The 70,231-nt window shown below is 43.1% G+C and overlaps 5 protein-coding genes across 11 annotated transcripts in view; 4 read left to right on the forward strand and 1 right to left on the reverse strand.

Moving 5' to 3' along the window:
• Positions 1 to 25,869: 25,869 nt before the first annotated feature.
• LOC144710919 (Sec14p-like phosphatidylinositol transfer family protein) lies at positions 25,870 to 28,012 on the forward strand. The gene is made up of 3 exons (XM_078584762.1): positions 25,870 to 27,048; positions 27,109 to 27,233; positions 27,499 to 28,012. Exons 1-3 carry the CDS (start codon positions 25,933 to 25,935, stop codon positions 27,899 to 27,901), a joined length of 1,644 nt encoding a protein of 547 aa, XP_078440888.1. The 5' UTR covers positions 25,870 to 25,932; the 3' UTR covers positions 27,902 to 28,012.
• A 4,309-nt stretch (positions 28,013 to 32,321) lies between these two features.
• On the forward strand, positions 32,322 to 34,727 carry LOC144710995 (uncharacterized). Of its 2 annotated transcripts, XM_078584887.1 has the most exons (3): positions 32,322 to 33,263; positions 33,659 to 33,981; positions 34,084 to 34,727. In XM_078584887.1, the coding sequence occupies exons 1-2, from the start codon at positions 32,415 to 32,417 to the stop codon at positions 33,971 to 33,973; spliced, it is 1,164 nt and encodes a 387-aa protein (XP_078441013.1). In that variant the 5' UTR covers positions 32,322 to 32,414; the 3' UTR covers positions 33,974 to 33,981; positions 34,084 to 34,727. The 2 variants fall into 2 exon arrangements, with proteins under 2 accessions (XP_078441013.1, XP_078441012.1); XM_078584886.1 differs by lacking the exon at positions 34,084 to 34,727 and having other exon boundaries at positions 33,659 to 34,077.
• A 107-nt stretch (positions 34,728 to 34,834) lies between these two features.
• Positions 34,835 to 44,752, forward strand: LOC144710994 (putative 1-phosphatidylinositol-3-phosphate 5-kinase FAB1D). Of its 4 annotated transcripts, none has more exons than XM_078584881.1 (12): positions 34,835 to 34,988; positions 36,149 to 36,289; positions 36,382 to 36,415; positions 36,605 to 37,255; positions 37,333 to 37,477; positions 37,561 to 37,905; positions 37,993 to 38,936; positions 39,001 to 39,127; positions 39,208 to 39,363; positions 39,435 to 40,580; positions 40,932 to 41,192; positions 44,127 to 44,752. In XM_078584881.1, the coding sequence occupies exons 2-12, from the start codon at positions 36,241 to 36,243 to the stop codon at positions 44,370 to 44,372; spliced, it is 4,104 nt and encodes a 1,367-aa protein (XP_078441007.1). In that variant the 5' UTR covers positions 34,835 to 34,988; positions 36,149 to 36,240; the 3' UTR covers positions 44,373 to 44,752. The 4 variants fall into 4 exon arrangements, with proteins under 4 accessions (XP_078441007.1, XP_078441009.1, XP_078441008.1 ...); XM_078584883.1 differs by having other exon boundaries at positions 34,844 to 34,988; positions 36,159 to 36,289; XM_078584882.1 differs by lacking the exon at positions 34,835 to 34,988 and adding an exon at positions 35,059 to 35,185.
• Positions 44,753 to 45,798: 1,046 nt separating this feature from the next.
• Positions 45,799 to 47,915, forward strand: LOC144710996 (uncharacterized). Its single transcript, XM_078584888.1, has 3 exons — positions 45,799 to 46,167; positions 47,381 to 47,499; positions 47,577 to 47,915. The coding sequence occupies exons 1-3, from the start codon at positions 45,958 to 45,960 to the stop codon at positions 47,722 to 47,724; spliced, it is 477 nt and encodes a 158-aa protein (XP_078441014.1). The 5' UTR covers positions 45,799 to 45,957; the 3' UTR covers positions 47,725 to 47,915.
• A 20,962-nt stretch (positions 47,916 to 68,877) lies between these two features.
• Positions 68,878 to 70,231, reverse strand: part of YY1 (zinc finger (C2H2 type) family protein) — a 2,705-nt gene continuing 1,351 nt past the window's right edge. For 2 of the 3 annotated variants that reach the window (XM_078585201.1, XM_078585199.1), the window contains exons 5-6: positions 70,111 to 70,231; positions 68,878 to 69,559 (exon numbers count right to left, since the gene is read on the reverse strand). The exon at positions 70,111 to 70,231 is cut by the window's right edge and continues 23 nt beyond it. In XM_078585201.1, coding sequence (XP_078441327.1) covers positions 69,062 to 69,559; positions 70,111 to 70,231 — 619 coding nt within the window. In that variant the 3' untranslated portion in view covers positions 68,878 to 69,061. The remainder of the gene's footprint in view (positions 69,560 to 70,110) is intronic. The other variant, XM_078585200.1, reaches the window with a different exon arrangement.

A 70,231-nucleotide genomic window follows, 5' to 3' on the forward strand; every position in this document is an offset into this window, starting at 1 on the left:
AAAGAAGAGCCCATCCTGTTCTCTTGTGAGAGAACAAAGAAAAGAGGGGGAGAGAGAGAAGGGCGGACGGGACGGGGCCGACTTTGGCCGCCCGTCCCGTTCCGCCCCCCCCTCCTATTCCGACGGGCATGCCGACGGAACCCTAGGCAGCCGTCGCCGTCGCCGCCGCCGCCGGGGTCCCAGGATGAGGGACAGCCGCCGCCACATGGGCAGCCGCCCGCTGCTTGGGCCGTTGCCCATTGCACGGGGCAAGCGCCCGCTGCTCGGGCCCCTGCCGCCGCATGGGCAGCTGCCCGCTGCTCAGGCCGCCGCCCGATGCACGGGGCAGCCGCCCTCGCACAAGGCCGCCGCCGTCGCACAAGGCCGCCGACGCCGTCGTAGGGGGTAGCCGCCCTCGCACAAGGCCGCCGCCCTCCCACGGGGTAGCCGCCCTCGCACGGGGCAGCCGCCCTCGCACGGGGCAGCCGCCCTCGCACGGGGCCGCTGCCATCGCGCAGGGCCGCCGCCCTCGCATGAGGCAGCCACCCTCGCACAGGGCCGCTGCCATCGCACGAGGTCAGCACTGTCGCGGGGGCCCCCGCCCGCCTGGCGGGACCGCCTGACGCCGCCCTAGGCTGGCGCCGTCGCCGTCCTCGGCCGCCTCTCGTCGCCCTCGACGGCCGCCCCTAGTCGCCCTCGACGGTCACCTCTCGCCGCCCTCGACGGTCATCCTCAATACTACACTCGCCTTCGAGCTCGTTACCGCGCCCAGTTGTGCCACCGTCCTCAACACTGCGCTCGCCTCTAAGTCCGTCAACGCGCAAAGCTACGCCGCTGCCATCCTCGATACTACGCTCGCCTTCGAGCCCGTTACCACGCCCCGTTGTGCCCCCGTCCTCGACACTGCGCTTGCCTTTGGGTCTGTCAACGCGCAAAGCTGCGCCGCTACCGCCCTTGATACTACGCTCGCCTCCGAGCCCGTTACCGCACCCAGCTGTGCCACCGACCACTGTCCTCGATACTGCGCTCGCCTCCGAGTCCGTCAACCCACAAAGCTGCACCACTACCGTCCTCATCACTACACTCGCCTCCAAGCCCAACACTGCACCTAGCTGCGCTACAACCATCCTCGATACGATGGAAATTATCTTTGTTTTGACAGATTACTTGGAAGAGGAGGAAACCTCCAAGAGAAGGGAGGAGTCCCTTGAGGGAGAAGAGGAAGCTGCCGTCGCGTTGCCGCCAGCGTCGCACCGCCATCGATCAGAACTCGCATGAGCAATGCCGGATCGCAGCGCCGCCGTGACGCCACCGCCGCCCCTACTTCCGTCTTTCAGAGGAGAGACCGCCTGAGTACGCCATCGCCGCCGCCGCCGCTGCCACTGCCGAGAGGCCCTACCTCCGCCGCCGCCGCCACCGCCAACTCCGGCGCCCAGCGATCGCTGCCGGCACTCTAGCCAAGACCCCCACCGCCGTCGCCTTACCCGGCCTTATGCCGCTGCGCCGTCCGCCGTCACGTACCTGACCACTTTGGTCTCCTAGAGAAGCTTCAGGGGAGACGATCACCGGATGACATGCCGCCGCTAGTTTACCGCTGCGAAGTACATGCCGCAGTAGGATATACAGCCTCTACTCCGCACCGCAGATGCCTCTCTTTATCGCCAGATAGCAGATTGAAACCGGGTCCACTCCGCCACCACTGCTAAAGCGTTCACTCCATGCGAACGCTCTGCCGCCCTGCCCTCCACTCCCTGTGGTATAAACACGAGCCGCTCGATCCTGACAGGTCGTGTTACATCAGATTGACTGGTCAAGATGGGATCGTCCACCCTCGGTATAAGAGGTGACAGCTCAAGGAAGACGATGCAACGAAGTCCTTGGCCAAGGAAATCAAATATCAGAGAAGAGTTCTTCGATGATTTCCAAATGCATCATTACTAACTCGGATGATCGATTAGGGTTTGACAGTTGACCATACCCTAAGTCGTCCAAGGAGCGTCAAGTGGATGAGGGATTATACATACACGGTAACCGATGATGAACAGGTTCCATGAGTGAGTCGATACACACTCCTTTGTATCTTCTAGGACACGAGGTGTAGCTTGGCACCGCACGTGTCGGAGTCTCGACCTATCGATTGGGTTAAATCGATTTGACAGTAATTAATCTATATGATGATATAGTTAATTAATTTGGAAGGCCAATAAAGGTTATTTGGCCGCTAGAGTCGTTAACTAGACTGATACATGGGCCTAAAGGGTCACACGCAAATGGTCTTTTGGACGTTGGAAGATATACGTAAGTTTTGGGGGTTTTTATGAAAAATACCCATTTAGTATAAATAGGGGAAGGCCCTGAACGAAATTCACCTAGGCCAGAATTTTTCAGGGGCCTTTCCCCTTCTTCTCTACTCTCCCCACACCCCCTTTCCATCCCTGATGTGATCGGGACAATGCAACAACGCCGACGGAGAAAGAATGGGGCTCGTCAACGAGAAGGAGGAGATCTGACGTGCCGAGGACCGCGTGGATATGCCTAGAGGCTGCACACTTGAGCAGCTTGACACGTCTCATTCTAGGATCGAAGAAATCACGAATGAGATTCGTGCATAGGTACTCGTTTCAATGGCTTTTGTCGATGTCGTTCGATTCGCAAAAGTCTTCTACTGCGTATCGTTTTGTTTTGTTCATCCATGTTAAGGCCTCTAGAACCCAACACCGACTAGCTAGGAATACCGACGCCCGAGACCGACGGAGTCGCCCGGTGGTGGAAGAGTAAACCTCTCGAACCTCGTCCGAAGGAACGAGGACGACTACGGCGCCAAACGGAGCAGCTCTGCTAGATGTTGCCCACACGTGACGGGCGGGCCCGACTCATACCAAAGAAAGACGCTTTAGCTTGACGTAGTTCACGCTCGACCTGTCCCTCTCACCTAGACCTAACCTGAGCACAGTGGAGGCAATTCGAAAACACACTGTAGGAAATAAGAGACGGGCGGGCATAGATGACGTATCTCGTCGGTGTCTGCTTGCCAATATCCTTTTGCCTCGTACATCCAGGCCAAGTGCGAGTGGCGTTGGGGCAAGAGATGCCGGAGAAGGGGCCAGTGAGGTGTGATAGCCGCAGGGCTAGAGCAGATGAGAGCTGGGTAGGAGGTGGAGGTAGCAACTGGGCTGCCGAAGATCGCTGATGTCGTGCTCCGGTTGAGAGTGTCCCAAGCAAACAAACCCGCCCAAGGCAGGGACTTGGTCGGGGGAACGACGGCCGATCGGGTGAGCAGATCGTCCACGAGTCTCGCTCGGGCAGCCAGGTCAGTCGTGAGCAGGAGCTGAGCTTCTCCCGAGCGGGCGCAGTGGTCTCGCCCAGCACCAGGGATTGGCCAATGGTCGGACAATGCATGCACAGTCCTGAACGACCACCGGCACAGGCCACTGACACGTTAGGGGCCGGTCAAAGTGACCACTCTCCGCGCGGTTGTCAGTCAAACCTGTTGACACGACCCGCTCAATGAACTAGCCACCGGAAGATGAAGGGGTCACGGTGTACCAACGGGCCGGCACGGCGCCGGGAGGATTTCGCGTGGGCACGACGCCTTGGGGCCTTGGGACGGTCAGGGATCCACGCGCGGGGGAGGGAAGCTTGACTCACGCCAGAGGCTAGAGGGTTACCACAGACGATGTTGGGCGTCCTAGGGGTGACGAGCGATTGCACCAGCGACGGTGGAACAACTCCGTGCAGAGGGCGAAGGGACGCACGGTGGCCTGGCGTTAGCGCTCGTCCTTCTCTTCCTCAGCAGAGGCTTCTTCTCCTTCTCTACTTCTCTCCTCCACACCTTCTCCTTCCTCTTCTTCTGAACGGGACCTGTCCTTTCTCAACACAACAAGTCTTCAAAACAACAAGTCCATTCGAACTAGGGCACCCATCCTTTCCTTTTATAGGGAAGGACGTGAATGGGCCCCTAGTGGTCAAAAGAAAATAAAAGAAAAGAAGATTAAGGCCCATTGGGGGGAAAGGTCCTTATGGAATGGACTACCCTCCCACACACTACAACAAGACAGAAAAAGAGAGAAAAGAAAGAAAGTCAAGGGAAAGAAGGGGAATTGTGTGGACAAAATTGGAGGGCGAGAAAACTACGGCTAAGCTCGACGCTTCTCTCCCCATTGCTGATGAAAACTGATGGTGGGAAACGCAAGGCGACATGGATGAAAACACGACTCAAAGATAAGTAAGAAAACGACAAAACAAAATGGACGATACGCCCTTAACCAGTATATCTGAATCCGGGCGTGCGCTCGGTCGCCTTGGCTTGTCGGGCAGGTTGAATGGGAGCCCCCGGTGATGTCGATGATGATGGCAGCATCTCCGAAGACATTCCTAGGGCTTGGGCTGCGTCGCGCCATCACTTATACATGGGAGTCCCTTTACAACAAAAACAGAGAACTAAGGAACTTAAAGACAGGCCGTATGGCACACGACGAACGCAACACGACACGACGAATCGACACAACGAAAATGAAAATACAAGCATAGTAAAATGAGGAATAAAATTAGTACAAACCAGCAACAAATTCAAATCAGTCGATGGCGCGATTGTGTTTTTCACCCCGAGTGTTAAACCCAAATGTCTTTAGTGTCACCTTGGCGTGCGGGACGCGAGCCAGCAGGGGTCGACAATGACGATGCCGATGACTTCAAAGACGTATTCGATGGAGCGAGCTGACGCACTCCATCACACATATGCCTAAAGGTTTTGGACTCAAAGTTTTGGGACTTTTATTCACTATTCTCGATGATAGGAACTTTTGTCAAATTTTCCCAAGGACTTTTATGAAAATTTCTTTGGATACTATAAATAGAAGGGGAACCCTCTTTCGATACCCATGCAAGTACCCTATCTTTCTTTTCTTCTATTATTTACAGGTAGTATGGTAGGCGATGCTCTGATCAATGGGGTTAGAAAGCAGCATGATAGGCAATAACTAACCTGCACTGTCAGGGAGGGTTAATCAACGTACTTCAATCAGTGGGGAGGGGATATTTGGCTCTATCAAACATTGATTATCATCATTCCTTTCAGTTCTAGAAGAACTCTTGTTCCTAAAATCGCGCATCATAATCTTGCGTTAAGATGGATGAGGGGGCCTTTTTCCATGTAGATTAATTAAACACAAACAAGTTAGCCCAATCCATAGGTTGAGTTTCCCGGTGCCAAGATATACCTTATGATCTAGAAGATAAAAATAGTATAATAACTCTCTCACTAAAATTACCATATGTATCTAAAATAGACCTTGTATACTATTTTATTATAACACCCATCCCCACTACATAAATTATACTATGAAAAAATGTATTTTTTCCATATTCTTTAAAATAAACAACTAAATAAATTTCTAAAGTTTTGGATTACTAGTATTCTATCTATTCTATATTTCTTATTCTTACATTTATTTATAACCATAAATACACCTTAACACTATCTCATTCTGCTTATAAACACAATATTGATAATTTTTACTATTTCAAAATTTTGTCGTTGCAACTATCTATTATTGGGTCAGTGTGTAATTGTGATATTTATGCTCGTTCCACACCTATAAACTCTTCTAATAATTCAACCTTACATATATAAAACCCCCTTGGGTGTCATCTAGGGCATGGCTGGATCAGTCTATGAGCACAACCCTTGGGTTGGTTGTACCTGGCACCATGTTTTTGCCAATAAATAAAAATCTTTAATTATATATATATTTCTTGCTATGTATATCTGAGCTATAAACAAGTATTAGTATTATATCATATCTTTCATTTGTACTATATATGTGGCCACATATATCCAAATATAAATAAATAGATTTAAATTTTATATCTACAACATATTTGCCTTATTAAAAATAGTCATATCAGATTATATCTGTATACTATTATTAGTATGCCTACCATATCTGCTATTGTACTATCATATATACTTTAAATAAATTATTTGCTTTATTAAATATAGTCTTATCATGTTGTATGTCTATACAATGAGTATGCCTAATATATCTACAATTGCATTATCATATATACTTTACATAACTACTAAATAACATGTATATTATGACAATTATTAATGTCTGAGTTATCATATGTCTCATATATATTAACTATATAGTGTACCCTCTTTTACTTATTACAAAAATTAATATCGTAATATATATGTCATATTATTCATTAGTCTCTTTTACTTCCTTTGCATTATTGTCCTACTACCTGGAATGTGGAGTTGTGGCAGACTCTAATTATAATTCATAGGGTTATCCATACGTACTATAGTGGAAAATTGGTCAACTAAATTTATGAATCCATAAACATGTATAAAAGGCATTTCATACTTGAAAATATGCATACTGCTTCGTGTCATTGCTTTTCAACAAATTTTTTTTCATGTATTATTTTATTACTGTCATCACTTTTATAAATTTTAAGTGAATTATGCATGTTTTATGCCTTAGATAATTTATAAAACAATCTCTTGAGTTTATTGTTATACATCTGACTATTTATTATTTTTAACTTTGAACGTGAAACAAGTTTTAGTTACTTTATTTATTGTCGGATGTGGGCCAGAAAATCACAACCTAAGGTCCAGCACAGATGAAGATAATGAGCAGCCCAAGACCCAACATAAAGACAGTTTAAAGTGCATTGCATCGGCCAACCATAGAGCCCTTTTTTATCCTAACCTTCTGATTATCTCATAGAAGTTTGGATGGTCGCCTTAAGCCTCAGCAGTCATGACTTTTTGGCATGCAACGATCATGGCATGAAAATATGGAGTTGGGAAGACCATTTCCATTTGAAATGTAAACAAAATGCAATAGCCCCTTAATATATCGATGAAGATTAACAAGTATTCAGCCCATCTTTCTAACAAGTGTTGAACTTTAACTCTAAAAAATTGAAACCTTTGGAAATGGAAAACTCTTTAGCGCAAGAGCAAGTTGTTGGAAATATCAAGGGGCATGTAGTCCGGGATTGAAGATGTTGACTTTTGACCAAGGATCAGATGATTTGACCATTGAATCAGGGTCAAAAATGCTGGTAGTTATTGGATTGAAGACGTGGGCCCTTGACGTGGGTCCGAGGAAGGTGACAATTGATCGGGTTGAGGTTGAGTGCTGATCAGATCTTAGTAGAACAGTTGAAAAGAGAGTCACTGTTAATCAGATCTGATTGACTAGTGATAGGGTCAGAGTGACCGTTGATAGAGTTGGAGTGACTATGACCACATCGAGGTTGATTGGATTAGAGTTGACCATTGAGTATAGGATCGATGTTGACCAATGCCTAATGACTAAATAATGGAGCATGCATCTAAGTCTTTTTTACAGATTTCATGCAAGTCTAGACCTTGTATGGATACTATCTGATGTTGATTTTGTTTTAGTGCATAAAGATTTATCATTTTTAAGTTCTTAACTTTCTATAATAAATTGTGTTTTTCATGCCACTGCTTGACGTTTTGTTTAAAAATGTTAGGCTTTAATGGTTTCTTTGAGCTCTTCCAAAGTGTAGGTATTTTAAGAAAGGTGAAACTGATCACTCCAACTACCAAAAAAAAGGCAGCCATAGTTGTTGCAACCACCACAGCCCTAGGCTAATGCCAGTAGCAACAACATTAGTGATCTAAGACGCACGCCAAGGCCAAATGTAGAAATTCAAGTCACACCATAGACACAGGATGGGCAGAGAATGATGAGTTACTAATGCCACTAGTCCCACCCCCTCAAGCATGCTGAGAGGAGAGGTTTGAGTCTTTTAATTCAAATTTTCATCATACTAGGTGGTGGAAATATATGTGACCGGCAAGCCAATCACACAGTCCACATATGGTGCCATGTTCAATAATAGAACATATTCATTATAGTACATGTATGATGCTTATAATCAAGTCCATGAACACATGATCAGACTTAGTAAATTATGATGAGATCGTAATACGGAGATCAATAGTCTTTAAGCATGTGTTCTAAATATTCCTATTCGAAGGATACGTAAGAAGGACATCAAAGTATCCAAATAGAATAACACTATTTAGCCTCACTCATATGATGAGTATGGTCGTTCTCGTAGCCATTAGTGTGGAGACACGAAGGATAGATAATGGGTGCTCTTTATTGAAAAGGGTTCACTGAATTGATCGGTAAGAAAACCTGAACGGAATTATACCAAACTGTCAATCAGGTTGATTCACGTCACCGTTGTGTAAGAGGTTCTTAGACTTGAGATACCAAAGACATCCCGTGGACACAGAGTTTTACTTTGACTATGATCTACTTGTCCTTAATCATGGCCTTCTAAATTAGTTCGAGTGCATCAAGAAGTTCACGAAGACGTTGAGTGGTCAAGATGGGATCGTCCACCCTCAATGTGAGAGGTGACAGTTCAAGGAAGATGATGTAATGAAGTCCTTGGCCAAGGCAATGAAATATCGGAGAAGAGTTCTCCGAAGCTTTCTCAATGCATCAGTACTAACTCAGATGACCGATTAGGGTTTGTCAGTTGACCATACCCTAGTTCATCAAAGGAGCGTCAGGTAGATGAGGGATTATGCCTACACGGTAACCGATGAAGAACATGTTCCATGAGGGAGTCGATACACACTCCTTTGTATCTTCTAGAACACGAGGTGTATCTCGACATCCCACGTGTTGGAGACTCAACATATTGATTCGGTTAAATCAATCTAATATTAATTAATCTATATGATGATATAGTTAATTAATTTGGAAGGTCAATAAAGGTTATTGGGCCACCAGAGTAGTTAACTAGACTGATACCTGGGCCTAGAGGGTCACACACAAATGATGTTTTGGACGTTGAAAGATATACTTAAGTTTTGGGGGATTTTATGAAAATACCCACTTAGTATGGATAGGGGAAGGCCTTGAACGAAATTCACCCAGGCTAGAATTGTTTTAGGGCCTTCCCCTTCTTCTTCCTTCTCCCCACACTCCCTCTCTAGGCCCGATATAATCAGGACGGTGTAACGAAGACGATGGAGGTAGAACAGGGCTCGTCAAGAGGAGGATATCCAATGTGCCGAGGACTGTATGGATACATCTAGATGATGTACACTTGAGTAGCTAAACTTGGATACATCTAGGCAATGAGTTACTCTAAGTTAATTCCCATATTTGCATGAAGCATTGGTAGACTAGGGATGGTGACAAGCCAAGGTCGGGAAACCTTGTGCTTGGTGCCATTGCCTCCGAATGCTGCATATATAGATCCAGAGTAGACATTGGAGCACATTCTTTGCCAAAGTCTCAAATCAAAATTAAAACTGGTTTTTTATGTTATTTCTAAGTTCAACCTCATTGACACATTTTGCTAACACCTTTCGAGCATTGGGTTTTTCACATGAATTTTATCAATTTTACCTTACGAGAAATTACCTAAAAAATATACCTATTAAAAATATAAACTCTATAACCTCCCACAGTTTAGTACACACTACACACTTTTGGGACACACCATTCAGATGTGTAGGCAAAAGGAGACACAGGCCACTCCAACCCTCCAGATGGATTACCTCCCCCATTGCCCTACGATAATCATATAGTAGAGATGAAAACCATTACCCAAGGGCACCGCCCTATCCAAAGACCGCTGCCTATTCCATGACCGACTCCCTCATCACAGGGTGTATCAAGTGGGTCGCCCTCCCTAGCCTAGGGCCCCATGCTGGCTGATAACACCCTAATTTCGGTCTTTATTTCATGTTATTAGCATGATTTATGCATTTAAAAGGCTTAAATTTGGGTTGTTATCATATATTTACACAAAAATAATGCTTCCAAGTAATTTCTGATTTTTCCCTAATTTTCTGTTAATTATATGAATTTTTAAGGATTTATTGAAGCTCGAAATAATTATTTTTGGATGAAAATGGCACATTAAAAAGTTTATTTCAACATTTATCAACATGGGAATTAATCAGGGAATTTTCTAAAATTTTCTAGAATTTTTTACGAATTTTTAGGAATTTTCTGGGATTTATTTCAAGAAGAAATGCATTTATTCTATGAAAAAAGGGCATATTTATAAGACAAAAAATGTATTTATGCAATTTCTAGACTTTTCGGGGCCTTTTTGCAACGTTTCGTTGCAAAAAGACCCTGAAAACAGATCTCGGTCGCCACGGCAGGCGTAAATATCCTATTTAAAATCATTCAGGGTTTTATTGCAATTTTTAATATATATTTTTAATGTTTTAGGAGAAATCGGAGGAGAGAGAGTGCTCCAGGGCATATACGCAATTACTTTTGGCGGCGTCCAAAAGCAATTCCAGGCTTTTAAGGACTTTTCTGCAAAAGGAGGATTCAAAATGCGCCAGCCAATGAGAGAGCGACACGTCATTGCGTGTTTAAAAACGAGACTAATAAATAAATCAATTTTAAATCCAATGGATTAAATTGGTTTAGAATTGATTTATTAATAACTTTTGATCCTGAAGACCGATTGAGATAATTTTTATGGATTTGTTCGTCTTGATCCTCTTTCTATCTGTACGGTTAGATCATTCAGATCTAGCCTACATTGATAGATAAATATTAAGTACTAAACGGGGTAAAATGGTGATTTTTACCATATAACCTAAGTATAAAAGCTAAATTTCGAGAGGGGAGCTCATTCTGGATGGTGCTCTATCACAGCTGCAAGACAGGGAGGAGCTCTAGCTTGGATCAAGTTATCTGGTACTTTTTTTCCTTTATTGTATTTGAACTTTTATGCATTTTGAATGAATTAGGTTAAGTTGTTTGTTTCTTCATCTCTATTCTGATCTGAACTTCTAAATCGCTTGGCTTGAGCGGCATGTACAAGCCCTGATTAGGATTGAGAGGAGAAATTGAGGGATTTACCTTGGCATTCAATTGCATTCCAAAAGAAAACTCTAAAAAATTTAGTTTTAATTCTTAGGAGATTAAGATTTCCCTTTTTATTTCTGATTTAGCAAATTCTCAAAACCAACCAAAACTTAAATCAAAAATTTCTTCCAACCTCTCTAATTGAATTCTTTGATCCATCCAATTGGATCAATTAATTCAATCTAGAGCCCACATTTCTTCTTTTCATCTCATCTCTTCTACCCCCCTCTCTAAATTCTCACCTAATTAGGGTGACTTGATCCTCATTGAAGATCAAATTCACTCTGATTAGGATCTAAAACACCAAAAATAAAATCAAATTGAAATTCCTACTTGCCTCCCTTGGACGACACTCATACTTATCACTATACATATTAATTAGAGTTTTATAAATTTTATTGCATAAGCCAAAAATTCACAACGACAAGGGCTAAAAATTTTGCGTAATTTTCACCCCTATTTTTGGCTTATCACTGGCCAAACCTATTTCGGTTCAACCTACTCTTACAACAGCACAGTGGGTGAAGAAGGATGCTGATAAGCGGCCTAAATCTAGTGCACAAGATGCCCCATCTACTAGCCACTTATCGAGAAAAAGGCAAGAGGTTTGGTCCCCTACACTGACCTTGAGTACCTTTGCTCTTTTAGAGGTAGCGGATGGATCTAATACTCATGGCTGCCCTGAGGTAGGTGTGAGTCGTGTTAGTGCCCCACATGTTATCCCAACTTCCCCTTCTCCTAGTCCCTCTCGGCCTATATCTTTCTTGTCCTCCATACCACCCAGAATCAACAACCGCCCCCACGTCCCTTTAACACATCTCATGTTACTTTTAGCCACTCCATTCCCCCACTTTCTCCCCGACAAGTCCCGACGCCCTCCACCACACGTACACCTCACAGCCTACGCCTCACAGCCTACGCCTCCCAGCCAACCTATCCCTGGCCATCCCCCCCACTTACCTTCCCACTCATCCCGCTCACCCCCACTGATTGGTCCACTCCCTCAGCCCCCCAACATACCCCCTCCATCTCTTCCCCACCCACGGACCCACTACCTGATCCCCACCCATTCCGTACACAACTTGATATGGAGGAATGCTTAAATGATCATCAAGCCTCTCTTCCTAGTGATGACACAACTAGGGACACTAGTGGACTCACTTCCACAAGCAAGGATGATGATGATGCCTCCATATATGAGGACTTAGATACAAACATCATGCCACTTCCTGGACATCACTCAAATACACCTCACACTCAACGCATATATAACACCCAATCGAGGGTGCACCATGAAAGCCGATAGTACTATGATTCCTACTCTCATATGGAATGGTCAAGGGATTGGCAACTTAGTCTCACCTCTTGTCCCTCATCAATAAGCTCAAACTAGGAATAGTTGGGCATATTGAACCGATGACTACACCGAATAGCACTCACTCCATAATGAGGAAACTCAAAATAGATCACGTCTGTTGCCACTCCTCGAGTAAGGTCTGGTTATTTTGGACACGAGACTATTCTTTGGAACTCTTTGGCGTAGGGACCTAGTATGTCACCTTTGCCATTCAGTCCTCCCCAATGCCTTATACACAAACGATAATCTATGCCTCGCATAGATACCTCGAGAGAGAGGCCTTATGTCTAGCATATACACACCCATCTGCATCTTGTTGATCTCTCGTGGTTTATAGTGGGGGATTTGAACTCCGTACGAGCAATTAGTGAACGCCAAGGAGGATGGCCCCCAACTCAAGATCCATGCAGGCATTCAATTACTCTATTCATCAGGATTCACTAGTGGAACCCCCCATAATAGACGAGAGATGGATGTGGTGCAATGAGCATCAAGTAGTTGCGCGTATGTACCAACAACTGGATCGTTGCTTTACTAATAGTAATGGACTAGTGCACTACACTATCACGATTGAGCTCTTACCGAGACATTACTCGGACTACTCATTGATCCTCTTTCTCCTAGACACGAACACTCGAGTCTGTCATCCCCCATTTTGATTTCAAGATATGTGGTTGGAGCATAAATACTTCTATAGTTTTGTGCAGAACCACTGGCATGGACCGATCTCCGCATCGCCTATAGAGAATTTTAGTTATAGACATCAGAACCTTAAGTTCCACCTGAAATGATGGCATGGACATGTATTCGTAGACATGCACGCACTAGTTGAAGCACTCAAAATGGAGCTAGTTGCCATTGAGAGACCGCTACAAGATGATTGGACTGATGAAGCAGGCGAGCGACAGCTTAGGCTACATGAGAAGATTGAGGATGCGATGCGAATATAGGAGATTTTCTACCACCAGAAATCGCATATACAATGGCTGCGAGAAGGTGATATAAACTAATGTTTCTTTCACGCTTTGATTTGCCACAAAGCCCAACTTAATTATAGCTCAAGACCCGTCCAACTAGAAACTGCTGGCATTTATTATTATAGCTCGCTCCTTGCCTCACAACTAACTGACTTGAGTGAGGACCTACTCACCACCATCCCTTAGTTGGTGACCAACTAGGAAAATGCATTACTCACAGCCCTTCCTACATAAATAAAGATCAAGGAGGTAGTCTTTTCCTTGGGTAGGGACAAGGCTCCGGGACCGAATGGATTTCCAGCAGAATTTTAAATCACATTTTGAGATATCATAGACAAAGACTTGGTGCTTGCCATCAAGGAGATCTTTACATATAAAGTCCTACCTCGAAGTTAGAAATCCGCTTTCTTGCCGCTAATCCCAAAAGTGGGCACCCAACTTAATTTTGAGACATTCGCCCTATTAGTCTTTGTAATGTATGCTATAAAGTTGTATCCAAGATCATTACAAATCGACTCGGGACCTTCCTTGATAGATTTATCTCACCTGAATAGTGCAGTTTTGTCAAGGGTTGACAGATCTAAGATAGTGTCATGCTCATTCACGAGTTAGCCCAGTCACTAGACACTCATATTCAAGGCTCAAATGTCATCGTCAAACTGGATATGGAGAAGGCTTTTGATCGAGTAGAGTGGACTTTCCTTACCAAAGTGCTACATTGCTTTGGATTCACCGATGCATTCATCACTCTTGTGGATGGCTGCATTAGAGAGAATCATTTCTCTCTTTTGGTGGACAGAAACTCCACAGGTTTTTTTCACGGCCACAAGAGGTCTACGGGAAGATGATCCCATCTCACCCACCCTTTTTATATTGATGGAGGAGGTCTTTAGCTGATCGCTCACACGAGCAATCACCCGTAGCCTCATCCAACCATATTTTATGAAAAGGGGATGCACGATCCTCTTGCACTTTCTATTTGCAGATGATGTCATCCTTTGCCTTAAATGGATTAAAAAAATCCATTAAGGAACTTATGAGTGTCCTCACGCATACGAGTGGGCTTCTGGCCAGCTCATCAATGCCTCCAAGAGCAACTGATGTAACACAACCAAGTTGACCCGTCGCGTCGCACCACCAAAATTGATCACTATGAGAGAGACAACAACATAATAAAATGCATTCAAGTTTAGTGGAAATTCAACGAGAACACGCATCGACTGACTGATCCGGGGCGAGGTTCAGGTGATGAAACTGGGAGTGTCGAGCCTTGTCCAAGTTCCTAATGATCTGCGACCTCAGCTCGAGGGCCAACGAAGTGAGGGACGAGTTACCGTCCGGTAGCGTTCGTTCCATTGTTGCTAACAAACTGACCCAAGAGTGTCAAGAAGTATTCTAACACGAGATGGTGGCTAGTCCTATATCATTGTCAAAGGATCTCTCAAAGTAGATGAGCAAACGGAGACCGACACTGAAGGGGATAATGATATTGCAAAAATAAAGGAATAGGGAAGAAGGAAGTAACCTGCATGGAAGGGCAATGACGTCGTACTTGAGTGGTGGGCACGACCGTTGGAGCATAGAGGGATCACTCGTCCGAAGAGCACGTAGTCCTTGGGTAGGACTGGTTGACTCAGCCTCCGGATGGGAGGGGCGGAGGATGTGTCCTGCAACAAATGCCCGTAGAGTCATCGCGAGAGAAGGGCTGGTGGCAGTCGACGTCCACATCACCAAAAACCTAAAACGGGCAACCTATTGCTGGGGGGGAAGTCATAGCCAATGGAGGATGTATCGTTCATGGCGCTGATTCACAGCCACATCAGAGGTCAAGAGGGGGGGACACCATTGTGAGTGCTATAGCGTCGCATTCACACTCTAGTAAGAAGAGCGGTGGGCAACTTCCTGCAACACAATAGGGGGGGCGAGGGGCCTAGAAATCTCAAGGGCCGACCCCCAGAAGAGGAGCAGCGCTGTATCATCATGGCTATCAGCGAGAAAAAAACAGCCCACTTTCACCGAGCAATAGAGGCACGCGCTCACCGTCGTTACCGAACAAAAGTCCGTGTGAGACCCTCCCATAGGTCAACCGACGGTTCCGCAGTGGTCAAGTGATGAGGGGACGGCGTCGCCCCGTGGAGAAGTCAGCGAGATGATTGGTGTGGGGTAGTCGTGAGAGTGGCAGTTGACATAGCAACGATTCAGTGACGATGACTCGCATATCTTCCAGCAGTGCTCTGGGCAGAGTGGCGGGAGAGAAAACCTGTGGTTGAGGTTCAACTTTGTTCTACCATCAGGTGTTGACAGTTTAGAAGAGCATGACCAGGATAACACCACATAGTTGTCCGATGGTCCTACTTCCCTTGTTGCTAGAGGATGAGCTCAACAGCGACCCAGGTAAGGAGGAAGGAGGAACCCTAATTACCACGATAAGATGATCATAACTGGAAAAGAAACAACATCCAACTCTCGTTCTCTTTTTTTTTGTCAAAACTAGTCCTATCAAAATGAAGCCCTCCCCTTTCTCTTTACAGTGAAAGAAGAGAGGGGGGGGGGGGGGGGCAAAAGAGCCCTAGGGGCTCCTTTAGGGGAAAGGGCTTAGTGGGCTCCCTCCCCCCCCCCCACCTAGAGGATATTTTAAGAAGGAAAAAACCATGCATGGGTTTCCCCCCTCAAAAGGGTAAACAAAAGACATAAAACACAAGAATCTCATGGGGGGGGGGGCTCGCACACGTGCAGGAGTGGGCCTCCATACAGCATGGGTGACAAAATAAAACTGGCGACGCGAAGAGATACCTCCGTAAAACCATGATGAACCTTCAAAAAACTGTAAAACTGCACGAATATGAGATAAAATAACACGCCGTGGATGTGATTTTAAACCTGGTAGTGGAAGCTCAGGTTTTTCACGTCGGCTCAGGCTTCGTGACGAGGTTGATGACGAGTCTGGGCGTATCCAATGGGATGGTCCTCCATCATCCTCTCGGGGTGGGAAGAACTCGGCTCTGACGAGTGAGAGCCGACGACGTCATTGAGGGGTTGAACAAGCTCTGGCAGCAATCGAAGAAGATTCGCATCTTAAATCCACGTGTCATCTTAAGTCGAACAAGAAACTTCTATTCCATCCGCTCCCCTGCAGCGTTAATTACCTCCTCCAGTATTGACTCGACATGCTCATGCCTCTTTGGGGACAAGAAGGGAGGGGGTAGATGAGAACTCTCACTCACATTAATATGAAGGCTCGAGGGGCTGTGAGGCTCAATAATAGGAGGCATAGGATGGTATCAGACAAGATCGCTAACGTTTAAGGTAGGATAGATCCCCCAATTAGGTGGAATACCCACGATGTTGGCATTCTCGCCAACCACACAGACTATCGGGAAAGGCTCGACACTACGAGCGTGAAGCTTCGTAGTGACCCCAGAAGAATATCTCTTTGGCCTCAACCTACCCATGACTAGATCACCCTCAGTGTAGCTAACTGACCTACGACCCACATTAGCAGCAACTTTGTATTTCTCATTTTGCATGACGATGCGATTATGAATGTCATGATGCATGTCCCTAATATGCCATGCAAATGCGGTGCCATCTTTGGATGCTCTAGAATGCAGTTCCATTGGAACGAGATCTAAGGGTTTACGAGGTACCTGCCCATATACGGTTGCGAATGCAGTGCGGCTGGTGGTGCGATTCACTCACAATAGAGCGGAGCAGGCTGCCTAAACTCCGGTTCACTACCTCTGTCTATCCGTCCGTCTACAGATGGTAGGCTGTAGAGAATTTAAGTTTTGTTCTGATGAGGACCCATAAGGTTTTTCAGAAGTAAATAGTGAAGCGGATGTTGCGGTTTGACACAATTGACTATGGTACTCCATGCAGGCTGACAATTTCATCGAAGTAAAGGCGCGCTACTCGCAAGGCATCGGACGTCTTCGAACATGGTATACAATGAGCCATCATAGAGAATTTGTCGATGACTACCATGATGCAGTTATGTCACCGGGCGGTCTTTGGTAGTCCACGTACGAAATCAATGCTAACATCATTCCAAGGGCATGTCGGCACGGGTAATGATGTATAGAGCCCCGCATTCTGCTTGGTCATCTTAGCCATGGAGCAGGTCAACCAGCGAGGGATGATCTTCCCCATGTCTCTCTTCAAAGACGGCCAGTAAAATTGGTGCTCTAGAGTTAGGATTGTCTTATTAACGCCAATGTGTCTGCTCAGACCACCCTCGTGCGTCTCCCAAATTAGAAAATCCCAGAACGAGGTACGGGGTACACAGAGCCTCTTCCCTAGAAGAGGTAACCATCAAAGAAGTAATAATCTTGATACTCGGCTCTTGGGCCTTCACAAATCACATTTGTGATCTTCTCGAAATCGGGGCAATTGGCGTAGTCCTGTGGGAGTTGTTCAAACCCCAAAATGCGAGTCTTCATTAGGGTGAGGACCGTTGGCCTCCAGCTAAGAGCATCGGCGACAGCGTTATCTTTTTCTTTCCTGTGTCAGATGACAAATATGTAGTTTTGGAGATACACGATCCAACGAGTGTGCCGGTCGCTGACATTCCGCTGGTCGTGAAAATGTCGCAACACGTATAGTCGGAAAAAAGGGCGAATTCCTTGGGTAAGAGGTAGTGGCGCTAGTGGCGAAGTGACTGCACTAGGGCGTAGAATTCTCGTGTGTAATTATCGTATCGACGTCTCGTATCATTGAGTTTCTCGCTGTAATATTCTACTGTGTGTCCATCCTGATTAAGGACGCCACTGATTCCTATGCTTAAGGTGTCAAAGGCGACTTCAAATACTTTGCTGAAATCAAGTAGTCACAATACAGGAGCCTTAGTCATGTGTCGCTTGACTTCTTCAAAGGCCTTGTCGACCGCCTTCGCCCACTCTAACTTATCGAGACCGATGAGATCAGTGATGGGGGCGGTGGCATCGCTGAATCGTGGGATGAATCTCTGGTAAAAAGTTGCTAGATCCATGAAAATCCATACTATTTCAACGTCCATGGGTTGTGGCCACGACGTAATGGCTTCGATCTTGGCCGGATCGACTGAGACTCTGTGAGCGGATATGATAAGCCAAGGAAACCTCGGTCATGAAGCATCTGCACTTCTTCAGATGGGCCTAGAGTTTCTCCCGTTGTAAGGCCGCACACACCTCTCGTAGGTGTTGGAGGTGGTCCTTGCAGGAGCCACTAAAAATGAGGATGTCGTCAAAGTAGACGACAACGAATCTGCCAATGAACGGGCGTAAGACTTCGTTCATTAGTCGCTGGAATGTACTCAGTCATTAGAGAGCCCAAATGGCATGATTTCCATTTGAACAAGCCATCCATGATCTTGAAAGCCATTTTCCACTCATCTCTTGGTCAAATGTGGACCTGATGGTATCCGCTACACAAGCCAATCTTCAAGAATATAGTCGCACCGGCCATCCGGTCGAATAAGTCCTGCACTCATGGTATGGGACAATGGTATTTCATTGTAATCTCGTTGATGGCAGGTGAGTCGCAACACATGCGCCAAGTGCCGTCTTTCTTCGGGGTGAGTAACACAGGAATGGCGCACAGACTGAGACTCTCTCAGATAAGGCCCTTTCCTATGAGCTCCTTTACTTGTCGATACAATTCCTTGTATTTTACCAGGTCCATTCGGTAGTGTGCCAAGTTTGGGAGCAAAGTCCCAAGTACTAGATCAATGGCATGCTGAATTCTTCGCATGGGTTGGAGCTCGTTAGGGAGCTCTTGGGGGAAGACATCCTCGAAATTGAATGAGTTATTCTAACTCGGGTTTGTCAGGTGCGTCAGGTGCCCATGGTAGTTCCTCCGAGGGAACATCTCGGGTGAGGAAGAAATACACTGGTAGGTCGTCACGCTCCTCGTCAAGCTCACGACGGAATATACACCCGCTGGTGATCAACAAGGCCTTCGACTGGGGAGTCAAGGTCAGGATAGTTGGCACTAATTGTGTCGGCGCTTTTACAGTTGGATACCATATCAATCGGTCCCCCCCATACATGAAGGAGGATGTGTTTGACCATCCCAAAAGTTGGATGTCATAGTCGTACAGCCATGGTCGCCCTAGTATGATGCTACCAATCTTCATGGGTAGGATGTCACACAAAAAGTGCTCATCATGGGTGCTCATCTTTAGCAGCACGTGGCACTGGGATCGTACATGAACAGTCAAAGTATCAATCCATGATAAGTTGTATGGAGCCAGATGCGATGTAAGGGCAAGGCCGAGTCTTGCCGTGGTGTCTTCGGAGTCTGCATTGATGCAACTCCCGCTATCTATGATGAGTTTGCACATACGTCCCCCGATCTTGACATAGACGTAGAAGATTGAGGTGTGCTGCACAACATCGGATGGGTGGCTGTTGTGCCCTCGGGGGCGGTAGTATGACTGCTGGGGTGGGCAATTGTAATGAGGCAACCCCTGAAACTGTCATGGGTTAGCGGGCCAAAGGTGTCGAAGACAATGGTGTAGGGATAGTCGGGGTCCTAACAGGTGTTGTGATCGAGGAGTGGGCCGCTGGACTCTCGGACTTCAGGTGGCTGGCACCCTGTTGAATGTCGAAGTTCACTATGAGCGAGATGCGGGGTCGGAACATCCGGAGTAATCTATATGTACCCTAATGGTTCCTCATAGATCTCCTCGTCGGGCAATCTCCCGGGTAGACGTCTACCTCAACGTCCTCCTCTAGTGGTGGGTCAATCGAGTTCCCACTGAAATCTATGTAAAGGAGAGAGGAGCAGTGGGACCGTCGATGCCTGTATCCCTTGCATTTGAAGCATTGAAGTTGTTTGCGAGTCATGTTCGGGGCATGAGCCGTTGAGACGATGGATGAGGCAACAGGAACCATAGTGATCGTCGTCGGTGGGGGGGCAGTGTTCCTAGGTGTAGTGGGTACACCTTTCAACCACTCATGGTCGAAGTCGATCTAGGGGTGGTGTTGGTGGCGACAATCATGGTGCGGGTAGTCGTGGCCACCGCCGAACTCGTGTCCTCAAAGGAATACTCGTTGCTTTCTATTATGCTGTAGGCCTGTTCTACTGTTGTCGGATTTTGTTCCAATACTCTCTCGCCTAATTCAGGACAGAGACCATGCATGAAAAGAGCAAACTGTATCTATGGGCTATTGACAAAGAGGCAGCACATGCGATATTCCTCGAAATCATCAATGTAATCACCTACCTTGAACATGCCTTGCTTGAGATCCATCCACTTTAGGAGGAGTCGTGTCATATAGAGCTTAGGGATAGGGAAGGTCCAAATGTGCATGTGAATTGTTTTAGAGTGTTTGTGCGGTGCGGTGTGAATTTTGCACATCGCACTACACACAATATTCGCACACCCCATCGCACACTACACATGGGTTTGTGTGGTGCGGTTATGTGCGATTGAGCGATTTTTTTTTTAACGTGCGCCCCCCAACCCCCCTCGCCCTCGCCCCTGCACCCCCTCCTTACCGCCCCCCCCCCCCCCCCTCCTCGACGCCCGCCACCCCCTCTCTCCAGCCTTCCCCGCCACCCTCCACCCCCCGGCTGCCATCCTCTACGCCATCCCCCCACCCGCGCCCCCACCCCCCTCTGCCCGCGCCCCCCCACCCCCCTCCTCGCCGCAGCACACCCCTGCACCCCGTCGCCCCACCCCCCGCCGCCCTCTCCCCCTAACGCCCGCCCCCCCCGCCCCCCCCCCCCCCCCCCCACCCCCCCTTTTTACCCCTCCTAATCAAGATGTCGAGTCTCTAGCCAGTGGGGTGCCTTATGCTCTAGAAGATACAAAGGAGTGTATATCGATTCACTCATAGAATATGTTCACCCCCCTCCCCCTCGTCCACCTGATGCTCCTAGGACTACTTAGGCGATGTTCAAACCTTAATTGGTCATCTAAGTTAGTACTAATGCATTTAGAAATCATTGGAGAACTCTTCTCTGATATTTTACTACCTCGGCCGAGGACTTCATCACATCGCCTTTCTTAGCTATCTCCTCGTATATTGAGGGTGGATGGTCCCATCTTGACCACTCAATTCTCTTTATGAACTTACTGACGCACCCGAACTAAGTTTGTTTAGAGTCCCACGATCATAGTCAAAGTAAATTGTCTGCCCATAGTACGTCTTTGGTGTCTCTATTCTACGAACTACATACCCAACTATGACATGAACAACCTGATCGGAAGTTTGGTATAACATCATTCAAGGATTTGTACAGGTCAATTCACTGAACTCTTTTCACTAAATAGCACCCACTATCTATCCTTAGCGTATCCACACTAAAGACTGCGAGACTAGCCATACTCACCACATGAGTGAAGCTAGATAACTTTATTCTATTTGGATACTTTGAGTCCTTCTAGAATATCCTCAGAATAGGAATGTTTAGAACACATGCAAAGACTTGTGATCTTCGTATTTATGATCTCATCATAATTCACTAAGTAGAATCATGTATTCACATACTTTATTATAAGCATCATACATGCACTACGATGAATACATTATCTTAATGAATATGAAATGAGATATGGAATGCATGATTGGCTTGCCAACCACTTATATTTCCATCAATCTCTTACGTAACGATGATGATAGAGCATGAACAGAGCTCTTCAAGTCGAAGAAGTAGATTCGGCATACCATGGACCATGTGGATAGGCCTAGAGGTTGTATACATGAGCAGATTGACTTGACTCACTCAAGGATCCAAGGAATCGTGGACACGATCCGTGCACAAGTGATTCAATTCATGGTTTTATTGATGTTTTTTTGATTCTATTATCAGTCTTCCATCGTAAACCATTTTAAGTTTTCATACATATCAAAGCCTAATAACCCAAAAGTGGCATTATGTTTAATGTCACTCAAACGAGGGGGTCCTATGTGGGGCAATTGTTCCTCAGCAATGGCCTGATCATCTCCTTGAACAAACATGGAGAGGATGGTCATGTCGTGGTTGTGGTGCAATAGCAGACATGGTCTTCCCATCACTCCCTAAAAATCTAGAACATCTGGAACGTTAAAAAAATCTAGAAGATTCTAGAAACTACATTGTGTCAACCCTTAAATCAGTATAAAACCACTTATTTTCTCACTAACACTAGTTTTATAAGTTGAACATATTACAAAGTGATTTAGAATTTTTTGGCTCTGTTTAAATAATATGAGAAAATTATTATTCAAAATTCCTTCTTTGTGTTTTATTTATAGTTAAAAGTGTTGCTATCGTTTTAATAATCTATGATCAGTAGTATTATACATTCAAAATCAAGTTGTAGTGCTCAAATATAGAGAAAAAATCTGGGATATAATCATATTGATATGAAATTCACGTGACAGAATTGAAATATATCTACCTCTTTCGAATTGTATTAGACCGAAAAGATTGTTCATTCTATTGTTGGGGACCACTTTGACAGCTGAGTGGAATATAGAAAAGTATATGTTTTGGATTATGTTTTTTGACTGGACATTGTGAGATATTTCTTAGGTGGAATATCATCCTGTAAGAAGGCCTCATGGGATGAATTATGTAATGCTTTCTATGACTGTACGAGCAGATATTAAAATATTATCTTAACATAATGGATTATTGTTTATTTTTAAACTAACATCAGCTTTGTATGTTGGTAGAACTTCTCGATGGAATATTTGGCCTTCAAATCTAATTTTTCTCTCAGGTATTTTCAATGATATACATATTTATCGTCATAGTTAGACAATATGTGAACTTTTAGCTACAAAGATTCTGTGCCAAACTTGAAGATAAGTTGCAAATGGGTAATCCTCAAATTACGTATCAAATACCCTCTCCCTTATAAAAAAAATTATATTCATTGTTGTAATTTCATGTTAAGATAATTTGGCCTAACATTTTAATAAGATAATTTCATATTTTCAATTCACATCATCAATTTGTAATCACTGATATAGTACGCCAACTCTATGATGAGAAAGCACAAGGGGTACTTCCTAAATGATTTAGAAAAGCCTAATATTTCATTTGTTTGGCATTAGGTAGTTTAAATTACAACCTTTTTACAACGACTTGATTATGATAAACTAGTCCGGTTTACAAATATATTTATTCATTTATCCTACAATCATCTTTTGATTTATAAATACAGTGCATAGTTTTGTTAATTCATACTAATTATTTAACGAATCATATTCTCTAATATCACTTTCTTCATGTCGTCAATTTGCATGACAACCTTATTATATGAATAGAAGATAATTCATTTTCAGATTCTCTAGTGCTTATTATCTCTCCCCAAAAAATGATACCGAATATAATATTTTCCCTTTCCACAATTTATAGATCTGACATCATGCCCAATATGGTCTTGGCATTTGTGCTATTTAGTCACCTCTCCAATATCTTTTTACTAAATTTGAAAGCTAATTAATATAATTATGTAGATAATTTAAAGGATAAGGAAATAACATAAAAACAAACTAACTTGCAAAAAACAAAGCGTTTAAAAAACATAAAAATTTGTCCTTTGTTGTCCCTGTAGATTTTATTTGATCCGGCCGTTACAGTCTAATGGGGGTCGACTCAGTAAAGAGTAATTTAATAAGTTTAATCCAGAAAGGCCCATAAAGTGGTCAGTAATATTTCCAAAAAACGTGGAGGGAACAACGGTCATAAACGGTAACGTGTCTTTTGTGGGGACCACAACACCCCAACACCCCTTCGAAGAGTCACTTCCCCTCACAGCCTTGCTAGCACCGTTAACTGACCGTCAGAGAGAGAGAGAGAGAAGTTAGAGAGAGAAAATTAGATTCAATGAGAGAGAAAGAGAAAGAGAAAGAGAGTGTGTGAGAGAGAAATAGATAGATAAAGAGGGTGAATCAGAGAAAGAGAAAAGGAAATATAGAGAGAAATTGAGAGGGGGAGAGAAGGATTCTCAGAGAATGAGAGAGAAAGAGAGTCACAGGGCTAATGTAGAGGGGGAGAGAGAAAGAGTCAGAGGGATAAATAGAGAGGGAGAGAGAAGGATTCTCAGAGAATGAGAGAGAAAGAGTCAGAGGGATAAATAGAGAGGGAGAGAGAAGGATTCTCAGAGAATGAGAGAGAAAGAGAGTCACAGGGATAAATAGAGGGGGAGAGAGAAAAAGATTCTCAGAGAATGAGAGAGAAAGAGTCAGAGAGATAAATAGAGAGGGAGAGAGAAAAGATTCTCAGAGAATGAGAGAGAAAGAGAGAGGGATAAATAGAGAGGGAGAGAGAAAAAGATTCTCAGAGAATGAGAGAGAAAGAGAGTCAGAGGGATAAATAGAGAGGGAGAGAGAAAAAGATTCTCAGAGAATGAGAGAGAAAGAGAGTCAGAGGGATAAATAGAGAGGGAGAGAGAAAAGTAACGAGAGAGAAAGAGAGAGTCAAAGAGATAAATAGAGAGGGAGAGAAAAGGAGAGAGAGAGAGTAGGAGAGAGGGCAGAGATAGAAAGATGGAGTAGGAGAGACAGAAATACAGAGTGAGAGAGCGAGAGAGAAATAGAGAGAGTCAGAGAGAAAGAGAAATAGAAAGAATGGTACAATGTGAGAGAGAGTCACAGTGCCAGAGAGAAAGAGAGAGACTCAAAGAGAAATAGAAAGAATGATAGAATGTGAGAGAGAGTCACAGAGCGAGAGAGAGAAAGAGAGAGAGAGTCAAAGAGAAGTAGAAAGAATGATAGAATGAGAGAGAGAGTTACAGAGCGAGAGAGAGAAAGAGAGAGAGAGTCAAAGAGAAGTAGAAAAAATGATAGAAAGAGAGAGGCACAGAGAATGAGAGAGAGATATAGAGAGAGAGTCAAAGAGACGTAGAAAGAATGATAGAAAGAGAGAGGCACAGAGAATGAGAGAGAGAAATAGAGAGAGAGAAACAGAAAGAAGGATAGAAAGAGAGAGGATCAGAGAATGAGGGCGAGAGAAATAGAGGATATAATAGTGTGAGAGAGATAAAAGAGTGAGAAAGAGAGAGAAATTGATAGGGAGAGAAAGAGAGAGAGGGTCAGAGAATGGGAGACAGAGAAATAGAGAGGGAGAGGAAGAGAGAGAAAAAGAGAGTCAGAGAATGAGGGAGAGTGAGCGCGTCAGAGAGAGAAATAGAGACCGACTGAGCGAGTGAGAAAGAGATAGAAAGAGAAAGATAGAGAGTCAGAGAATGAGAAGATAGGCTGTCCGAGCGAGAGAGATAGAAAGGTAGAGCGAGAAAGAGAAATAGAGAGAGAAAGAGAGATAGAGTGAGATAGAGCGAAATAGAGAGAGAAAACTAGAGAGAGACAGAGAATGAGAGAGAAAAAGAGACTGTGAGAGACAGAAATAGAGAGAGAGAGAGAGAGAGACAGCGTGTCGTTTAGGGGGGATGCTTAACCGGGAAAACCGGAAACCGGACGTAAAAATTAGAAAAAAGAAAGAAAGCCGAGGACACGAACAAATAATATCTAAATTTAGACCCCCAAAAAATAAATAAAAAAACGCGGCCTCAAAAATTTAAAAATTACAAAAAGGTGGGCCCCCGACAGCCAGTGCCAAGCTGGCCACCGGGCTAACAGCCTATGCCTAGGCCCCACCACCCCTCTCTCTGTACCGTTACTCTCCCTCTCCCCCCTATATAAACCCCTCCTCGACCCGTCTCTTCTCTGTCCCCTATTCTTTCTGCACTATTCCCCCCCCCCTCTCTCTTCTTCTTCTTCTTCCTATTCCCATGGCAGCGGCGGAGGAGGCGGAGGTGGTGGCGGCGACGAAGATCAAGGTTAAGGGAGAAGATTCAGAGACGAAGATCGAGGTTAAGGGAGAAGAGGCGGAGAAGAAGATCGAGGTTAAAGGAGAAGATTCAGAGACGAAGATCGAGGTTAAGAGAGAAGACTCAGAATCGAAGATCGAGGTTAAAGGAGAAGACGCGGAGAAGAAGATCGAGCTTAAGGGAGAAGATTCGCAGAAGAAGATCGAGGTTAAAGGAGAAGATTCGGAGAAGAAGATCGAGGTTAAGGGAGAAGATTCGGAGACGAAGATCGAGGTTAAGGGAGAAGAGGCGGAGACGAAAATCGAGGTTAAAGGAGAAGAGGCGGAGACGAAGATCGAGGTTAAGGAGGAAGAGGCGGAGACGAAGAACGACGCGGCGGCCGTCGGGCCTTCCGCCTCTTTCAAAGAGGAAAGCAACGTCGTCGCCGACCTAGAAGATCCGGAGAAGAAGGCGCTCGTCGAGCTGCGGAAGCTCGTAGAAGAGGCTATCGCGAAGAACGAGTTCTCGAAGCCCCCTCCGAAGGAAGAGGCCGCGGAGAAGGTCCCCGATGGATCTGCTCCTTCTCTGGAGATCAATCTTTGGGGAGTGCCTTTGCTTGCCGACGACAGAACCGACACCGTTCTCCTCAAGTTCTTGAGAGCGCGAGATTTCAAGGTGAAGGACGCGTTCGAGATGATCAGAAGCACCGTGATCTGGAGGGAGGAGTTTGGAATCGAGAAGCTTTTGGAAGAGGATCTCGGCTTGCAGGAGCTCGAGAAGGTGGTGTTCATGAGCGGCAACGACAGGGAAGGACACCCCGTCTGCTACAACGTCTACGGCGAGTTCCAGGACAAGGATTTGTATCAGAACGCCTTCTCCGATGAAGAAAAGAGGAAGAAGTTCTTGCAATGGAGGATCTTGTTCTTGGAGAAGGGCATACGCCAGCTTCTGGACTTCAGCTCCGGCGGGGTTTGTTCTATGGTTCAGGTCACCGATCTGAAGAACTCTCCCACTCTTTTGAAGAAGGACGTCCGCCATGCCACCCAACAAGCCGTCGACCTTCTTCAGGACAACTACCCTGAATTCGTCGCCAAGAAGGTGCTCTCCTCCTCTTTTCTCTCTCTAGCCTCTTCTTCTTATTTTCTATGATATTACCAGGTTTTCATCAACGTGCCATGGTGGTACCTCGCCTACCACCGGATGATCAGCCCATTTCTAACTCAAAGAACCAAGAGCAAGTTCGTCTTCGCCAGCCCTGCCAAATCAGCCGAGACCCTCTTCAAGTCCGTAAAACTTCTTCTTCTTCTTTTTCTTCTTGCTGTTGAAGGACAACATCATGCTTAAATATGAAAAGTATCTGCGTAAAGATGAACTAAAGATGAAAAGTAGCAGCGCAGTTGGTAAGCGCTTGAATCTAACATATTATTGTCTGTGTAGGGTAGTGTTTAAGAACAACATCCTGCTTAAAGATGAAAAGTATCAGCTATAGCTTTTAGCACAGTTGGTAAGCGCTTGAATCTAACATATTATGATCTGGGTTACGCTCAGATACATCGCACCAGAGCAAGTTCCGGTCCAATTCGGAGGACTCGGCAAGGAAAACGACTCTGATTTTAGCGCCGCTCACGCCGTCACCGAGATCACCGTCAAGCCTTCGTCCAAGCACGCCATCGACGTCTCGCTGCCGCACGTGGGATCTGTTCTCAATTGGGAGCTGCGAGTTCTCGGCAGGGAGGTCAGCTATGGCGTGGAGTTCGTCCCCAGCGCCGAGGACAGCTACACGATGATCATACAGAAGACGAGGAAGTACGTCGCCGCCGCCGACGAGCCCTTCGTCAAGGGCAGCTTCAGAGTTAGCGAGCCGGGCAAGGCCGTGATCACCGTGGACAACTCTAGCTCGCGGAAGAAGAAGCTTCTCTACAGATATAAAATCTCCGAGGGAAGGGAGTGATCTTTATTTTTGTTTTTATTGAACTATTTTTATTTTTATGGGATGTGTGATTCTTTATGTGCCATTTGATGCGTTCTTTATTCTGTAAAACATGTGATATCTGTTGTCTTCTCTGATCATCACGTCAGCTGGTGTGCAAGAGTCGGAGGACTTGTTATTTTTCTATGGGGGATCGTCGCTGTCAGTCTGTGGTGTCCCAAAGATTGCGTCTTTTCGCTGTATCGTAGCTGGCGAAAATGAGAGAGTAAAAAAGAGGATGGCGTGTGAGATAGAGAGAGTAAAAGAAGATAGCGCGTGTGCGATAGAGAGAGAAAGAGAGGAAGAGACAGATCAAAAGAAAGGGTGAGAGAGTAAAAGAAGGTAGGGTGTGGGAGATAGAGAGGGAAAGAGAGGAAGAGACAATCAAAAGAAAAAGAGAGAGGGAGAAAGCAGGAGAAGATAGAGATAGAGATAGAGAGAAACTGGGGAAGGGAGAGAGAAAGCAGAAGAAGATAGAGTGAGTGAGGTAGAGAGAGAGAGCGGGAGAGAGAAAGCAGAAGAAGATAGGGTGAGAGAGATAGAGAGAGAGAGAGAGCGGGAGAGAGAAAGCAGAAGAAGATAGAGTGAGTGAGGTAGTGAAATAGAGAGATAGATAGAGAGCAAAATAAGATAGAGTGAAATAGAGAGATAGAGAGAGATATAGCAAAAAAAGATAGAGTGAGTGAGATAGAGAGATAGGGAGAGCAAAAGAATGTACAGAGAGAGAAATGTGAGATGGAGAGAGCAAAGGAATATAGAGAGAGCAAAAGAAGATAGAGAGAGTGAGATAGAGAGATAGAGAGAGCAACAGAAGATAGAGAGAGTGAGGTAGAGAGAGCAAATGAAGATAGAGATATAGAGAGATATAGCAAAAAGAGATAGAGTGAGTGAGATAGAGAGATAGAGAGAGCAAAAGAATATAGAGAGAGTGAGGTAGAGAGAGCAAAAGAAGATAGAGATATAGAGAGATATAGCAAAAAATAGATAGAGTGAGTGAGATAGAGAGATAGAGATAGAGAGAGCAACAGAAGATAGAGAGAGTGAGGTAGAGAGAGCAAAAGAAGATAGAGAGAGTGAAATAGAGAGATAGAGAGAGATATAGCAAAAAAAGATAGAGTGAGTGAGATAGAGAGATAGAGAGAGCAAAAGAATGTACAGATAGTGAGATGGACAGAGCAAAAGAATATGAGAGAGTGAGATAGAGAGAGCAAAAGAAGATAGAGAGAGTGAGATAGAGAGATAGAGAGAGCAACAGAAGATAGAGAGAGGGAGGTAGAGAGAGCAATAGAAGATAGAGTGAGATAGAGAGATAGAGAGAGCAAAAGAATGTACAGAGAGTGAGATGGAGAGAGCAAAAGAATATAGAGAGAGAGTGAGATAGAGAGAGCAAAAGAATATAGAGAGAGTGAGATAGAGAGAGCAAAAGAAGATAGAGAGAGTGAGATAGAGAGAATGAGGTAGAGAGAGCAAAAGAAGATAGAGAGAGTGAGATAGAGATATAGAGAGATAGAGAGAGCAAAAGAAGATAGAGAGAGTGAGATTTCGAGGGCAAAAGAAGATAGAGAGAGTGAGATAGAGAGAGCAAAAGAAGATAAGAGAGATCACTCCACTTTATCTCTTTGGACAGAGAAGGCGAATGAGAGGAGAGAGTTAAAGGCGAGATAGATAGAGAGAGAGCGCGCAACTCTATCCCCTTGGAACGAGACGTCGAATGAGAGCGAGAGTGAGAGAGGATAGAATGGGAGAATGAAACGCGAGATAAGAGAGAAAGAGAATGAAAGCATTGATATGAGAGAGAGGATAGAGAGAGAATCAAAGGCGAGACAAGAAAGGGTGTAGAGAGAGAGAGGATAGAGAGAGAGAGAATGGAAGGTGAGATAAGAGAGAGAGAGAGAGAGACGAGTCGACGCGGCCCCCAAGGCGTCACAATGGCCTGTCCCTTTCCCCACCCGAGTCCTCTCTTCCCCCCAACGGTTACTTTGCTCCCTTTGGACGGAGAAAGATCCTCTCTCTCTCTCTCTCTCTCTCTCTCTCTCTCTCTCTCTCTCTCTAAACCTTCTCTATACGTGTCTCCGTATCTCGCCCCAGCTTTGTCTCCAGCTTTCCTCCTCTGACTCTTCCTTTCCCGTTAGATTTGTCTCCATCTTCCGTCCATTCTCTCTCCTCCGTTTCTCTCTCTCCATATATATATCTTTACTTTCTATTTCTCCCACTTGTCTCTCTCTCTCTCTCTCCCTCTCTTTCTCTAGATGGGCCTCTCGATCTTTCACCTATTCTATTTCTTTTCTTCCCTCTTTCTATCTCTCTCCCTACATGGGTCTCTCAATGTTTCACCCTTTTTGTGTCTCTGCTTCCATCTCTCTCTCTCTCTCTCTCTCTCTCTCTCTCTCTCTCTCTCTCTCTCTCTCTCTCTCTCTCTCTCTCTCTCGCTCTCTCTCTCTCTCTCTCTCTCTCTCTCTCTCTCTCTCTCTCTCTCTCTCTCTCTCTCTCTCTCTCTCTCTCTCTCTCTCTCTCTCTCTCTCTCTCTCTCTCTCTCTCTCTCTCTCTTTCTCTCTCTCTTTAAGTTCTATAATTCTATTTCTCTTAATTGTCTCTCTCTCCCTCTCTTTAATTTCTATTTCTCCTAATTATCTCTCTCCCTCTCTTTAATTTCTATTTCTCCTAATTGTCTCTCTCCCTCACTTTGATTTCTATTTCTCTTAATTGTCACTCTCCCTCTCTTTAATTTCTATTTCTCTTAATTGTGACTCTCCCTCTCTTTAATTTCTATTTCTCTCACTTCTCTCCCTTTCTTTCACTACATGGTTCTCCCAATGTTTCACCCTATTCGTTTCTCTTCTTCCATTACTCTCTCTCTCTCTTTCTCTTTAATTTCTATTTCTCTTCTCTCTCTCCCTACATGGGTCTCTCAATATTTCACCCTTTTTATTTCTCTTCTTCCATTTCTCTCTCTTTACGGAACGGGACTGACCACGGACTTGTCATGATGACGAAACCCGGACGAATGGATTACTGAACAGAAGTCCGTTCAGTCCTGTTCTGCCAATCCAACATCATCATCCGTTTAAGTCCAACAACTCTATCTTCTTCCATCTCTCTCTCTCTCTCTCTCTCTCTCTCTCTCTCTCTCTCTCTCTCTCTCTCTCTTCTTTCTTTCTCTCCCTACATGGGTCTCTCAATGTTTCGTCCTTTATGTTTCTCTTCTTCCATTTGTCTCTCTCTCTCTCTCTCTCCCCTCTTTCTATCTCTCTCCCTACATGGGTCTCTCAATGTTTCACCTTTTTTGTTTCTCTTCTTCCCTTTGTCTCTCTCTCTCTCCCCTCTTTCTATCTCTCTCCCTACATGGGTCTCTCAATGTTTCACCCTTTATGTTTCTCTTCTTCCATTTCTCTCTCTCTCTCTCCCCTCTTTCTATCTCTCTCCCTACATGGGTCTCTCAATGTTTCACCTTTTTTGTTTCTCTTCTTCCATTTGTCTCTCTCTCTCTCCCCTCTTTCTATCTCTCTCCCTACATGGGTCTCTCAATGTTTCACCCTTTATGTTTCTCTTCTTCCATTTCTCTCTCTCTCTCTTCAAGTTCTATTTCTCTTAATTGTTTCTCCCTCCCTCTCTTTAAGTTCTATTTCTCTTAATTGTCTCTCTCTCCCTCTCTTTAAGTTCTATTTCTCTTAATTGTCTCTCCCTCCCTCTCTTTAATTTCTATTTCTCTCACTCTCTCTCTCCCTCTCTTTTTCTACATGGGTCTCTCAATGTTTCACCCTTTTTGTTTCTCTTCTTCCATTCCTCTCTCTCTCTCCCCTCTTTCTATCTCTCTCCCTACATGGGTCTCTCAATGTTTCACCCTTTTTGTTTCTCTTCTTCCATTCCTCTCTCTCTCTCTTTAATTTATATTTCTCTTGTCTCTCTCAACCTCTTTTTCCTTACAGGGGTCTTACAATATTTTACCCTCTTTGTTTCTCTTCTTCCATCTCTCTCTCTCTCTCTCTCTACTTGCTATTTCTCTCAATTATCTCTCTCCTTCCCTCTCTTTCCTTATATGGGTCTCACAATATTTTACCCTCTTTGTTTCTTTTCTTCCATCTCTCTCTCTCTCTCTCTACTTGCTATTTCTCTCAATTGTTTCTCTCCCTCCCTCTCTTTCCCTACGTGGGTCTCTCAATATTTTACCCTCTTTGTTTCTCTCTCTCTCTCTACTTGCTATTTCTCTCAATTGTTTCTGTCCCTCCCTCTCTTTCCCTTCGTGGGTCTCTCAATATTTTACCCTCTTTGTTTTTCTTCCGTTTCTCTCTCTCCACCTGGGCCTGCTACATCGCCCCCACATTAAATTTCTAACCAGATAAAGAATTCCCGAAATCGACACGCGTCCATCCACGCGTCAGAAGAATAACACGCGTCGATAATCATCCATCTCCTCCCTCAGACTCCAAACAATCCAAAGCCACGTTCTTTCTTCGAGTTCGATCTCTTCCTTTCACCGATAGAGAAGAAACCAGCGATGATGAACGCGCTGGCCATGGCCCTCGTCGCCCTCTCCCTCTCCGCCGCCGGGCTCTGGTCGCCGCCGCCGGCGAAGATCCACGCCACCGCCGGCGCGCCGCCCATCCGAGAAGGCCACCGTCTGATCATCGTCGAGTACGAACGCGAGTCCCCCCAGCCGTCCGATCGCCCCTCCTCTCTCGAAAGCCTCTCCGCCGCCGTCGAAGAAGCCAAGGAGATGGCTTCGGAGCTCCTCCCCCGCCCCGTCTCCGACGCTAAGGAAAAACCCACCGCCAAGGACGTTATCTGCGACGCCTTCGGAGCCTGCAAAGACAAAGTTTCCGAGATCTTCTCCCACTCTAAGGAGAAAGCGGAGGAGAAGGTTTCAGAGATCGTCTCCCGCTCAAAGGAGAAGGAGGAGAAGGCTAAGGAGTTGGGCAAAGAGAAGGTTTCAGAGATCTTCTCCCGATCCAAGGAGAAGGCTAAGGAATTGGGCGAGAACGTCACCGCCGTGGCGGCGGAGGCGCGGCGGGGCGTCGTCGGGCTCGCGCGGCGGGGCGTTGAGCTGGTGCGCGGCGCGCCGGCGGCGGAGGTAGCGGCGGTGGCGCACGTGGCGGCGTTCGCCACTGCCTACGGTACCTGCGTGTGGGTCTCCTTTGTGTCTAGCCAGGTGCTCGCCGGCGCCGTCTCTCGCCACCAATTTGGAGTTCTCCAGAGCAAGCTCTATCCAGTTTACTTCCGGGCCATGGCCTACGCCGTTGCCGTTGCCGCCGTCGCTGCTGACCGAGCCTCGTCGCAGTACCTCCTCTTCGCTGCGCTTGGGCTCGTCCTCGTCAACCTTCTCCTCCTGGAGCCCAAGGCCACCAAGGTAGTGTATGTCTTATCAAATAGGGTTTAGGGTTCAGGGTTTAGACCAATTTTGGATTTCTGTGCAATTTGTTTAGTAGTTTATTAATGTGTGTTAGGGAAAGTATGATAGGTAGAGCTAAAAGTTAGTGAGTCTACTCAGATAGCGTCTAGGGTTTAGGGTGGGTTGGAGACAACCCACTTTAATGAGATTCTAGGATCCCTTTTGCTATAACCCATAACTTTTAATATATTGATAATATAAATGAATAATCAGAGCTGGGGTTGTTGAGAGTTCTAGTCCCATCAATAACCTACTTTAATCAGAAGAGGTAGTAGGGTAGGGGATTGATGAAGTCAACATCCTGTCTATTTTGCAGGGTTGAATGTTTAAGAGTATGTTGGTGCTGCATGCAGGTTATGTTCAAGAAGATGAAGATGGAGAAAGAAGAAGGGAGGGGGAGGGACATGGCGGAGGAGACGACGACATCGGCGATGGCAGCGGGGGAGTTTGGGGTAGCGAGGACAACGACGACTACGACAACGATGCAAGAGACCATGGCCGGCATAGAGGCGGCCAAGAAGCGAATCGGAGAGCTGGACGCGAGACTCAGAAGCCTCAACACTTACTCTTCCTTCTTCAACATTCTCTCACTCATGGCGCTCTCCTGGCACCTGGTCTGCCTCGCTCGACGTATACAGAGTAGCTGTGAGCCTGATGGAGCACGTTAAGCCCGCAGGTACATAATCCTACTGCCTTCCTCCTTTCCTTCTCTTCTTTCTCTATCTTGTACAATCCTGCATATAGTTCTGACTTTAATGTAAGTATTTCCTAATGTTAGTTGCTTTTGGAAAATGGATAATGTTAATTGGGCCGAAACGGCCCAGCCCAGATCAGTTTCTATCGATTGTATCTGCACGTGGCAAAATCTGGGCCGCGCCTTTCGTCGACCGAGATGTTCGCTTCACATCGAATAAGGTCAACATATTTCGAGTCAAAGTCGAACTGGATCTGCCAGGTGGATGCGCTGACTACTACAAGGCTTTTAACTATTGCGTTGGATATCGGGGGAAATCTTGACCGTCGATTGACGATCCGACGGATTGGAGCGACCGCCCTGCTTGGAAGACCGACGACCGGTCCGCTGTCGGCCCACACGGTATTGGACCAGGGAAAGGGCCCGCTGAAAATCGTGGTCGTCCATTTCGTCCGATCCAACAAACCCAACAGATCGAGTCCGTCCCTGCCACGTCAGCCTAGAAGATTTTGTTACTTTTTTTTTCTTTTTTCTCCCCTGTTGTAACCGTCTCCTCGCAAAGTCTTTTAACGGTCAGGCGAATCCGTCCGTCAACTACAGATTGGACGGTCCAGATTGTCCCCCCTGCGTGGAGGATTTTCCCCGGCAACGTCACTCTCCTTAAACGCTCAGCAAGAAACCCCTCCTTCTATGTATATTGTGTTTAAGCCCAATTAGTGAAAACCTGGAGAGGGCTCAATAGAGAGTATAAGCACAAATTAAGTTGAAATGAAGGTTGAAGAGGTGTGCTGGAGTGGGGTCCACGTCGGGGCAGGTCTACTTCTACCTCTTACCGTTGTTGTCTTGCTTACGATGTTTCTGATCGGGGGGAAAGAGTTTTCTTCGTGATCGGAGGGCCCGCGGGGGAGGAAGATCGTCGAAGAGATCGTAATCTGTTGCTGAAATAAGAGGGTTGATTGTCGAGATCTGGTGTTGTTGTTGGCGCTGAGGTTGTGATGGCTCTCTAATTTTTTGAAATTTTGAATCTGAGCGATGGGGAGTCTTTGTCTGATCACTGTTCTGATCTTGAGGTTTTTGTCCTGGAATTTCGGGCGGTCTGCCTTCGGTCGTTTCATGTGAGAGGGAATTCTGCGCATTAGGGAAGGATGCGAGGATTTTAGTTGGTTTTTTCTCTCCTGGGATTAGGGTATACGGTTTTTGTGGGAATTTCTTTTTCTTTACAGGGTGGATTTTTTTTTTTGGAAAAATGGTCTTGTTTTCTGGGTGCTTTGTTCACTGTTCAGCTCTCGAGGTTTTGTCGGGGAATTCAGCGTGTTCTCCCTTCGGTCGTTTATTGTGAAAGGGAATTCTGCGCATTAGGGCTGGGTGCGATGATTTTAGATAGCTTTTTCTCTCCTGAGATTGGGGAATACGGTTTTTGTGGGAATTTCCTCTTCTTTACAGGGTGGATATTTTTTTTTGGAAAAATGTTCTTGTTTTCTGGGTGCTTTGTTCACTGTTCTGCTCTAGAGGTTTTGGCGGGGAATTTAGAGCCGTCTACTTCGGTCGTTTGTTGTGAGAGGGAATTCTGCGCGTTAGGGCTGGATGCGAGGACTCTAAAGTAGTTTTTTTCACTCGTGGGATTAGGCTATACGATTGTATGGGAATTTCTTTTCTTTAATGGTGGATTTTTAAACCTTTTTTTGGAAAAATAATATTGTTTTCCTAGTCTCACGGTATAATCACGATCTTGAAACCCTTTTACATCCTTCTACGCTGGTTCTCCTGGAAGAGGTTTTGTAACTCTTCTGTTCTCCATAGCTCCAATTGCAAGTTTTGTCCGCGGCATCCGAGCTTCGTCAGCAGTGTTAATTACTTAGAATATATTTGCCCAATGAGACTCCATATTATAATACTTCCGTCTATCTTCCTTTATCGTTCGATTTATATCCGTATTATTGCTAGAGGGGCTTTATCTCTTCGTTTATTTTCTATCTATAATGAAATAGTGCGTTGGTGAATCATTGCCCACGAATTTTTAGGCTCAATTTTTTGATGTCCAAGCATACGTCTTGGGTTCTCTATGATATTCCTTTTAATTCCCTGATTCCTCGGTTTTATTGTCTTTTTGGCTATTTGTTCTCAATTCCGACGTTCCAATGTTTCGCAGACGATTTCAGGACTGTCTCGATGCTGCGTCCTTGAAACACAGTTCCAAGGCCTCGATTCCTAGAGGTTCCTTGAGGATAAGGGAGAAATATCATGCCCAATTCATGTCTGGAGGTGGAAGGAGAGACCCACGAATTCAAAGGTTGCACTATTTGCTTTTTCATGCCAAGATGACTTTGATTTCGACTTCTTGAATCCTGGTCTAATCGGTCGTTGTTCTTTGTGTCACTTCAGGAACTTTTTCATCTGATGCAGATGAAGTTTCAGGGTAAGCGTTGACCCCCTTGAGAGTACATCATTCATTTTATTTATTTATTTTAAGATCCGATAGTTATTTCTGGGGCATGCTCATAATAGGATACGTATGAAAATGAGAACTCATCTATTTGAACATCGAACTTTATAAAGACTGTATTTTAAAAATAACTTGTGTACTGAACGCATGTCTACTGGGCAGCGTGACTGCAGAGGAAGCTCCGAATATAGTTGAAGAGAAAAGCTCAATCAATGCTTTGAACCATCATGAAGTGCCAAATGATGATGAATCGCGTGTTAATGGGGATTACATGACAGGATCTGACGGTTATGCCTCTGAAATTGAGAAAAATACCTACAGAAATGATGCTTTGGATGACACTGCTAGCTCTCCGTACACTGGTGGCTGGTCACGGCTTTCAACAATTGAAGTTAACCCTAAAATCTGGGTGCCCCCTGAACCTGAAGATGGGGAAGATGAAGTGGCTTTAAGTGTCGCAAACAATGACGATGATGATGATGATTGCTACGACGGGATAAAGTGGGCCCAACCAAGTTCCTTGAGCGGTTTTGATGATGGACTTGGTACATATGATCATTACAAGGAAGAACGTCAGAAAGCAATGATGGAAGCAATGAATGGTCAACTTAAGTCCCTCGTTAATCAATTTCTGGCATCAGAAGGAATCTCTTTTTCCACGCAGTTACCTGAAGGGAACTGGTTAGACATTGTTTCTTCTGTATCTTGGGATGCTGCAATGCTTATCAAACCAGACGTTCATGAAGGGAGGGCTATGGATCCAGGGTTTTATGTGAAAGTGAAGTGCATTGCTTCTGGCCGCCCTGATCAAAGGTAAGAGAAAATAACCATTGAACGAGAAATTGAATGAACTCCATTCTATTGATTATTAACTCAATTTTGGTGAACAGTGAAGTGATCAAGGGATTGGTGTTTAAGAAAAACACTGCACACAAGCACATGCCGACAAAAATCCCCAACCCTAGGTTACTGCTCTTTCAGGGGGTCCTGGGACAGGACGCAGCCGGTCTGTCATCATTTAGTTCGATGGACCAGGTAGATTCTCAATAATTCAGTTTTAATTCTACTTTCTCAAACAAGAATATGCCTTCATTGTTATAAGTGTCATGAATAAACAGGAGGGGGATTTTTTGAAGTCGGCATCTGAGATGGTCCATTCATGCAGTCCGAACATTGTTCTGGTGGAGAAGACTGTCTCCCGTGACATACAGGAATATTTTTTGAAAAAGGGGATCACATTGGTCCTTGACATGAAGCTTCATCGCTTAGAAAAGATCGCTCGCTGTACCGGATCACTCATCATTTCATCGTCTGGAGTTCCGTTGAAATCCCAACTGAGACAATGCGATGATTTCCGGGTCGAAAAATTTGTGGAGGAACACAACTACCACGGGGAAAAGGGAAGGATCCCAAGTAAAACTTTAATGTTCTTTGAGGGCTGTCCGAAGCCACTTGGATGCACAGTACGTATTATCATTTTTTACTTGAAATAGTGATAATTTTTTAGAATTTAGGCATTCTTCTGTATTCATCTTTCTTATTAATTGCAGATTCTGCTGAGAGGAGGGCCTAGTGATGTGTTGAAGAAGCTGAAACGGGTAGTACATTATACAGTATTTGCGGCATATCATTTGATCCTGGAAACTTCATATTTCATGGATCAGAGGGCGGTTCTAACCAAAGACCAAAACCTTGAAATTGTCTACGACACTGCTGCTGGTTCCCCTTATCTGAGTCATGAATTAGATGCTGGTAGCTCCTACCCTTCGATTTCTGATGAGGACTCATCCCATGGAATTTATGATATTTCTGGGATTAAGAGAAATGGTAAAGTTTCGGAGGAAGAATTTCATGATTCCAATGGGTTTGATTCTTCTTCTCAAGGGTCAAAGGGAAGGGAAACACTTAATGTCTCTCCATCATCCGAGATGCTTGATGCAGGAATCAATGAAAATACGGATGCTGATCTTGTGGATTCAGATCACAAGCCTGAAGACAACGTCAACGGAAGTGGGTTAGATTCCAAGAGTATTCTTGTTTTGACTTCCAGCTTGTGCATTCCCAAAGGGATGGTATGCGAGCAAAGCCACCTCTCTCGCATTAAGTATTACGGGAGTTCAGACATATCACTTGGGCGATATCTCCAAGATACTTTACTGAAACATTCTTGTTCGGTGTGCAACGAACCACCTGATGCCCATGTTCACAGCTACACTCATCAGACTGGAAGACTTATTGCTCGGGTGAAACGATTGCCTCATCAGCAGCGTTTGTCTGGAGAGGGAGAGGGGAGGATTTGGATGTGGACTCGCTGCTTGAAGTGCGAGCACAAGTGCGGGGTTCCAGAATCTTCAAGAAGGGTGGTTATGTCAGCTGCCGCTCAGAGTCTCTCTTTTGGCAAGTTCTTGGAGCTCAGTTTCTCTGCTCACTCTGCTTCCAAAAGGATCTCCAAATGCGGGCATTCACTGCAGAGGGATTGCCTTCGCTTCTTTGGGTATATTCTATGCGCAAAATTTTTCATCTCTCGTTGAAATGATTAATTGAATGATGATCAACAGGGTGGGACAGCTGGTGGTCATGTTCATGTTCTCCCCTATTGATATCTACACGGCTTGCGAGCCTCCCTCTGTCTTGGATTTTACTTCCCATAACAGAGATGATTGGCTCAAGAGGGTGGCAAGAGAGGTGTGTAACTAGAAATGTTTTACCAAATTGTACTACTAGAAATAAATATCTTTAATAACTTTATATTTTTTGCTGTACAGTTCTTGAGGAAGGCAGAACTTCTATTCTCTGATATCGGGAGAACACTGGAGAAGATTAAACCTGAGTTCTTGAAGCAATACAAGAGATTGCCCAGTCCGTTGAAGGAATTCTGGGAAGTCGAAGAGCTGTGGAACCAAGAAAAATCAGAAATCGAGGTTCAAAATCGGAAACGTTTAATAATTCTTCTTGGGCTATTTACATTCTGAAGCTTGTTTTGATTGTGCAGGCTCCCTTGATGAAATACCTCCAGAACAGCGACCAGCAGCCTCCAGAATCTGTAGAAAACATGATAGATTTGCCGTTTTTGGAGTGGAAGCTTCTTCTTGAGCTATACGCCTGGGACCAGAGGATTGATTCCCTTCTTTCTTCTGCGCTCAAAGTGGCTACAACATTGCCAGAGTCTCCTGAAAATGACGGTGCCATAGAAAAAACGACGCTGGCAGAAGAAGATGGTCAAATCAGCACACCTGACACCGTCCCAGAGTTCAATGCTGCCGACTCACACATTGAAGATGACTCCCCGGCTGCCCAAGTTGAAGAGCCTGAGATCAATGCCGACCTGTCAGATTGTCAACGCCAACCTAGATTCCTAGAATCCTGGCTCTGGGTGGCCTCAGGAATCCGAAATGCGTACATGGACGAGATCCAAAAACCATTCCGTCGGTTTGACTTCATCCGCAGCTACTCCCCAGTGCATCTCTCGCCAGCATTGGTCAACCACGAGAGTCAATGGGTGCACCTCCCCGTAATGCCAGATGGCGCCATCATCTCTGTCTCCGAGGACGAGGTCTCCAGCCTCATTGCTTACGCACTGGCAGTGCTTCAGAGTCAACCTCCAAGCTCAGACGAGAAGCCAGAGTCCCGCTGGAGCTCCGTCGATAGTGGGTTTGGACTCCGCTCTGAATCCTCATTCCACCTCTCGTCTTTTGGATCCTTGGAGGTGGAGCCGATGCGGACAGCGTCATTCTCTTCCTTCTCATCAGAAGACACAGTGGCATCGGCACCTGCAGATGCTTCCGGTGACCACCCAGCAGCAGAGAGTCTGCACCCAGTGGTCAATGTTGGTGGCACTGGCGAATGCTCGGTGTTCTGTGTCCATGCGAAGCAGTTTCAGGACTTACGGAAGCGATGCTGCCCATCAGAGGTGGCATATCTGTCATCCCTCAGCCGTTGCAAGAAGTGGGATGCGCAGGGTGGGAAGAGCAATGCCTTCTTCGCCAAGACCCTCGACGACAGGTTCATCATCAAGCAGATCAAGAAGCGGGAGCTTGAGTCCTTCCTCAAGTTTGCCCCGGACTACTTCAAGTATGTCTCCCACTCTCTCTCCTCTGGCAACCAAACCTGCCTCGCCAAGATCCTCGGCATCTATCGGGTAAACGCGATGTTCCATGCCTCTCTCTAGAGTTCATGCTTTGTTTCTTTTCAGATGAATTGACTTTATAACATGAACTTTCATCTGAATTGACTTCATAATATGAATCTTCATCTCTACTCTGCTCCGAAAGTCTCTCAACTCGTAAACCCATGCCTTTGCTGAGTAATATTCACCTGAATCTTGATTCAGTTCGTAGCATTTTGATTCATTTACTTTGAAATATGAAGTCTGACTTCTTCTCTAATGAATCTTTTCTGTTAAAAAATTTCTTTCACTTTGTAATGGGCTCATGCTCCTGATGCGATGGTATTTTTGGCTGATTAATGTTGTTGGTTGTGTTGCGTGCAGGTTAAGCTGGTGAGGAATGGGAAGGAGATGAAGACGGATCTTATGGTGATGGAGAATTTGCTGTATGGGAGGGAGATTTCAAAGGTGTATGATCTGAAAGGCGCTGTCTTTTCGCGGTATGTTACCAACACATCGAATCCAAGCGCCGTCTTTCTGGATCAGAACTTTGTCCACGACATGGGGTTCGACCCGTTTTACCTCAGCGGCAAGAGCAAGCGCCACCTCCAGCGGGCTATCTGGAATGACACGTCCTTCCTAACTGTGAGCAATTATCTCTCTCTCTGCTGTTACCCTCTTCTTCCACTCAAGTCTCCATATCTGTTCTTTGCAATGTCTCTTTTCTCTGTTTCACATTGTCGTCGTCTTCCCCTTAATCTCCTTTTTGTTGTCTCTTGAATTCCTTCATACCCTGCTCTCTTTTTCTCTCTCCTCGCTCCATCTGTCTCTGTCATCACCCTCTCTGTCTCTCTCTTTCGCTCTCTTTATCATCAGTCTCTCTCATCACCCTCTCTCTCTCACTCTCTATCATCACCATATGTGTCTCTCTATCATCACCCTCTCTGTCTCTCTCTCTCTCTCTCTTGTTCTCTTTATCATCACTCTCTCTTATCACCCTCTCTCTTTCACTCTCTATCATCACCATATGTGTCTCTCTATCATCACCCTCTCTGTCTCTCTCTTTTTCTCTTTATCATCACCCTCTCTCTCTCACTCTCTATCATCACCATGTGTGTCTCTCTATCATCACCGTCTCTCTCTCGCTCTCTTGTTCTCTTTATCATCACCCTCTCTCTCTCGCTCTCTTGTTCTCTTTATCATCAGTCTCTCTCATCACCCTCTCTCTCTCACTCTCTATCATCACCATGCGTGTCTCTCTATCATCACCCTCTGTTTCTCTCTCTTTCTCGTTCTCTCTATCATCACCATATGTCTCTCTCTCTCTTTCTCCTTCTCTCTATCATCACCCTCTCTGTCTCTCTCTCTCTCTCTTTCTCGTTCTCTCCATCATCACCATATTTCTCTCTCTCTCTCTCTCTTTCTCGTTGTCTCGATCATCACCATATCTCTCTCTCTCGTTCTCTCTATCATGACCATATGTCTCTCTCTCTCTTTCTCATTCTCTCTATCATCACCCTCTCTGTCTCTCTCTCTCTCTCTATCATCACTCTCTCTCTTCATCTGTCTCTCTCTCATCACCCTCTCTCTCTTGTCCTCTATCATCACCATATGTCTCTCTCTATCATCATCCTCTCTCTCACTTGTGCTGTCTCTCTGTCATCACCCTCTCACTATCTCTCTCCCTCTCTGTCATCACCCTCTCACAATCTCTCTCCCTCTCTCTGTCATCACCCTCTCACTATCTTTCTCTCCCTCTCTCTGTCATCACCCTCTCACTATCTCTCTCTCCCTCTCTCTGTCATCGCCCTCTTCTTTCTCTCGAATCTCTACATCTCTTCTTTCCACTTTCTCTTTTCTCTTTCTTTTCTTCGTCGTCTTTCCCTATCTATCTTGCATTCCTCACACTATTTCCTCTCTCTCCTGAAGTCCGCTCACTCTTTTTTCTCTCTCTGCCAAGCATCTATTCTCTCCTCTCTACTTCTGGCCGCTGTCTTTCATGTTTTTCCATCTCTCTCGCTCTCTCTTGTATCCCCTGTCCTCTCAGATGTACCTTCTCTCCTTTTTCTTTCTTCTACTAGACTTTCCTTTCTCTGTTGTCTCCCCTCATATTTGTCCTCTGTTTTCTCTCACTATCTGCTTTATCCTCCTCTCTTAGCTTTATCTGATTTTCGTTCTCCCATCTCTAGTTTCTTATTTTGTTGGTTTTTCCCATTCTATCTTCTCCCCCCCCCCCTTATTCTCTTTCCATTCTTTGTTTTCTCTACATCACCCTCTTTTAGCCTCTACTTTCCTTGGCGACACTTTATTTTCTGTCCAGTGCGTCTCTCCTCTTTCCTCTATATGGGTGCCCTTGGTCTCTATTTCTGATTTCTCTCTCCATCGTATCTTCTTCCTCTTCCATTCTCTTCCATCCTTTTCTTCTTCCCCTCCCCTCCTCCCCCTTCACTCTCTCTATCCATTTTATCTTCTTCCTCTTCCACCCTTTCCTTCTTTCCCGTCCCTCTTTCTCTCTCTTTCTCTCTCTCTCTCTCTCTCCCTCCCTCCCTCTCTATCCATTTTATCTTCTTCCTCTTCCACCCTTTCCTTCTTTCCTTTTCCCTCTCTCTCTCTCTCTCCCCCTCTCTCTATCCATTTTATCTTCTTCCTCTTCCACCCTTTCCTTCTTTCCCTCCCCTCTTTCTCTCTCTCTCTCTCCCCCTCCCTCTCTATCCATTTTATCTTCTTCCTCTTCCACCCTTTCCTTCTTTCCCGTCCCTCTTTCTCTCTCTTTCTCTCTCTCTCTCTCTCCCTCCCTCCCTCTCTCTCCTTTTTCCCTTTTTCCTCTTCCCCCCTTTCCTTCTTTCCTTTTCCCTCTCTCTCTCTCTCTCTCTCCCCCTCTCTCTATCCATTTTATCTTCTTCCTCTTCCACCCTTTCCTTCTTTCCCTCCCCTCTTTCTCTCTCTCTCTCTCCCCCACCCTCTCTTTCCTTTTTTTCTTCTTCCTCTTCCCCCCTTTCCTTTTTTCCCTCCCCTCTTTCTCTCTCTCTCTCTCCCCCTCCCTCTCTATCCATTTTATCTTCTTCCTCTTCCATTCTTTCCTTCTTTCCCTCTCTCTCTCTCTCTCTCTCTCCCCCTCTCTCTATCCATTTTATCTTCTTCCTCTTCCACCCTTTCCTTCTTTCCCTCTCCTCTTTCTCTCTCTCTACCCTTCCCCTCTCTATCCATTTTATCTTCTTCCTCTTCCACCCTTTCCTTCTTTCCTCTCCTCTCTCTCTCTCTCTCTCCCATTCTCTTCCACACTTTCCTTATTTCCCTCCTCTCTCTCTATATATATATATGCCCGTGCGCCTATCAGTCTCTCTCCATCTGTGTCTGTCCATCAATCTATCTATGTCACCATCTCCCTCTGTCCATTAATCTCTGTCACTATCTCTCTCTCCATCCAATAATCTATGTCACTATCTGTCTTGGCGAGACTCCCTACAAATCCATCTACGTCGCCATCTCTCTCGGCGACCTACCCATGTTACCATCTATGTCTCTCTCCGTAAATTCATGGATCTACGGCACAAACATGACAAGGTGGGGTGGTTGCAGTCGATCAACGTGATGGACTACTCGCTTCTGGTGGGGGTGGACGAGCGGCGGGGGGAGATGGTGTTCGGCATGATCGACTATCTGAGACAGTACACATGGGACAAGCAGCTGGAGACGTGGGTCAAGTACTCGCTGGTCGTCCCCAAGAACACTTCTCCCACTGTCATCTCTCCCAAAGACTACAAGAAGCGCTTCCGCAAGTTCATGTCTAAGCACTTCCTCGCCGTCCCCGAGCCCGACTCTTAACGCCGCCACTGGTACATTCCCATACTCTTCTTCTTCTTCTTCTTCTTCTTCTTAATCATCATCATCATCATCATCATCATCATCATCATCATCATCATCATCTTCTTCTTCTTCTTCTTCTTCTTATTCATCATCATCATCATCATCATCATCATTATCATCATCATCTTCTTCTTCTTCTTCCTCTTCTTTTACCCGAAATTTGCGGCTTTTAAGCGAATTTCTGGGGGTAAGTGGCGTCAGTGGCGTACCCAGTGTAGACCAACCCGCGTGTTGTTCTTCTTTTTTTTGTATACTTTACAGAAAAAAACCCATTGTTCTGTTGGCTCCCATCCTCCGTGTATAGACACTTACGAGAGTGGATGATATTTTTTTTGAAATTGGTGGGGCTCTGGTTGTCCAAAGAGAATGCCTTGTTCTTTCTCCATCATCTGATTAATCATTGAGGAGATGATAGAATGAGAGAGATAGAGAGTGGGATAAAAATCATCCAATCAATCATGAGATAGAGAGAGATATATGGAGAGAACCATCATCGAATCAATCATTGAGGGGAGAGAGAGATAGAGATAGAGAGAGAAAGAACCATCACACAATCAATCATTGAGGGGGGAGAAATAGAGAGAGAACTATCATTCAATGGAGAGAGATGGATATAGAGAAAGAACTATCACCCAATCCATCATTCAGGGGAGAGAGATAGATACCGAGAAAGAACTGTCACCCAATCAATCATTCCGGGGAGAGAGAGAGATGTAGAGAGAACTATCATTCAGGGGAGAGATAGATAGATATAGAGAGAAGGGAGATAGAGAGAACTGTCATTCAGGGGGAGAGAGATAGATAGATAGAGAGATAGAGAGAGCTGTTATTCAGGGGAGAGAGAGATAGATAGATAGAGAGATAGCGAGAGATAGAGAGAGCTGTTATTCAAGGGAGAGATAGCTAGATAGAGAGAGATATAGAGAGCTAGATAGAGAGATAGAGAGAGATAGGGAGAGCTGTTATTCAGGAGAGAGATAGCTAGATAGAGAGAGATAGAGAGAGCTGTTATTCAGGGGAGAGATAGCTAGATAGAGAGAGATATAGAGAGCTAGATAGAGATAGAGATAGAGAGAGATATAGAGAGATAGAGAGCTAGATAGATAGAGGGAGAGAGAGAGGGAGGCAAAAGATGGCAGATGTCCGCACGGAATCTCCATTCGTAAGACGCACGGAATGTTTTGTCACAAGGGAGAAGGCGACAACGTGCAGAGGACCATGATATGGAGAAGTACCTTCAGACGTCGAGAAGTAACTCTTAAGTAACTGCGACAAACGTCATCCATGGATGTTAATTCGATGCGGGTAATTGCGGGACAGAGACTTTCTCCGGTGTTGCTACGTAAGTGCACATGATCTTTCTTTGTCTTACATCATCTCTCTAACCCGGTTTCTTGGCGGCTCCATTTTCCTCCATTCCTTCTCTTCCCGCATGTTTCGAGAGAGAGAGAGAGAGTTATATGTAGAGAGAGAGAGAGAGAGTTATATGTAGAGAGAGAGATGGGGATGGAGAGAGAGAGAGAATGAACTGGAGAAGAAGAGAATGGTGGCGAGGAAGCGGGTGGTAGCGGTTGTGGACAGGAGCTCCGGCGCGAAGAACGCGGCTTTGTGGGCTCTAAACCACGTCGTCGGCGCCGGAGATATTGTGACCCTTCTTCACGTTCTCCCTCGTCGAGGGGGCGACGCCGCCCGCAAGGCGAATTCCGACGTCGCCGACTTGCTCGTCGCCCTCTGCAGGTCCATCAGATCCGACGTGAGCTACTCTTCTTCTTCTTCTTCTTCTTCTTCTTCTTCTTTTAGGTTCTTCTTCTTCTTTTAGGTTCTTCTTCGTCTTCTTCTTTTAAATTCTTCTTCTTCTTTATCTTTTAGCGGCTTTTTCTTCTTCTTTTAGGTTCTTCTTCATCTTCTTCTTTTAAATTCTTCTTCTTCATCTTTTAGCGGCTTTTTCTTCTTCTTTTAGGTTCTTCTTCATCTTCTTCTTTTAAATTCTTCTTCTTCATCTTTTAGCGGCCTTTTCTTCTTCTTTTAGGTTCTTCTTCGTCGTCTTCTTTTAAGTTCTTCTTCTTCATCTTTTAGCGGCTTTTTCTTCTTCTTCTTTTCTAAAATTCTTCTTCTTCTTCTTTTAGTGGCTCTTTCTTCTTCTTTTAGGTCCGTCTTCTTCTTCTTTTAAATTATTCTTCTTCCTTTAGCATCTTCTTTTTATTTTTCTTCTAGCTTCTTCTTTTTCTTCTTCTTCTTCTTCTTCCTCTTCCTCTTTCAAATTCTTCTTCTTCTTCTTCCTCTTTTAAATTCTCCTTCTTCTTCTTCTTCTTCTTCTTCTTCTTCTTCTTCTTCTTCTTCTTTTAGATTCTTCTTTTTCCTCTTTAAGTTTCTTCTTCTTCTTCATTTTCATCATCATCATCATCATCATCATCTTCTTCTTCTTCTTCTTCTTCTTCATCTTCATCATCATTATCATCATCATCATCGTCATCTTCTTCTTCTTCTTCTTCATCATCATCATCTTCTTCTTCTAGCTTATTATTCTTGATTTCCTTCTTCTTTGTTGTTCTTCTTCTGGATTCCTCCTCCTCTTCTTCTTCTTGCTTCTTTTGCATTCTTCTCCTTCTCATAGTTTTTATCTCTGTTCTTATTCTTCCTCCTCCTCTTCTTCTTCTTATTGTTGTTTTTCTTCTTCCTCTTATTCGTGTAGCTTCATGTTCTCATTGTTGTTGTTATTGTCCTTGTCCTTCTTTCTATTTTTCTTCTAGCTTCTTCTTATCCTTCCTCTTCCTCCGATTCTTCATTTTTTCTACATCCTCTTCTTCTTCTTCTCGTTCTTATACCTTCATCTTCTTCTCCTAGCTTCTTCATCATCTTCTTCTTCTCCAAGCTTCTTCTTCTTCTTCTGGTTCTTCTACCTTCATCTTCTTCTCCTAGTTTCTTCTTCTTCTTCTTCGCCCCGTCACCTCCTGTCCTTCCCACAGGTCGAGGTAGAAGCTCTAGCCCTCCATGGCCCCAAGCTTAGAACCGTTCTCAACCATATCACCAAGCTCGAAGCCGCCGTTCTAGTTCTCAGCCAGCCCAAGCCCTCATCCTCCTGCTGGTAAACAGACCTCCCCATCTCAATTTGACCTTCTATTCTCTTCTCTTCTCTTCGAGGAATCCCTGAAAAGTCCACAGCTTTGGAGCCGGCGACGACGACGACTTTGTCGAACGCTGCGTCAACGAGGCAGACTGCCTGGCCGTGGCCGTGAGGAAGCGCGGCGGCGGAGTTGGTGGGTACTTCGTCACCACACGTACACAGAAGAACTTTTGGCTTCTGGCCTGAGAGGAATGACATCTCGGCCGTCGCTACGGAGATCTGACGGTGGATAATCGGCGAGAGTACGTCAGCGCCGCCGACTTCCACCTTCCCAGTAATACCACTGTAGCAGAATCTATCATAACTGTCTGACGACACTGTATGTACCACTTTGCGAGAAAATAATGAAGGCGTTCTTCCGCTACAGTTACTCAGTGACCCCCACTCCTGAAGGCGATTGGACCCATTCGACGTAGCCATTATTTTTTGCTTGCAAAGTCCAAGGCCCCTCAACAATTGAATTCTCCATTGGTTATCCATCCCACTTATAGTGCAGTGAGGCGGATGGGACGGTAATTTAGTCTGTGGACTAAAAAATTATTCCGTCCCAGACTTCAGATAACTGACAGGATGAAAAATTATCCGCTGGTCCACGGATGTGATAGTTTCTTCCATGGATAAAATAACCATCCCCTCTCGGACGTCGGGCAGCGGACCAGATAATCATTTAAGGTTTCCGCACCCTGTGAGAGTCATGTATCCGCCTGACAGCTCCAGCTGGAACTAGACACGTTTCCTAATGCACTGCTTCCTCCCGAACGTGCAACGGGATGAGAATGTATTGGACAGGACGGGACGTAGACGAAAATATCAAGGATGTGAACTCTGGATGGGACGATTCGGATGAACTTCTAAAAATTGGGACGTCGGACTGGACAATCTTCGTCCCGTCCCGTCCTTCATCCTTGTCCAGGACGAACCTGCACTATAATCTCACTCATCTATCAGTTTTGTATTCACAGTCAAAACCTGCACTATTCTGTCTCATGGCTTCACTATCCATGCCATTGGAAGCACAAAAATAGCCCTGCTCATGCTAATGCTCTCTTATGCACCTTATGAATATCTACAATGGGGAATCCTCAGTCTAACAACTGTCAGAAAAGGTATTAGGAAAATTAACGGCCAATCCTGATGGTGATTTGCCTTTCAACATCACAGCTCAGTAGTCTCGTCTTAACATCGTAACCCTCTCTTAACGTTGATTATATATTATATTTCCATCATATAATGCACCATGAGGAGAGCCCTATAATTTTTACATTACATAATCATAATGGTTAATACTGGGTTGCTCAACTGGATGCTAAAAAGTTCTAAGATTTTGGTGTTCTATAGTAGCAGTATGGGAGGAGATATTTCTTTAGTGGATCACAAAAATCATGCCTGATTATGAAACATCAATCAAAACAAGACTTACTAAATGGAAACAAACTTCCAAACTAGATCCATGTTGCAAGCTACACCAAGTAAGAAGATCATAATGGTTTTGTAAGGACCACTATTGTGTACCTACATGTCATTAGATGTTTATTCCTAGATAACATATAATGTTAATTTTTGTAGTATAAGATAAGTTTGTGTAAAATATTAAGAAGAAGATGTTCGGTCCCCAAACATAATATATAGATAAATCTGACATGGTAAAGCATTTTTTCATAAAGCTTAGCTTTTAAGCTTGTTCCATGACAAAAGGCTTCGAAGATAAATGTTCTAGCTTCTTTAATGATATTAATGTCTCTTATGTATCATTTTAAAAAATATTTCCTAGTTTATCAATCACTGGTAGGATTTTAAATGAATGTTTTCCCTGTTAGTAATAAAAATGTATATATACTAGCCTAGGCCTCTTTTTTTAGGCACAATATTTTTGGGACTCATTTTATTAAAATTGAATTTTACTATTAGAGTAATATTTTTGGCCAATTGGTGTGAACATAATTTTTTAGGAATCACATGAAGAGAATATAAGTTTTACCGTGTGTCTGCTCACATAATGAGAATTTAAATTTTATTTAATAATAAAGATGGGTTTATATGTTAAATAATAAAGATGGGTAGGATATATACTTCTTCATTTTATCAAAATAAAATATATAAAATCATATTGGATTTCGTGTCTTCAATAAATAATCCAAAATTGATTCTGCAACAAAAGACTGAATCGAAAAATGGATTATTCACCTGGCATTGAACACCTTTTGCAATCACTCTATATGTTAAATTAGTCTTCAATCTGTTCAGATGTCTGACCTCTAGATATATTCAAATGATCTTTAGAGTGCTCAATCTTCTCTTTTCTCCCTTGACCGTTCCTCCATAAATCCATATAGATTTCCTCACCATTAATCCTCGCAATAAGAAATACTTAGGAATAGCAAGTTAAGAGAGGAGAGGTCACTTAAGAATGACTTGCATGGGCATTAAAAGTGGGTGCCTTTTCTATTTATACTGTCTCAAATGGGTAGTCTTCCATAAAAGTCATTAGGAAAATTTGATTAAAGTCCCGAAAGCTGAGAAAATATTAAAAGAGTCCCCAAAAGTAAATAATATCCACCATCATTTAAAATTATTTTATGTGTGGTCGTCTAAATCTATGCTTCAGTATAGTTTATGAATTTAATGTCCGAAATAATTTATTCGCCAACATGATCAATTATATTGAGTCACATTTTAATTAACTAATTATCAATTTAACCGATCAATTGGTTGTGTTTGATTAGTGGTGTTTCAAGTTACGCCTTGTGTCCTAGAAGGCACAAGCAGTATGATAACTCTCTCATGGAACATAACCATCATCATTTTATTATGCATGTATTATTCCTAATTCACTTGAGTCTACTATGAAAACTTAGGGTATGGTCAACTATCAAACCACAATTGGTCATCCCAGTTAGTATTGATGTGATTGGAAAATCATCAAAATATTCCTTCAATATTCCACTAGCTTCGCCAACGACTTCATTGCATCATCTTCCTTTTGTTGTATCTTCCTGTATTGAGGGAAAAATATCCCCTCTTGACAGTACGAAGACCTTCATGGAATTATTTTTGTATCTGAGCTAAGATGTTTTAAGAATATTGTGATCAGGAACTTGTAGGACATAGTCAACATACAACTTCACATCCATAAGATGTCTTTGGCATCTCAAGTCCAAGGATCACTTAGACGGCCACAACATGAATCAACCTAATTGATAAACAATTAGATATACTATAGTTCAAGGGTTCATATGAATCCATTCAATGATCTATTTCCTGAAAGATAATCCTATATTTATCCTTATTATCTCCACAATAATGGCTACATAATTGGACACATTCATCATATGAGTGTGATTAGACATTGGTATTTTATTTTATATATTTGATATCCATCTCGTGTATCCCTCAAATATGAACATTTAGACCACATCTTGAAAAATAGAGGTCACTATTTTATGATCTCATCATAATTTACTCCGTCATTTCATGTCTTATAGGACTTCATTATAGACATCACATCAGAATAAAAATGGATAATGTTTAATTTAAATGAAAATAAATCAGACACAGAATTGTGATTGGCTTATATGCCACATAAATATACATCAAATCAGAGTCCTACAACTAATACATGTAAATAAGTGAACATCAGCCAAATTGAAAATTTCCTTTCAATGGCGATAAAAATTACGCAATATTCACCTTTAAAAAATTTTATAAAGAAAAAATTACTCAATGATCTAGAAATTTACGAGTATGCTAATGCACGACGTGAAAAATAAATTAGATCATATATATATTGAAATAGATAAAGTTTTAGATAATTTCTATTGATACATTATTTTAATTTTTTCAAAAATAGGGGATGCAGATATCGTATGAATCAAGTTGTCTAAGGGTTTTCCCACTTAAGATATTTTGAGAAAATATCTTTTTGACATGTCAAATTTTTATATAGATTTTATTTTGAAAAAAGATTATGAGGTGAAACTATGAATATAGAGATTTAGAATATGAAAGATGCATGCAATATTGCTTCTATATTCAGAAGAAAGAATTACATATACAACCTCAAACATCTCAACTTGTATAGCTTATTATTTGATCTGTTATTAGGATTTTTCACAATTGTCTTACCAGAATTGTATGAATAATTGTAACAAAATCATTATTATGGATCAAATAATAAGCTATTCAAGTTGAGATGTTTGTTGCAATTTAAGTAAATATTTCTTCTGAGTACAGGAGTGATATCACATACACCTCTCACCTTTCAAGTCCATTTATTTTCACCAAGCACTAAATTTCTGACATAATGAAAAAACTAAAATAAAATTAGCAATTCTTGGGTTAAAAAAACACATCCAACCACATTGTTGCTACTGCTTTATAAAGTTAAGTACTTATGATATGTATCGACTGATGTATATAAAGATTTTATACTTGATAATTGTTTCTCGTTCCAAAAATGTATGATTTTTCAAACATTATCTGTGATGGCCAAATTGATGATCAGCAATATTGTCATTATTTTAGGAATCCAAAAAATTCTCCCATTTCTGTTGGATTTATATCCTACGAATGGTCTAAGGGGGGGGGTGAATTAGACCAATCCCTCTTTCCTAATTTACTTATTGTACTATTATTATTTTTTAATATCTAATTATCTAGAGGGAAGAGGTGGACACCCAGAATTTTTATACAGGTTAGGGCTAATCCCTTACTCCTGTCCCGGGGTATCCAACCGGAGTTATAATATGTCCCTAACCAAGTTTATAGCCCCCCAAGCTAAAACAGCCTGGTAATAGGGATACACGGATACCTCCTATCTAAAAAATTGAAAAACAAGAATGTCCTTGAACCCCCTTAGAGCCTTTTAAGGAATCCTTGCTTTCACTTCTTCTCCACTGGACCACTCAAGTCCTTCCCAGCTTCCAAAAATCGCCTTTAGTTGAGGTAGTAGTTCTAGTCTCACAAATGCTGTAAGAACTCTTGAAATGATTTAAACAAAATGTCTTCCACGTTCCTGAGAAGTTAGCTAAGAAACAATACCAATCTCAACAAGAAATTTTCACTTCTGCACCAAAATTATATTCTCTAAATTCGGATCAAGTTAACCCAGAATTTAGGATTAGCTTTAGGACAATAAAAGTTTCAAGGTAAGGATATTGAAATTCACAACAGTTGAAATATTCAACAATCACTGTCTTAAAGTTCAATATGAGATAAAGGAGTTGTAAGACACAGATTCAACAGTCAAGAGTTTTAATACTCAGTTCAAATTTCTGAAAATTGAAATTGTAAAATTTCAAAGTAACGATTTTATCTTTTGATTTCAAATACAAGGATGTTAAAATCTGCAGAATCAACAGTTATTTTAGAAGTCAATTTTGAGATTCAGAGATTTTAAAGAGAAAGTTTAACAGTTATGACTGTAGGATTTTCTTTGCAATTCAGAGATTTGAAACTGAAATTTTAAACAGTTATGAAGATAGTATTTGATTCCCACTTCAGAAATTTAAGATGAAATTTTAACAGTTATCAATGTAGGATATAAAATCACACTTCAGAGAGAAAAAAAATTTCAACAAATCTCACTATAAGATTTGATTCTCAGTTTAAAGAATTTAATATTCAATTTAAAATTCAATCTCTGAACTGTCGATCTGAATTTTTGTTCTCTTGAAAAACGATTTAAAAACGATGTTCAGAGATTTTGATTTTAGAAACAATGTTCTGAAATTTTATTTTAAAAACGATGTTCAGAGATTTCGATTTTAGAAACAGTGTCCTGAATTTCAATTTTTCAATAGACTCATGAATCAAATGATTCAGAAAAGAATAACAAGAGATGACTTTCGATTTTTCAACAGACTGATGAATCGAATGATTTATAAAAGAATAACAACAGATGAATTTTGATTTTTCAACAGACTGATGAATCAAATGATTTAGAAAAGAATAAACAAAAAATGAATTTCGTTTTTCAGCAGACAAATGAATCTCGATTTTCCTCAGATGGAGAGATGAGCGATTTTGAAAAACAATAACAGGAAAATTTCGATTTTCAAAAAGACAGAGAGATGAGATGAACGATTTTGAAAATCAATAACAAAGCAGTTTCGATTTTCAAAAAGACAGAGAGATGAGATGAACGATTTTGAAAGATCAATAACAGAGCAGTTTTGATTTTCAAAAACACAGAGAGAGAGATGAACGATTTTGAAAGATGATGACAGAAGAAAGAAAAGAAAAACGAGCCTGATTATCAGCTTGAGAAATCTGATCTTTGGAGCTGTATTGGAGATTGATCTATCTTCCTTGTCGATTTCTTGTAAACCTTTTTCTTCACCAACAGACTTTCTCTATTTCTGGACTCTTCTTTCTTGCGTTCAGCCTGGAATTTTCTTTCCAACCCGATGCATCTTTCATCCCCTCTTCTCCCTTTTTATTTTACCTCTTTTCTATGCTCACATTCAAAGGCATTTTTCATTTTACCAAAATGTCCTTGTAACTTTCATCATAACAAAATAAAAACATACATTTTGTTATCTCTTCTCAGTTTATTTTGAAATTCATAAAAACACATAATCTAAAATCTTCAATTTCAACTTGAGATTCATAATGTATTCATGAGTAGAGACATAAGTGCTAGCTACAATGGTACTTGTAACATTGACCACAATAAATATCATAGATTTTTGGAGCTTGCACATGTTTCTCTCCTGTCTCGGACTCAAACATGTGCGAGCTCCATAAATGCATAATATTTTCTGTGGTCAGCATTACAAGTACCAATATAGTTGACATTTTTGTTGATATTTATTTTTGAATGAGATATATCTCAAATAGATGCTAAAAACAACTATTTAATATTCAGAGCTCTGATCAACCTCCCCACCACCTACTCAAGGAGACACAAGAATAAAGTCAGAAGCATGGCAGGTGTGGCACTTCAGGTTACACATGAGACCTGAAATAAGGGCTAGCTTCCATGAAAGGGGCAGATTTCAGTTAGTGATATGTCAGATGCAGGAGAGCAGAGATCTTTTGATCCTGAATAACCTTATTGATCCAGACGAAGGAACCCTCACATTGTTCTATACTTTCAATCCTATCTATTTCTCAAATTGTATTGCTTCCCCAAAACCATCCTTGGTTGGATTCTCATTTTTGGGTTTCTCTACTTTGAGTTCTCATCAACAAAGAGCAATATCATAATAATGGCATCATATCTTCAAGATTATTTCCTGGGGAAAAGATATGGATCAAGATTCATGAGCCAAACCATCTAACTTGGAATTCCAACCAACAACTAATGTCCATGAAAAACTTGGAGAAAATTGCCTTCATCAACATTCTCTCGAATAAAATTCAACTGCCCAACATTCCAGTTCTACAAGTTGAATGATTTATCAAACCCTCCTGAGGACAGCCACTCCATACGTCACATTAGACATTAGACATTAACCATTGTTTCACATGAGGAAACTTGCCATTTTTTCAAGGAGAAAGCTCTGATGGAAGGATCAACTGCATGGAGCATTTTTTTCATATGCATCGGATGAGTCATCACGATAAACTACAACTAATCTCTATCATCTTGATAATTATGCACAAAACTGGTTTATCCATACTGAAAAATAGTTTGGACGTTATGGGAGGGTTTCTAATAAAAGTTTTCAAATTGTTATGGCCTCTCATCTGACGATTTGTATCACCAATTATTCAAATTAAGGAAAACATGTTCATTCAATAACTTTTTAGCTGAATAAGAGCCTGTTCACCAACACTAGAACTAAAAATCAAAGAAATTGCATATGTATTGGGATTGAAGTTGAATATCCTCACTGAAGTTAGAAGGTACCAACCTTACGGTCTGTAAAAGATCATGGATCTATCTATTTAGGTAGAGATTGACCTGAATGTCCATAGGACATTCAGGTCAATGCAACAAGACACATCAATATACTCAACTACTCGAGCAACAAAAAATGTTTTAAAAAGATAGACACATCAATATACAACACCATCTGAATTTCCCTTTGGCAAATATTCAGCTCCACCATATAGCCATATCTCTCTACCATTAGGGCACACCATTACAATACCTCGCCCACCTCAACAAGATGAACCATGTAAGAATCACAACCTGAAGTTGGTCTCATGAGAATTCCAGTTACAAAAGTCGAAGGGTATATGATTCTACTGCAATGCCCATTTTACTTTGGGCCATTGAAGTAAAAAGGACCTAAACCTCATCATGGTACTTGAAGGGGATCAAACAATTGAACCAGAAGTCAATTATTTGAGCCTATGCAAACTGGTGAAGACCCAATCACTGAAGGCTCTACATTTATGGCTCAAGTTTCTCTACAATTTTCTACAATCTCACCTCTGAGCTCATTAATCAAGCTTTGGAGAAGCATCTCAGGTTGACAAGCAAGAATTCTGGTAGGTCGGGGGACACACACAATTTCATTGACTCTAATCTTGTCACCACACAACTCCAGTTTCTAGAGGAATTAAGTATGACATTATACTAAAAAATGACATTGTTCAACCTTCACAAGGCATCTGTTTAGACGTCCCTAAGTATGATATTGAGCTGGTATCGAAAACTCAATGGCTAAAGAGACTCTATTGACCCTGATCTAATTCCACAAGGAATTCTATCTATGTCGTCAGCTCAAGAGCTACTGTGGGCAAAAGGAAATTCTAACTCATTTTTTGTAGTATGAAATTCACATCAACGCAAGTTAAATCATTTACACCTGCTCCATGAAACCCACCATACTTCACCCTAGCATCTCCTTACTATTGGAAATATATGTAGCCCACAAGCCAATCACATATTCCATATCTCGTTACCTATCCATTGATAGAATATATTCATTATAGTGCACATGTGATGCTTATAATGAAGTCCATGAATACATGATTAGACTTAGTGAATTATGATGAGATCTTACTGCAGAGATCATTAGTCTTTAAGTCTATTCTCTAAACATCCCTATTCGACGAATACTCAAGAAGGACATCAAAGTATTAAGATAGAATAGCACTGACTAGCCTCAATCATAAGATAAGTATGATCAGTCCCGTAGTCATTAGTGTGGAGTGATAACACCCTGAATTCGGTCTTTATTTCATGCTATTAGCATAATTTTATGCATTTAAAGAGCTCAAAATGGGGTTGTTATCATCTATTTACATGAAAATACTGTTTCCAAGTGATTTCTGATTTTTCCCTAATTTTCTGTTAATTCTATGAATTTTAAGGGACTTGTTTGAGCTTGAAATAATTAATTTTTAATGAAAATGGCAATTTTAATAATTAATTTCGAGATTTATCAGTACGGGGAGGAATTTTATAGAATTTTTTAAGGATTTTTCAGGATTTTTTAATGAATTTTATAGAATTTTCTAGGATTTTTTAAGGATTTTTCAGGATTTTTCTGAGATTTATTTGAAGAAGAAATGCATTTTTCAAAGAAAAAAGATATATTTATAAGAAAAAAAAGAGTATGAAGATTATTTCCGAACTTTGAAGGTTTTTGTTGTAAATTTTTGTTGCAATTACACCCTCAAAACAGCTCTCGGTCGTGGTTGCAGGCGTAAAGATATTATTTAAAATTTTCAAGGGTTTTATTGCAAATGCTTTAATATTTTTTTTAATGTCTTTAGGAAAAAAACAGAGGAGAGAGAATGCGCAAAGGACATCTACACAAATATTTTTGGGCGGCGTCCACGTGTAATTGCGCGGTTTAAAATGGGTTTTTCCACAAAAAGTCCAGAGGAATTATCCGCCTGTCAACGTGGCCTCATCGTGGCCGTCGGATGAGAATCCGACGGCGCTCGAGGAGGGTCAGCGCCGGGAGGTAAGTTCACCGCCCACACAGCACGTACAACGCGCACACACGGGCGGTGATGTGGCGCTTGCGGACTCGCCCGTTCTGCGAGAAACGCACGCGCCACATGCATGTTCAATGTACACCGTTTATTTCTCACCTTTTTTCTTTCCATTTTTATTTTCGCCAGGGGGTACGTGGCGCACCGAGAGTGAACCCGCCTGAAGAAGTTGAATCATCCCCGCCAATAAGAAAACAACACCTCAGCGAGCTGTTAGAAAAAAGAAAATTTAAATAAATGATTTAATCCAATGGCTAATATTGGTTTAAATTCATTTATTCATAACTTTCGATCCAGAAGTCTGATTGAGATGATTTTTTATGGATTTTCTCGTCTTGATCCCCTCTTTCTATCTGTATGGTTGGATCCTTGAGATCAAGCCTACATTGATAGATAAAAATTAAATACTAATTAGGGGGAAAATGGTAATTTTTGCCATTTTACCTAGGTATAAAAGCCGAATTTCGAGAGGAGAGGGTCATTCTTGATGGTGCTCTATCACATCTGCAAGACAGAGAGGAGCTCTAGCTTGGATCAACCTATCTGGTACCTTTTTCTTGTTTGTATTTGAACTTTTAGTGTATTTTGGAGGATGTTTTAGTGAAATTTCTTCTTCATTCTTCTTGATCTTGGTCTGAACTTCTAAATCGCTAGGCTTGAGCGGAAGGTACAAGCCCTTAATGAGATTGAGAGGAGAGAATGAGAGATTTACGTAGCTATTCCAAGTGCACATTAAAAAACTATAAAAAACTTCAATTTCTAGGAGAGTAAATGATAACACGCAAATTTATGACATAAAATCATCCATTTTACACATATATTTGGCTCAAAATGACTACATTTGCATGTTATATTGAACTAAATTGATTAATTTTGCCTTCATTGTGTTTTTATGATGTCCTGACATTTCCTGACTTTTGTGTAATTTATTTCATATTTTTTGGGGTAAAAAAATCATAAGGAGATGAACTTTTAAAGGTGAAATATAATTTTCTGTTTTTCTTAAAATGATGTAAATGATTTTTAAGGCTTTTATTTATTTTGGAGGGCTTATTTATAATTTTTCTATCCTTGTAAGGTCGTAAGGGCATAAATGCAATTTATGCCATTTGAGCTGAAAAAACCCCTAACGCTTCAAATAGTTTTTTTTCCTCTTCGATAGGGGTCTTTTGGCATTCCTTTGACTCCAGGTCACCAGCAGGAACGGGGGAAGAGCTTAGGCCCAAGCTTTGGCATTGGCAGATGCTCAAGCTTGCTCTGGAGAGGGAGACCAAGTCGAGCTCAACATCGTAGCGGATCGAGCACCACCCGGCCTAGGACTGGCGTCAAAAACGGGGTTTGTGTGATGATTATGATGGGAGAATTTCTTGTAATTCCCTCCAAGGAGAGTGCATTAGGACTGTTCGCTTAATCTTAGGTTTGTGATGTAATACGACCTGCCGGGATCGGTGGGCTCGTATTACGTCACAAGGAATGAATGGATGCGTGAAATGCAAACCGATGAGAAGAAATAACCAATGAGCAGTCGAAAGGATCAACGGAAAGGGGTGTGAGACACGCCGATCGGTGAGGGAGGGTGATCCTAGGATCAAACTCCCAATGACCCGCAAGAACTACTAGACGACTACGACGAGAGGGGTCGGAGACGACCCTGGAGTGTCCGGCGTCTAAGACAGTGGTTAGCCCTTCAACCACAAGAAAATCCTACACTCAACGAAGATGGCTATCCTATCCGAGATTCGTAGTGAAGAGTAGGCAGAGGACGCGATAGCGGAAGACGGGACTGCAAGTAGTAATAATACTGGTAAGGATGGAGAGGAGACGAGTGGTACCTGAGTAGCGCTAGTCCACGATGCAGTGAGGCCTTCGGAGTTGGTGACGGAACCAGTTGAGTTGGAGTGATAGCAATCCCGTTGTGAGCTACTGATGTGGACGGAGGCGAGCACCGGGCAGATCCTCCACACGCAGGAGGCGCTCGCAGGCAGTGAGGAACAAGCAACGTCACAGGCAGATGAGCATGTCGTACTCACAATAATCCGGCGTACGGTGCGTGCCTGGCTGAGGGGAAGTCTCCAACGTGCGGCGCACAAGGACTCCTTGAGCGGACGGCACCCTCAGGCGAGCAGACACTGCGCGCGCACGGCCGACTGCCATGCGGCTCCCCCGGGCAGGGGAGCGAGCGGACGCCTGGTAGTGGGGCACGTGAGACGGGCCCTCAGGGGAAGGGGCGGCCAAGATGCACGCAGTGGGGCGCGGGACGAGCAGGGCTCACGGCTGACGACGCCAGCGCTTGCGGTGTCCGGGAAAGCGCGGGCGACCGGGGCTCACGCGGGGTCGAGCGAGGAGGGTTGCAAACGGTGGGTTCCCTCGCGGAAATCTGCAGGGCTGGATGTCACTGCGGGATGGAGATTCAAGGGTGGAGGCGACGACGAGCAGCACCCCCACGGGCACGAGGAACCGTCAAGGAGGAGAGGAAGGTCGGGGCTATGGAGGCGGGAATTCTTGGCGGCAGGGTTGGTTCTTGAATCCGAGGTGGGTTCTTTAGGTGGAGAGGACGAGGAAGAAGGGATGTGGGCGGCAGGGTGGAGTCAAGAAGAGGGTGGGTGGCGAGGATTGTCTGGGCAAGGGTGGCAAGGATGATGGAAATGTGGGCGGAAGGAAGGTGACACAGGAGAAGATAGGCAGGTAGGAAGAAGGGGAAGGGATGGGCGACAGGGTGCTGGGGTTGATGACAGGAAATCTTGGCCAAGAAGGGGCTTCTTGGCTATGAAATCACCAAGAACCTTCCAAGATGGAGGAGTTCTTGATGGATCTGGGCAAGCTCCCTTGGTGGAGTGGGAATCCCAGGGCGGCGGCGCGTCGGCGATGTCTCGAACCTCCAGGCACCTTCGGAGTGATCTCGACGAAGGGATGATTCAGCTCCAGACAGCAGCGACTTCTTGAAAATCTTTCCTCGCACCGGAGTGATCTCGACTGCGCGTTTAGACACGTTCCCTCGGAGTAATCTCGACGAAAGAACGTGGGCTCTACACCACGGAGTGACCTCAACGTGGGTGAGGTTAGCCAGGCCTCCTACGCTAATTCCTAAGGTAGGGGAGACACAAGCTTGATAACTTTCAACAAATGACTCCAAAGAGTTCCTTGGGCATGCCATCCCCTTATATAGTGAGGATGGGTGCCAAGTGAACGTGGGGAGAGGATGAACCGTCGCGAGACATGGTTCGACCTCTCCTTACAAATTTGAAATACAAATGAAACGAAAAGGGAAAGATGAAGGACGGGCCTAACATTAGCCCAGTCCATAAAATCCAAAAACACAAACGAACAAGAAATAAACATAAGAAAAAGAAAGTACTTACGCGAGGTACTTAAACCCCGGGTGGCGCGCGTCGACTCGAGCCGCTCGACGTGGTTGCTGGCGTCCCGTGGTGTCTTCTTCCCGATGGTCCTCCATCAGTTTGTTTTGATTCTCATTCCAAAGTTTTCCAAAAAAAGACATCATTCCCATCATTCATACTCACGCACCCATTCCAGTTCTCTCATCCCTCCATTCCACCCTTTCCTCATCATTCCGCCACCCATTCATCACTATTTCGACCCCAAAGGAATCTATCCTCAGTTTTGCATCCATATCCATCATTTCTCCTCTCCTTTATCATCAAATTCGTCCATCCTTCTCCTCGCCCATAAGGTGTTCGATAAAATTCCTCTATGGGAAATTTTCTCTAAGAGGCCACTAAAGGCTGTAAAAACCTATTCCTCTCATATCAGTATTACTAGGAAATTAATCTAACTTGTTTTAACCTCCTTAAATCTCTAGAATACCTCTCCATTTCCTTACCTACAAGTATCTCTTCTTCTCTCCCTTAATCATCTACCTCATTACCTAAGCTCCCTGAGGATTCGACCCTTACTTGTCTCTATACTAGTGAGGAAAATATAAATTTATTGCAGGAATTCAATACACAACAACGACACGAATTTTGAGTTCATCAGTAAATTTCCCTTTATATTATCTAATTGTGTAGTTATTTCTGAATTATAATACCTACAATACAAACCAACTCATATCAAAATTTCCCTCTCAACCTCTCTAATTGACCCCTTGGACCCTTTTCTTTGGATCAAAGAAGCCAATTTAGAGCTCCCTATTTCTTCTATTCATCCCATTTCTTCTACCCCCCTTTCTAAATTTCTCATCTAATTAGGGTGATTTGATCTTCATTGAAGATCAAATTAAATCTAATTAGGGTTGAATTACTAAGAAAACCATCAAATTGAATTCCTTACTAGCTTCCCTTGGACGACACTCGTACTTATCACTACACATCTTAAGTAGAGTTTTTATAAATTTTATTGTATAAGCTAAAATAGGCAACGACAAGGGTTAAAATTGCATAAATTTACCCCTATTTTTGGCTTATCATGGAGACACTAAGGATAGATAGTGAGTGCTCTTTAGTTGAAAGAGTCCACTGAATTGATCCGTATAAATCCCTGAACAGGAACTGTCAATTAGGTTCATTCATGTCACGGTTGTGTAAGTGGTCCTCAGACTTGAGACACCAAAAATATCTCGTGGACGGACAGTTGTACTTTGACTATGACCTATGTCCCTAATCATGGGATTCTAAATAGTCTTAGTTTGGGTACGTCAAGAAGTTTATGAAGACAGTTGAGTGATCAAGATGAAATCGTGCACCCTCAGTGTAAGATGTAAGGAATACGATGTGACAAAGTCCACGACCAAGGTAGTGAAATATTAAAGAATAGTTCCCTGATGATTTCGAATGTGTCAATACTAACTCGGATGATCGATTAGGGTTTGACAGTTGGTCGTACCATAAGTCATCCTTGGAGCATTAAATGGATAAGAGATTAGACGTACACGATAACTGATGACAAATATGTTCCATGAGTGAGTCGATACGCACTCCTTGTATCTTCTAGAGCATGAGGTGTAGCTTGGTACCCCACGTGTCGAAGACTCAACCACGGGTTAAATTGATCCAACATTAGATAATCTATATGATGATATAGTTAATTAATTTGGAAGGCCAATAAAGTTTTTTCGGGTTGTTGGAGTCTTAATGGGGCTGATACGTGGGCCTAGATAATCACACACAAATGGTCTTTTTGATGTTGAAAGATATACTTAAGTTTTGAGGTTTTTTATGAAAAATATCTACTTAGTGTAAATAGTGCAAGGCTCTCAACAAAATCACCTATGCCAGAATTTTTCAAGGGCCTACTTCTTCTTCTCCCTGGCATGGATCCTCTCCATTCTCGATTTGATCAAGTCGATGTAACGACAATGACAGAGGTTGAGCGGTCCTCATCAATGTGAAGGACAATATTTGATGTGGTGCAGACCGTGTGGATACTTCTAGAGGCTGCACACATGAGTAGATCGACTCATCTCACTCTAAGATCTAAGAAATCACAGAAGCAATCCGTGTGCATGTTCTTAAATCTTATGGTTTTGTCGATATTGTTATGGTTCTGTTTAAGTCTTGTGGTGTGGATTGTTTGAATTCTTCATCTAGGTTTAGGCCTCTAGAACCCAACACTGGCCACCCAAATGGATCTTCCATCGTGATATTCATTTAATAATAGGCACAAAACCTATGAACCTTTTAGATGTTCACACTTACATAAAAATGAATTAGAAAGGCCGAAAAAAGAATTATTAGTCTCTGACCTTATTGAACGTTCTCATAGCCCTTTTTCTAACCCCATCTTAGTGGTCAATAAAAAGGATGGAGAATGACATATGTGCATAGATTACATATGAACCTTTTAGATGTTCACACTTACATAAAAATGAATTAGAAGGGCCGAAAAAAGAATTATTAGTCTCTGACCTTATTGAACGTTCTCATAGCCCTTTTTCTAACCCCATCTTAGTGGTCAATAAAAAGGATGGAGAATGACATATGTGCATAGATTACAAAGCTTAGAATAAGATTATAATGCCAAATGGATATCTGATTCCCATCGTGGTCAAGTTACTTAAGGAACTACATGGATCTAGAATCTTTATCAAACTCAATCTTAAATCAGGATACTATCACATTCATATGCATCAAGAAGACATCCATAAAAAGACATTCAAAATTAGTTAGGGCCACTATGAGGTCACAATTTTACCTTCTAACCTATCTATAGTTCTTGCCACATTTAAGCCACTAATGAACCCTATATTCATGTCATATTTACAGAAGTATGGTCTTGTATTTTTTATTCTATTTTGGTTTATAGTAGTGATATGTTTGACCATGAAATACACCTTCACATTGTTTTGGAAATTTGAAAGACAATTAGATGTGGCTTAACCTGCAAAAATGCCTGATCACACAATACTAGAGTCACTATTTGGGACCATCATATTTCAATAGATGGAATGGAAACTGACACTGTTAAAATAAATTCTATCGCGCAATGTCCGATGCTTAAGACACCAAAGCAATTAAGAGGATTCCTAGGACTCACTAATTACAATAGGAAGTTTGTAGCCCATTATGATTCAAGGGCCCAACATCTCACAAGCCTCCAGAAGAAAAAATCATTTGGCTCAAATGAAGATGTAGTGCTAACTTTGAACTATCTGAAAGACGCATTAACATGTACAACAATCTTGAAGTGTCAAGATTTTGCATAGCAATAATGGTAGAGACATATGAATCATGTTTTGGAATTAGGGACATCTTCGTTCAAGAGTCACATCCCATTGTTTACTTCAACAAGATATTATAACATAGGGCAAAACTCAAATCAACATATAAAAGAGAAATGATTGCAGTTTTTGATGGAAATGTACATGGTCAGAAAGTCAATCACACTTTCAATATCTTGTTATGTGTTCATTAATATAATGTATTCATTTTAATGCATGTGTGATATTTACATGATTGGATTTTGTGAATTATGATAAGGACGTAACATGGAGATCACAAGTCTTTAAGTATGTGTTCTACAGATGAGTATGACTAGTGTCGTAGACATTAGTATGAAGACACTAAGGATATTTCACTGATTTGATCCCTACAAATCCCTGAATGGTATTATACCAAACTATTTATCAGATCAATTCACATCATGTTTGTGTAAAAGATCCTTAAACCTGAGACACCAAAAATGACTTGTGGATAGACGGTTGTACTTTGAATACATGTCACACAGTCAAATCCTGAACTAGGAAAAATGCTCCAATCTGACGAGTGCCAACCTAAGTCCTTTGAGCAGAACACTGAGCAACCTTACTTTGTTCCAACGGAAGTCTTCGCAATATCTTAAGATTGCATAGAAGGGGTTAGAGGAGAGTGGGGATGTAGCCCCATTGAGGAATAGGATCATTACATTAATATCATAAAGAGGTTAAATCGTAGTCATAGACATTAAATGGGGGAAGATGGGGGATGATACCAAAGTAACGAGACAATGCGGCACACGCCTTGGTAGTGTCGCCCTTGTGTCTTGAGGTCTACCGCTCCGCCCATGTGACCACGCACCCTGCCATTACATGTGTCCCCGGCCCGAGCGCCGGGTGCCGCGCGCCCGTGGGCATGGCACTCGGCCATCTACCGCTCATCTCAGCCTTGACGCTCCACGTGCCACCAACACCCGCGCAAACACCTATCACGCGTGGTTCACCCAGACAAAGCCATGCTCGGCGCCTCAAGCTAGGCACAACGTGCCAACACTACCACTGTGGGCGCCACGCGGCTTTGTCGTCTCGACACTCTTCGTGCACCGATGCCGTAGTCTCCTGTCAGAATGTCTTCTGCCCTGCACCATGTACACACGATGTGCGCGACAGTCACGCGGCTTAACCACACAACTCAGTGTGCAGCACCGCAACATTGCTGCCCAGCGTGCGCATCCCACGCATGCGCCTGCGCGCACGTTCTTGGTGACCCCGCGCGCCCAACACACACATGCCTTGCCTGATCTGCCGCACTTGAGCACCGATGGGCACACACATCAAAAGGGCATGCCCTTAAAGATCAAGGTCGGGTGTCACTGCCCGTAGTGTGTGTTTCAGCGTCGCATTATAGGATTAAGTCCCCAAGTCATGAGTCCAGCACATGAACATGTCTCCACAATTAGAACACATGCCCTTTGTGCAGGAATGTCACATACTTTTTGGCCTTACACTATGACATACTAGTTCCTAATCAAGGGATTCTAAGCATTCTTAGTTTCGGTACATCAACAAGTTCATAAGAATGATTGAGGAGTCAATATGGAATCATTTGTCATTGGTATAAGAGAAGACAACTCAAGGAAGATAATGCAATGGAGTCCTTAGCCTTGGTATGAGTAGATAGCTCAAAGAAGATGATGCACTTAAGTACTTGACCAAGGTAATGAAATATTAAACAAGAGTTCTCCAATAATTTCTTAACGGATCGATACTAAATTGAATGATCAATTAGGGTTTGATAGTTGACCATACCCTAAATTTTTCGAAGACCATCAAGTCGATGAGGGGCCATACGTACACGATAACATATGAAGAATAGATTCTATGAGTGAGTCAATATACATTCTTTTATATCTTCTAAAGCAGGTGTAGCTTGGAATCCCATGGGGAGAAGACTCGACTATCAATTTGGTTAAATCTATATGACGATAGTTAATTAATTAAAAGGCTAATAAAGGTTATTGAGCCACTAGGGTCATTAACTAGACTAATACATGGGCCAATAGGGTCACATGCAAATGATCTTTTGGATGTTAAAATATGTATTTAAAGTTGAGAGGTTTTTATCATAAATATCCACTAGTATAAATAGGAGAAGATCCTAAACAAAATTCACTTAGGCAAGAATTATTTAGGGGCCTTTTTCTTCTTCTCCCTTATCCCTATAGGTCCTCTCCATTCCAGATGCAATCGAGATGTCATAACGGCCATGACAGAGGGTGAACAGAGCTTGTCTAAACGAAGGAGTTTTGACGTGCCGAGGACTTCATAGATGCATCTAGAGGCTGCACACATTAGTAACTTGATGTGACTCACTCAAGAATTGAGGGAATCACATATGCAATCTATGCCGAGGTGATTTGATTCATGCTTTTTCTGATGTAGTTGCAATTCCCTCATAACTATTCCATTGCAAAGAATCACTTTGTTTCATCTGCATCAAGACCCTAGAACCCAACACTATGTTTGTCATGAACATGCTTAGGAAATACAACCGCTATGTTGCTATTAAACACCCATTTTTTGCCTACAATATTGTTAAAGTTTTTGTCAATGAAATTGTCAAACTACATGGGTTACCAATACCATTATATCAAACAACGACAACCTCTTTAGAAGCTCTTTTTGGAAACAACTTCAAAAACTCCAAGGCACAACACTGAATATGAGTTCCTCTTACACCCTCAAACAGATTGTGAAACCTAAAGTTTTGAACATATGCGTAGAATGTTATCTATAGTGTTTCTCTTATGAATGTCCAAAGTTGTGGTCAAAGTGTTCCGTGGGCCGTGTAAAGTTACAACAGCTCATACAACTCCTTCATCAAAATGACACCATTTTGAGCTGTATATGGCAGAGACCCATCTACTGCTATCTGCTACGGAGATACAATGACACCTATTGATTCCCTATAAAAATTACTATCATAAAGAGATTAGATCCTTGCCAGATTGAAAGACTCTCACACTCTTAGTCTTACATGAAGCCCAAAGAAGATAGACATAGGACAAATGGCCATTTAGAAAGAGGGGATAAAGTTTATGTCAAGATGAGACCCTGTTGCATGAAGACTCTAGCAAAGAGAAACTCAAGAAAGCTTGCCCCAGTATATTTTGGGCACTACAGTCCTAAAAAATCAACCCAATCGCTTTTAAGCTTGGCTTGCACAAAAATTCCTCCATACATCCCATCATCCACAACTATAAACTCAAGAAAGCTTTAGGACCAAATGAGAATGTTTTAAATAGCCTCACTAATCTCTCTTATGATTGGGAATAGCAGGTCAACCAGAAGACATATTGTACTACAGGTTCAATCAAGAAAATATGCAGATTCTTGTCAAATAGAAAACTAAGAGGCAACATGGGAAGATGCCCAAGCATCATGACGTTAGTTCCCTAAATTCCCAACTTGGGGACAATTGGGATCTTCCATAGGGGAGCAGTGATATGATCCCCCAAACACTTACTCAAGGAGACGCAAGAAGTGAGCAAGAGGTGTGGCATGTGCAGCACTTCAGGATGCACTTGAGGCCTTAACGTAAACCAATAAAGGAATACTATAAATACGGTCTAGCATCAAAGAAGGGGCAGATTTTGGTTATTGAGTATTCAGAGGCTGGAGAGAGGAGATCATCCAATCCAGAAGAACATCCGGCCACAAGAGCCCTTGCATTGTTCTATTTTCTCAATCATCCCTCTCAAATTGTATTGCTCCTCTGGAATGATCCTAGGTTGGATTCTTTTTTGGTTTCTCCACTTCGAATTCTCATCAAGAAAAACCAGTACCATAAAAGATATTTTTCTTATCTCAAAGATATTATGCTCTTAAACTTCATGATGATGTAGGACTTGGACCCAAACCAAGTGATGGATGCTCGAATGACATCAAATTAAGGACAACTAGATATCAGATAGCCTCCTAAAATTTTTTTTGGGCAACAATGTGTTCAGCAATTCCATTGACAAACAAGAGGTAAATCCACAAAATCGGTCAATATAAGGAAAACTCACATGTTCTTCATCTTCAGGCCCTGTATGGTAGTTTGTGATGCATTGCTTGCCCTAGGGAGGGTTTACTTTTCTTGACTACATCAGTCCTCAGATTGAGAGATTTTCTTGAAACAGATTAGGCTGCTTGCCCTGATTAGGCTGATCCATACAAATTGCCTCATGTGATTTCTGTAGTTTCTGGAGACTCCTTTATTATCTAGAAGACATGCCACTGGATTAAGATCTTCCTTACATGCTAAATATAAGGCTTTTGTAGATACAATTTCTGGTAGAAACAAATATTAGATCACTGGAATGCCCAGCGATTTGCAACTACCAAGCTGCCAGAGAGCTTCAAATACAATTTTCCATGAGCAAACTGAGTTGAATAAAGCTCCATCCAACAATAACAATTATCACTGGACTGATGGATGGACAAGTTCACCACATTTGGATTGACACAGGTGAAGCTGCAAGTTTCCACTATTTTTCTTCTTCTTTGACATTTTCACCTCTGTTTGGACTCCAATTGGGGAATGTACTGGTGTTACACAGCTATATTGAAATCAATATCATCAAAAAAGTTGAGGTTTTTTGTTTTCAATCTCCATTTGCTTGCCGTAACATTTGTTTCCAAATCATTCCAAAAAAAAACATTTGTGTCCAAATCAAAGGAACAGTCTGCTCATTCTTTCGATTAATCACCCCCCTTTTTCCTGACCCATGCAGAATAAAATGATAATGGATAAAAAAATTGGTTGCTGCTTAGAATTGGACGCTATCATAAAAAAAATTCTTAACTCTTGCACCTTGTGGACTAAGGAGCCAAGGCCAAGATGTCTGGGACAAATTCCATCTTAAGAGATTTATAACTACACTAAAAGGCACTATACATCTGTTGTTTCTTGGAGTGAGAGAAAGAGAGAGGTTAGTCTTCATCCTCTGTCTCCTCGTCGTCAACCATAGTGCTCACCGGATGCCGCCATGCATCCTCCTCTGCATTCTCGCCATCTTCCTCAGTCTCCTCGCTATCATCAAAGACCTCCTTTGAATCCACAGCCCATGCTGTCTTGCTCGAGCTCGCAGGAGCCAAAGTTGGAGTTTTCCGCAAAATCATCACAGGCGGAGCCACGGCCAGTGCTTGCTGCTGCTGCTGCTGCACCTTCAAGCCTATACTGCCTGACCTGCTCCTCTTCGAACTCTTTCCAGAAGAACCCTTCTCGGTGACTTCATGTTTCCCCTCGTCCAGACCATGGCCAGGGTGCTCCCGCCTAAGGTGGAGCTTCAGCTTGTACTCATGGATGTACGACTTCCCGCAACCGTCGTATGGGCAGACATAAGGTCGGTCAGAGAAAATTGTAGGTGAAGGCTTCGGCGGGGCGGTGATCCTCTCCTCTGGTGCTGCTGGCTTTAGCCCACCTGCCTGCTACATGGAATTACTCACTTGAATTACTCCCTTTTTTTCTTTTACTCTGTACTTTTCATTCTTGAAATGATCCCAACATAATCGAAACTGGTTTTGGAAGGTGCAACTAGAAAGCATGGTCATGTCATCACTGTCACAAAACTTTGTCGTCATCATCATCAATCAGCAACTTGGACGAATGACAATGACAATGATGAATTCACAGATGGACAACGATAATGGCCATTGAAAACTGGATGACAATGACCGATGATATGACGAAATGATCTATATTAGTTTGAAAACCCATGGATGTACAATGTCTCTTAGAAATGGAATGATGATGACAGCTCTTCATGAATTGATGGATGACGATGGCGACTCTTGGGAACCAGATGACGATAACAATAACAGTTTCTCGTCATCCTTGACAACAATCATTTACATCACTGTCGCCATCTTCATCATTATTGATGCCGAGACCTAGTTCAATCTATGGAAGCATTGGTTTATGCATCCTTGAAACATAGTCCGGGGATAACGACAATTAAGAAGAAGAGCCAAATTTTTACCTTCTCATGGTGGGTTTTGATGTGTCCCTGAAGCTTGTAAGAATGAGCGAACCTCTTCTGGCAATCTTCATAGGGACAGACATGGTAATTCTCCTGGGAGTGCGTCCGCATATGGGCTCTC

The sequence above is a fragment of the Wolffia australiana genome, chromosome 13, assembly GCF_029677425.1.
Source record: "Wolffia australiana isolate 7733 chromosome 13, ASM2967742v1".
NCBI classification, from domain to species: Eukaryota; Viridiplantae; Streptophyta; class Magnoliopsida; order Alismatales; family Araceae; genus Wolffia; species Wolffia australiana.

Bases quoted from the DNA above. Each gene is read 5' to 3' on its own strand.
- LOC144710919 (XM_078584762.1), top strand. From the start codon at position 25,933: ATGGCAGCGGCGGAGGAGGCGGAGGTGGTGGCGGCGACGAAGATCAAG. The intron at 27,049-27,108 runs GTGCTCTCCTCC...TGATATTACCAG, and splicing joins CTGAATTCGTCGCCAAGAAG to GTTTTCATCAACGTGCCATG. The intron at 27,234-27,498 runs GTCCGTAAAACT...GGTTACGCTCAG, and splicing joins TCAGCCGAGACCCTCTTCAA to ATACATCGCACCAGAGCAAG.
- LOC144710995 (XM_078584887.1), top strand. From the start codon at position 32,415: ATGATGAACGCGCTGGCCATGGCCCTCGTCGCCCTCTCCCTCTCCGCC. The intron at 33,264-33,658 runs GTAGTGTATGTC...TGCTGCATGCAG, and splicing joins TGGAGCCCAAGGCCACCAAG to GTTATGTTCAAGAAGATGAA.
- LOC144710994 (XM_078584881.1), top strand. From the start codon at position 36,241: ATGCCCAATTCATGTCTGGAGGTGGAAGGAGAGACCCACGAATTCAAA. The intron at 36,416-36,604 runs GTAAGCGTTGAC...TCTACTGGGCAG, and splicing joins GATGCAGATGAAGTTTCAGG to CGTGACTGCAGAGGAAGCTC. The intron at 37,906-37,992 runs GTACGTATTATC...TATTAATTGCAG, and splicing joins CGAAGCCACTTGGATGCACA to ATTCTGCTGAGAGGAGGGCC.
- LOC144710996 (XM_078584888.1), top strand. From the start codon at position 45,958: ATGGTGGCGAGGAAGCGGGTGGTAGCGGTTGTGGACAGGAGCTCCGGC. The intron at 46,168-47,380 runs GTGAGCTACTCT...TCCTTCCCACAG, and splicing joins GCAGGTCCATCAGATCCGAC to GTCGAGGTAGAAGCTCTAGC. The intron at 47,500-47,576 runs GTAAACAGACCT...AAAAGTCCACAG, and splicing joins AAGCCCTCATCCTCCTGCTG to CTTTGGAGCCGGCGACGACG.